General features: G+C 47.0%; 1 protein-coding gene across 2 annotated transcripts; it reads left to right on the forward strand.

The window, feature by feature from the left end:
* Positions 1-22,123: 22,123 nt before the first annotated feature.
* On the forward strand, positions 22,124-53,101 carry DUSP10 (dual specificity phosphatase 10). 2 transcript variants are annotated; one of them, XM_052806022.1, is made up of 4 exons: positions 22,124-22,239; positions 27,496-28,341; positions 47,049-47,426; positions 50,835-53,101. In XM_052806022.1, exons 2-4 carry the CDS (start codon positions 27,540-27,542, stop codon positions 51,098-51,100), a joined length of 1,446 nt encoding a protein of 481 aa, XP_052661982.1. In that variant the 5' UTR covers positions 22,124-22,239; positions 27,496-27,539; the 3' UTR covers positions 51,101-53,101. The 2 variants fall into 2 exon arrangements, with proteins under 2 accessions (XP_052661982.1, XP_052661981.1); XM_052806021.1 differs by lacking the exon at positions 22,124-22,239 and adding an exon at positions 25,702-25,827.
* Positions 53,102-70,623: the final 17,522 nt, after the last annotated feature.

Genomic DNA, 70,623 nt, shown 5'->3' on the forward strand with positions numbered 1-70,623 from the left:
ACTCTGTGAGGAAGGTATTTTAAGCTTATTTTCTTTAATCTTCTGGGTTCTGTGGTTGTGACTCCCCTGAGGTCATACGGATATTTTTAAATGAATTCTCACTGCTTGAATAACAGGGAAATAACGTCTTGGTTTTCAACTTCTGTATTCTCCAGCTTCATAACTTTGGGCACTCCTCAAGTGAAGCTGAAGTCATCAGGCTGTTTCAAGAGTCCTTTTATATTTACATTAATAACAAACCTTCCCCCTTGAAGAACATTTGCCATACTTCAAATGTTTATTGTTCAGCTGGGCCAGCTAACAGCTGTATTGAGCAAAGCCCCATGTGACAACCAATGCATTCCTGGGTGATTATAGTATACTGCCAAGGACTGTTTAATGTGTATGTTGCGGTAGTATCCGCACGGCCTGGAGCACAGCTAAGGGGAAAAAAAAAAAAGCCCTTGCAATTCGAGTACAAAATCGTTACTAGGGATATAAAAAGCAAGGAAGAGGTTGTTTCACCCCTGGTGAAATATCTTTTGTCCCTCCTTGTGCTGAATTTATACCTGTTTTCTGACAGGAGAGCGCTCAGCTTGTGTATGCGTGTGCCTCGGCATGGAGGCTTTAGAGCTGTTTTCCCCAGAGACGGCTCAGAGTTTTTCTCCGAACCACATTTGCATCAGAAAATGGAGTCTGTCAAAATCAAAACGTGTTGTGGGAGCACACTAGCATTCAGGGGGTGGCAGGAGGGGACGTGTGGTCGCTTTGACATCCTCGGTTTGTTCCAGTCGGTGCCAGACTGCATTGATTTGAGAGAGGAAGGTACTTTGTTTCAACCTGCAATGCTCCTATTACTTTTCACTTGGTCTATTTACATTGAAGGGAATGTTAATATTAAAACTCATCAAAGGCAACAGCGCTTTATATTGCAATATCATTGTAGAAGTGAGGTATTTCCACACTTCTGAATGGATTTCTTTTAAAAGAATTTCTAGCTAGCAGGAAAACTTAAAATCTGGACTTTTCAGGTTTATCATGACACAACTTTGGAAACACTGGAGGTGACTACAGCTTCCTAGCTAACTTGAATGTGTCCTTGTGTCCACACCATTTCGTGCTCTGACCCATGCCAGATGCCAATGTCTCAAAAAATACATTTCCAGACCAAAAAACTTAGAAGGTTTTTATTTAGTGGATTCATTTATAACGCTTTTTAAAATTTTTGTTGTAAGTAACACATCGGAGCTCCCACAGAAGTTGTTGGGACTTGCAAGAGGGAGGGGAGTGTTTCCCTTGCACGGCACAACATGAGCCTCCCCCAGCCATCCTCGTGCCCTGGCAGCTGCCAGCACCCCTGAGCAAGACCTGTACAACCCACCTGTGACTGGGGGCCCATGCTAGGGTCCTGGTTCCACTTTGGGCCTTTTAAAAAAATGATTAGGTTTTTCCCTATTTTTGTGTGCCCATTTCCCCTTCTCGCTCTCCCACCATGTGCAAGCAGAGGGGTACAACGGCTGTGTATGACCCCTGGGGATATACAGCTTCACCTCGGCGCTTTTCGTACGGGACTGCTCCCATGGCAGGGCAAAGTTGGACAAGCCTAGGGACTCAGCTGTGATCCCACAGCGGGCAGCAGAGGAGCATCAGCCGGGGTGGAGGAAGGTATGGTTTGTCTCCTCGTTTCTTCCTCATTAACTGCCTCTGCCGTGGTGAAGATGAAGGCATTGGAGCAAACCGGTTCTCAGCTTTCCTAATAGAAATTTTTCAAATCACCCATGGCGTTTAGATTGTTGCCCTGCCATAAGCTACTGTCTTACTTATGTCATCCAACAGGCACACAGGGAAAAATGAATTACCACGACTTGTTAATAAAAATAGTTTTAGCGCTTGGGATTGTTTCAAATGTTCCGTTCAGATGGATTTTTGTGCTAAGAACAATGTTTCTTTCTTACCCCAAAATCTTCTAAAACAAAAGAAAGGGCTACGTAGCTATTGATTGTCTTTTAACAGTTCCTGAATAAGGAAGGAAATTATATTCAGGCAGGCCTTTTAAATCGATTCGGAAATCTCATCTGGACTTGTCTTGCGTGAGAGCCCTCCGCTTCGCTCGCCCTCTGCAGCATGCAAGCTGGCTGTTCTTCTCAGCTAGGCAAATAATAATCTCAAATGTGGATTAAACTGACAATCGGCTTCTAAAAAAAAGGCTTTTTAAAATGGCTGTATGAGAATGAATGTTTCCAGCAAGTTCACAGAATGTTACAGGAAAATTGGATCTGAAATTAGCTCCTTCTGATTAACTTTCATGCAGCGGGCTATCGCAGTGCCACCTAGATTCTTCCTGTTAATAAGGCTTATTTAAGGGGCAGAATAATGGTAGTCTTGCAAAATGCCTGCTTTTGCAAGATTTTCAGTATAATTTTGATGACTCAAAATGATCAGATATGATTCCTTTGAATTAAGCGTGGTCAGTAACTGCTACCATATCTTTGCAGGGTATTAAAGATTTTAAACATTTTCATGGTAATATTTTTGTTAGGAATGGGAAATAAGGCTCTGCAGGCTGTCACACTGTGCAGAAATTTGGTGCAGGTTTTGGTTTCCTTTTTTTCTGATGCTATTTTCTACAAACCAAAATACTCCTTAAAAGAATGTTTTAGTTCATTTAACATTAAAAAAGGTTTCCATTTGGAGATAATAATTTCTCCAAACCCTAGATTATGCCATGCCTAATCAACTCAAAGAACTGTTTTTGTTTGGGAGCAGTTACCTCAAGTCTGGTTCTTTGGGACTCGTTTTCACAAGGTGGAGAAACTGGTGCAGCCCAGCTCCCTGAACCCAAGGGGATTGAAAAAATTCACTTTTTGTGTACAGCTCTTGGTCTCTGTCTGCTAGTACCTTGCTAAGAAAGGTCTCTGGACTTCTACTTGCTACCTTGATTTAACTGGAGGTCTGTTTGATGCCTCTCTGTTGGGTTTTTTTTTTCCCTTTTTTACCTGAAGTGGTGACTTTGGAGGACATCTTCTCTGGGACAGTGGGGAATGAGATACAATTTTCCCCTGAATTGTTTTCCTTTCCTGTTACTATCTAGGCTTAATTAGCCCAGAAGGATCAAAGGGATGGCCATTTATGTTTCCCAGTCGGGCAGGATGCAGCCCGTAACAGCAGGGAGGTGGTTGCCTGTGTAACTGATGTTTCTGATGCAGAGCAGTGAGACAAGAGATGGAAATGGCTGTGAGCTGAAAATTAATCTACGAGCCTGTTGAAAGTTTGGAAGAAAGATTTCAGGCCCTTCGCCAGCTGTGAGATGGTTTAGATATAAACGAATTCATCAGGCCTTTGGCTGAGTGAGAAAATGCTGTTATTTGGAGAAAATCCTTCATTGCAATGGAGCCACGAGACTCTCGACCCTGGGGAAGGGAGCAGGGACACCTCTGCGGGTGCCTGATGTCCATCGGGATGCCCCGGCACATCCTCCCTGAGGCTGCTGCAGGGGAGGCACAGCTGCAGCGGAGTCTCAGGTCTGTGCTGGACCTTGCCCTATGGATACTGTAGCCTGTATATGTTTTCTGTCTGTAATATTTAGGGGGAAGTGTGGTGTGCCAATGGGAAGTGGATGAAAATGAGCTGGATAAATCTGCTTGGACCTGCAATATATTTCAACTCTGACCTTTGATATCTCTTGCTGCCGCTATCTCATGTCTTCCTTTATCAGAGACTTCCAGTCTTACGTCAGTTTTAAGACATGGGCTGTGGGCCTTGGGCAAATATTCACTGGAGATTAGGAAGAGAATTTAATGAAAGCAGCGCAGCAGAAGCACTCGCATGACAGTGGCTTTTGAAAAACCTTTCCCAGGGCAGTTGCAGCAAATCTGGGGCACGCCCTGATTTCGTTCACTTGAGATGCCAGCTGCAAGGCATGTTGTTCCATGTGAATTTTCTTTTGCATTTCACCCGCTCAAAATGTCCGCTCTGCGGCTGCTGGGGGCTTGAAATGAATTTGGGAACGCATCCAAAAAATGGTGGGTGGGTGGGTGTGTTTCATGTGTAAAGGCTAGTGGATGAAAATCCCTGTCAAACAAGGGGATACGAAGAAAAGACAATCCCATTACATACCCCGGCCAGAGTCAGGGCAGAGGGAGGGAGGGAGGATTCATTTCCACAGGGTGCGTCAAGATGCTGACCCAGATTCGTGATGCCGCGGTGGTGGGTTTTATGCAGCGCTGACTGCGCATGCAGCAACTCGGCAGGAAACAGCTTGTACAGCACGAGTGTTTCATCACATCCCTTCCAGGGTGGTGAATGGACTACTTGGAAGTCCCAGCAGCTTGATGGCTGGATTGGGAATTGCTTCCCACCTCCCACCCTCTTCCCCTCTATAATTACTAAAACTCTGTAGAAAAGCTGAGCGGTGGGTTCTGGCTTCAAGGTCGGCTGCATCTTTGAGGCAAGCCCTGCTGTGAGCGGGTGGTTGCACCAGGTAACCCCTAGAGATCCCACCTGAATCATCAAAATCATTGGGGTTGTAGCAGTGTGACAGTGGTATTGGAGTCAGGCCCCTGGGGACATACACACCAGTGCAGAGCTGGCTGCAGGTGTGTCCGACTGCCTGTGAACTGCCTCGTTCAGAGTTTATCCCTTTTACCTGCATCATAATTAGTTGCTAAATGACCAATAAATGATCACTGCTTAATCTTAGTGTTTCTCCACCATCAGTCATGTAAAACTATCAGCATTATTTTATGCTTGGTACAGTTCTGTTAAAGGAAATGGTGCTATTCAAGGACCTACAGGATGCAGAATTTGGTCTGACCTAGAGCATATCTAAGAAAAGCTTTGTCTGTTGAGTTTTAGCTTCCTTTTTCTGCTTGAGTTACAGGATCACAACCTCCTTTCATTTTCACTTACCTTCAGAGATCCAGGCTCAGACATGTAAGAAGCACCAGAGAAAAGAGGAAGGCTGGACTTGCTGCTAAGGCAAGTCTAAAGTCTAACACAAGCCTGCTGAGACCCATTTCCACTGTCATGGACTTCTGGTTCCCATTTTTGTCCCCTTTTCTTCCTTTAGAAAGTGGGAAGGATTGTACTGGCCTATCTTATCTACGGATTACATAGCTCAAGGTGTTGAGGCTTAGAAAGAGCTTGGAGAGTGGCAGACAAAGTACAAATGTGGCAGCATCGTGTAGTCCTTGAGGAGATTGCATTCACTCCATCACACAGCAAGGCCACTGGCAAGGTCACAGCAATTTGGGTTCTTGCTCAGCCCTCGTCCCCAGGATTTGGAGGGAGAGTCTTAGCCTGACCTCAGCAGTTTGCAAGCCCTTGGGTCTGTGGATGTGACTGCATGTGGCTGTGGGGCAGCAGTTGAGATATTTCAGGTTTTTTCAGTTTCCATTTCTGATGAGGTAGCAAGAGAAGAGCCAGTGGTGTGGCTCCTTGTAGTGGACCACAGAAACGTCACTGCTCCTCCAGTTTTGACAAACAAGTCATGACTGATGTTGTCCTAAGTGAAAATTGCTTCTCCTTACGTCCTATTGGACAGCTTCCTGCGGATCCATTTCTGCAGCAACTTGGCCAAGGAGGAGTTGGGTCCCTCACATGGGACAGCTTCAGGCTGGCAGCGGGGACCTGGTTTTTGGCACCACGCTGGGCCCCCCCTCCATGCATGAGATCACATCATTTTAACCCTTTGTGAGGGGAGGAGGCAGCTCTCCTTGCTGTTGAAGGCCAACGCATTAGTGCTGTGTGAGGGCAGACACGTGTCTGCCCTCAAACATGCTCATTGTGGCTGCCAGCATTGATTTCATTGAAGGGAAGCCCTCAGTTTATTGGGCCAAGCTCTTTTTTGTGCTAAGATCTGCTTGGCACAGGGGAGAGGGGCATTTGTCAGGGACTGCAGCTATCCCCAGGTTTGCTGGTAGTTTTTAAAGCTGCTGTGGACTGTGAATGGCCATGGCATTCTCTTGGTGGCTGCAGCTACCAGGTCACCCAGGAGGGACTTGGTCACCTGGAGGGCTGCTCCTTCCAGCCAGCCCAGTGGGATCCTGCCAGCAGTGTGCTGGTTAAGGCCACCTCTCCATAGCGGAGCACTTAGCGTGGTCCCTGTGGTCAGGATACATGCCCTTTGCCTGGCTCAGGCTGCAGAAGGGCTGGGAGCATGGGGAAGAGCTGGGTCTGATACATGTGATTCTCCTGCTTGCTACCTCTTCAACCTGATCTTCCCCCTGCCCCTGGTAGGACAATAAATGCCAACTGAGGCATGTCTAATTCTTCCCTATCTTCCTCAGCCTGTACTTCTTTGCTTATCTGAGTGGCCAAAAATAACCGCTGCCTCCTCTCCTTTCCAAACGTTGTTCATGCAAGTTTGGCCTCGTGGTACCCACGTAGGAGGGTAAAGCGTGCAGCTTGGGGTTTGTCCATAGACAAAAGGGATTGAACTGTAATGAGCAGGGGATTTCCAGAGGCAGGGTTCATCTGCAGCTACTGGGGATTTTCCAAGAAGGATGATCCAAAGTGGAAGCCTTGCGTGGAGCTCATAGCCTCTATTTCCTTAGGTTGCATTGCATGGCCCATGTGTCACAAGGCATTGCAGGAAAAAGCTAGTGTTTTGGGTTCAGAGGCTTTTTCTTTTTTCTCTTCTGCAATAGACTTCTTCCTTTTATTGCCCTCTTAATTTGATGTGCTTGCTTGTGATTGCTAGATGCTGGCATGAAAAGGGTGACTGAAGCGCTGGTGTAGAAATGCCCCGTGTGAAAATAGAGACATTGATATGGATAAATAGAAAGGGGCCAGATCCTCACCAGAGGATACACAGGTGCAGAGCCTCTGCCTAAAGACCTGCTTTAAAGACTCTTCTTTAAAGACCTGTCTTGGAGAAAGCCAGCTGAGCTAGTGATCTAATGTACTTGCTAGGGAAAGTATGATGTGAGATGCATCCACGTGTCCCTGCCACCTCCCACTTGCTTTCTTGACTAACTGGGCTGTTCGCTGGGGTGGAGGACGTGTGATGGCCCCAGAGGTTGTTCCCCTCCATAGGTGAACCTTCTCCGAGGTGACCGTTCAGGCCAGGGTGGCTCAGGCACAGGGTGTCCCATGACTGTGGGGGCGTTGGGGAGGTGTTGCAGGAGAGGCAGGGGTTTTACTCCAGCCGGGGCTCTGAATAGAAGGGGGATGATGTGGCAAGAGCCTGCGTGATAAAAGCACCCCATATCTCTTGCACGTCTGGTGCTTGAGGTATGAGGAAGCACGTGAAAATTCTTGAGCTTTGTAGACAGCTTTATTTGTATCTCCTAGATAAGGATGGACTGTGGCGGTGGTTGCAGGTAAATCTCACTCCTCTGGGAGTGACTGGGAGCTCTTGTCACACTTTCTGATTCATGTTAGCTGTAGCTGAAAGCTTAGGTGGGACAGAGGTGCCACATGGACCTTGCACTGGGTCTCTGCACAATGGGGAGCTCTGTGAGTCTGAAAAGTCCACGTTGGCCAGCTGCATGTGGGAGGTGGAGGGAGATTTGGAGGAGTATGTGAAATGAGTATTTGTCTGTTTTAAGCATTAAGCACTCAAGGAAACTTTGCAATTAAAAAAAGAACAAAAACCTCAGCCCTCCACCCCATTAGTTTCTGTGCATCCATGTGTGTGTATCTATATATAAAGAGTTATTTTAGAAGGCTGTTCAGTCGTCTCCCATCCTCCATCTCTAATTCATTCAGTAGGACACTGCTCCTCCTGGTGTACCAGTAAGTGGGAGAATGGTAACAAATGCCACACTGTAGGGCTAACAAATGTGTCACTTGAAAGTCAGGATTATAGCCAGGCTTTTGACATAGCAATCTCCCAGCGTGACACTTCATAAAATTTTCTTTTTGCCTTGCTCCTGCATGATGTTCAGTTCTTCCATTCAGCTGGAGACTGGTGGCTAATCTGTGGTATCTTCAGTGGGGTCAGGATGTTTATTTCACTGCCAGACCTGGAATACAGATTCTTGAATGCTGTGCACCACTAATGCACCCACCATTGAATAATCCTTGCAATTATTTCCCAGGTCTTTTCTTCTCAGGATACACATATCCTGAGCATATATTAATGGCACATGTAAGCTGGAGGCAATGGCTCTGTTGTCAGCTTCAGCAGGCAAGCCTGGATCAGCAGCTGCATAGACCGGTGCTGTTGTGCCCATTGCTGCTGGCTGCAGATCTGGCTCATCTGTGGCAGTGGACATATCTGGCGAGGGGGAAACCCTTCCCTGGGGTCAGGGTCACCCAGCAAGTGTCAGTTCCCTGAAAGTAACAGGAGAGTTGAGCAGTGTCAGAGCTAGTCACTTGCTTCTCTGAGGCAACAAAATGTCAAACATTTGGTCCATCAGAAATGCTTGAGGCATGTGCTTATATGGAGCAAAGCCTTCAATCAGTAAATTGTTACTATTGGGTCTGGTAGTAATGGCAAAATATCTGCCCTTCTTTGGGATTAGTAAAGGGATTTCTTGATAGCTTCCACTATCCCTTTATAATTAAGGGCATGAGCGTCAAGTGGCATAAAAAGGCAAAACTCCCTTGGTGTCATTGGAACTGTTCTGACCAACGTGACAGGGGACATTGGCCTCATTGTTACCATTGGCCTTGGTTACTCATTTTTTCAGGTTTCCACTCAGAATTATTCATACCGGTTTTTCAAATGGGATATGTGTGGTGACTAAGCTGCATTGGATGAGTCTAACATAGTTCATTATATCTTATGCTAACATGAGTTGTTGTTATTTTTAACATACTGATTTAGGAAAAGTATATATATTGGGGGAGGAGGAGTATTTTACTATATACGGAGATCTCTCCTTGTAATATCGCATCAACTTTCAGGCAGCTGATGATGCTTAATATTTTGCATGCAACTACGCAGAATTGGATTTAATGCTCCATGGGGCTATGCAAAATGATGCACCAAGGGACCTGGGAGGCAAAAAGGCTTTTAAATGCACTGCAGTATTTAGCTCCTGATGTCTGTGCAGAAAGGAGCAGTCTGAGACATTTGGCAACACTTGCCCACAGCTGTCCCAAGAAATACTGTCCCTGGTCTTCCTATGGTATGGTGGGTGTGCCGTACTGCATTACTGATGGGTTATCGTGCTCCTCTGACTCTGCAGGACCTGGAATACCAATGCCTGGCTTTACACCCTCAGTGTCTCTGGTATCTGTTTGACTCTGAGAGCCTGCAAGCCTAGAAAAAAGTCCATTGGCATAGAAAAAGTGTATGAATCCTTTGTTTTTCTGCCAACAAAGAGGTATCTTCAGAGGAAAACAAAAATTGTCTGATTTGGTCAAGATCTGAGCTGAAAAGTTGAAAGACCCGTATCCTGCCTGTGAATTTATATTTATGCATAGCGTGTGCTCAGATCCTTTCTCTAAGCAGCGGGCTCAAGGGGTTATGGAGCTGTGGTACTGCACCACCAGGAAGGTGTTTTGCAGCCCAAGGAGTCTGGTTCTTGAAATCTTTTGAGTCCCAGGGGGGACTGCAGCGTCTGTAGGGTATGGCCATGTTTTATAGCACATCCACCCAACTGCTGTTAACCTGTGGCACCGTGAAATGCTTGCGTACATGTTACACCCTCTATTGGTAGTGGCATTTCAGCAAAACCTCTCTTCCCCCACCCCACAAGGGTTACGTATAATTCTCTTGGAAAAGAAAATCCTCTCTGCATCCTGGCAGGGTGTGAGCTGCATGCAGCTTAGAGGGTAGTTGCTGAAAGTATTCACTTCTTTTTTTATGTGCTGCGCCACCTTTCCAATGTAATTACCACCTCTGTGTCAGTTTTGACTTCTAAATGGTTAAAGCTCATGAATCACCTTTTGTTTCCCTTTTCCATAGCTTGATAAAAAATGATTTTCCCTTAAAGTGTTTCCTGTACTGCAAATGTCTGACCATGACTGATCAACTCGTCATCACCATTGTGAATGATTGCAAATTGTTCCTTGATGAAGATGAGTGAGCTCATCCTTCGGACCAGAATGTGACTCTTCTCCCAGGCATTTTTTTTCATTAGCAGGGGAATAAAGTCACAGGGGAGCAGGAAGGCTCCCTTAATGGGATAAATCAAACCAAAAGATTAGAGAATGGCTCACTGAAACCGCCTGAGGTTATCACAGCCCTTTTCACTAACTAGCACGTGAGTTGCGGAAGTTAGGTCACCAAATTTTTATGGTGCTTCTCGCAGTGGCAGTGTGGGAGTATCCCAGAAAAATTAGGAGGCAGCAAATGCGTGAGGAGTAATAACACTCTGTTTTACACAAGGCATAATTAACACGTGGAAATTGCTTTCAGAGAGAGTCTCGAGGTCAAGAGGCAAACGGGATTAAGAGAGTGAATGAAACACTTAGAAGGCTAATGAGACTGCTCCTAACAACTCTGTTAGAAGGAATCAAAAGCACTTGGTCTCTCGCCTTCAGGAGCATTTGCCAAGGCTTGGATATTGTAGCTGTTCCTTGGTTGTCCACTGAGGGGGTTCATTCAATCTTTTGCTGAATCTCTTTGCTCTCTGAGGCTCAGTTTCAGAGTAGGTGGGTCACTGGGATTGCCCACAGTGCCAATTCGTTTGTATAGCATGGAGGGAATCACCAAAAGCATTATTTTTTCTGTGTGTGTAAATATACCTATGCATACTATGTAAATTGAAACTATTTAATATGCATAGTTTTTCAGACCTCACTAAGATTTATGGCTGAAAAGTCTGAAGGCATGACATTGTCAAGGAGAAAAGTTATGTTTATCACCTTTTTGCTTGCAGGCTCCATTTTATGTACTGACCTCAGCAAATGTAGCAATGAAGACAGCAATATCAAGGAAAAAATAAAAACAAAGCCTCACAGCTGCTTACCCATGCATGTTCGCAAATCCTACACTGAGCTAAGTTTGAATTTTGCAAAACCTTTTCTTTGTAATGGGCTGAACAAGCAGTCAGGTTAAAACAACCTCCTTCTCCCTTCCTCTCCCTGCTCCCTCCCCAAATCTGCACTGTGTAAGATCCTCACACCAAAGTTTGCAGTTTAAACTAAAATTTCTGAGCTCTTCCTGATATCCATGTCTCTTTGGAATACCTTAGTGGAATGTGCATGTCCCAATCCTCTGAGCAGTGGCTCAAGGTCTCTGCTGTTCCCCAGTGGGCCAGGCTGCAGAACGTCGACCCAGCCAGGATGACAGAATGCTTGGAAGCCCCCATCACTCTCCTGAGCCCAAGCTGAAGTTTTATTTACACGAAGTTTGCCAGAAAAACATTAGTCATGAATGAAATATCCATAAGATCACACAACTGTCCTCCTAAGCTTTTATTTCATCTATTTTGAAAGGATGTATAATTTTACAATACAATGCAGTCTTTTAAGAAATACTGTGGATGAGAGATGACTTATATTTGCAGTGACAAATGGTACAGATGAAGAGACCTGTTGTTTATTGTCCAACATGGCAGTTGCATACGTCCTTCGCCTGGTGAAGCAATTCCTTATTTGTGTATTGAGCGCTAATTGTGTTTGGTCTGTGTTTAACACAGAGGACATTGCTCACTCCCGTGGCATTTACAGTTAGTGATAATCAGAGGCAGTGTAGTCAGATGTAGGTGGCATCTAAATCAAAAGCCAAAGGCGTGCTGATTTTGTTAAACCTATAGGTGGGAACATCACTATTTCCTTCACCAGGAGCGGAGTTTATCCCTGTCACAGGCACCCTGCGTTATCCCAGCCCCTCCTGGGAATGAAGGTGTGATCCAAGAGTCAGGAGGGAGCCAGTCAGTGGACAGGACAAAAAACGGGATGCCTGGGAACTGCAGGACCCCTCTTCTCTTCTGGTCTTGACACCCTGATGAGAGCGCAGTGGGAGGATGAAGGCAGAGGAGAAGCAGCGCTCAGGCTGTGCTTGGGATTAGAAATGTGTTCCCTGGCAGGGAAAGCTTTGGTGATTCATTATCAGAGCCTCCATGGGTCTGAAACAATTTTGCTGCACATTTCTCAATCCCTATTCTGCTCATCCTGCAGATAACTAAGCGACAGACAAAGACTCTTTTGAGAAAAAAAGATGTTAGAAGTGAGAAACAGCATCACAGCAGCAACTGGCAGAGCTGCTGCAGATAAGGGCTTGTGACGATTTCCATTACCCTGTTGTTTGAGTGCTCGTGGTTCAGCCATTAAAATTAGTTTGGAGCTAAAAACCAACATTGAGCTGCTCATCTCTAACACTGAACGCACACAAGGTATGGATTTTATAGCGTAGGTTCCCCATTCTTGGCAAAATTTGTAGTAAATAGGTTTGCCCTCATCTGTTAGCTGCAGGCACAGACTTACGCATGCAGTTTGCAGGTACGGGGGACAGAGCTACGAGGGAAATTATCCAGATGTGGACCCAGAGCTTGTTCTCTGTCCTCAAAATGGGCAGGCTGCCATATGGCTGAGCATATAACACACCCCAGAGCTGCTCCATGTATGCCAGTGAGAACAGCACACAAGCACTGGCATACTCAGCTCTGCCTACTGCTGCTTCTTGGACATGCAGCTGGGCTAAGTTGTGACATTTGCCGGCCCCTGTTTGGCCACAGTGCCAGAAAGAAATTTTTTTTTTTTTTTTTTTAAAGATAATGCAAACTATAAGTTTCAATCCTTTATATTTTTATTTTTGGATCCTGTTTAGTCAATGATCTGTGACCTTAAAAGTGTAATGAAACTCCAGTTTCCATCCCTTTCTGTCCTTCAACAGCCCCTGGGCAGTGCTGCTACTGCTAATAGTTGCTGAATTGTGATGTAAGGCTGCCCGTGTGGGCAGGGAAGTACATCTTCAGTAATATAACAGGAAAAGTCCCTCTGGAGTGCTTATTTCTGAAGAGGTCATTCTGCACTGTAGGAACTGTAGGAAATGGAGAAGATAAATCTTCCTGAATGTGTGTTGCGCTTGTACAGACACGTGGGGATCTGGTAGCCGCTGTTGTCAACACATATGTCTACTGCAATGCCTCTGCAAATTCCTCTTGGAAAAATTGTTCTTTCTAGTGATTTTCTGTGGTGTTTCCGAAACACCACGTGTGCCTGACCACTGCTTATTGGGTGGATTTTCCCTGGCCAAATAGCAAAGCAGAATGGGGCTGGGATGTGGAGGGGAACTGGGATATCTTACACCAGGTGAAGGGTGTAATCCTCTCTTTGGGAAGGAGAAGAGCCAAAAGGGATCAGAGAGCTGGTGACAGAGAGCTTTCTCTCACAGGATGACTGCAGGGATGGTAACTGCCCCTTGCTGAACATTAATCCCATAATGGCCATAGGCTCAGCAGACCCACGTCTGTTGCCCCACCTGAAGACCATAATCTACTCAGCTTCCACAGGGGCTGTGTGACCATGACTTAATTAACGCTCATCAAGAAAGAATCTTTCATTTCATTATATCATCACTTCTTATTTTTACATTCCTTCGATTAAAACCATGAGTAATTACTCGCACTGTTGACTTTGGCATCTCCTCTTAGATCTCCTGCGATAAGCAGTGGACAGGGGGGTGACTCAGAGCACTGGACTGATCTGGGGGTGGTGTCTAATTTAGGCAGCCATGGTCGGGTGCCTCATCTGGGTGGTTTGGGTACCTCATCTGGATGGCATGGCTATCTAGAAAGGAAGAGGACTAAAATCCTGAATGAAAGTCCCTTGACAGGATTCAGAGCAGACGCACGTGATAACTAGAGTGACAGTGTTTACCGTAGTATTGCTGCATCTGACTTTCTTGCTGGCCAGATGGGATTAGTCATATTTGAAAACTACTTTAATCAGTCTAATAGTAAATGCACTCACTCAGCTAGGAAAAACCCTTTTCATTTTTGAGGAAATCCACTTGATTTGCCTGATGCAGCACGAATGATTGGCACAGCTCAGAAATATTTACACAATGCTCTGTCCTGGTGTACAGGTGATTGTTTTACTTGCCTTTGCTATCAAAACCTTTCTCTTCTGTTAGGTTACAGCCACTTACACTGGCTTCCGCAGCATTTTAAGGCTGAGTCACTGCCTCATAAACAACATACAAAGTCCTGCAAGTTTACTGTATCTTTATTATTAGATCTCTGTAATTAATGACCTTATTTTGGAGAAGAGGGAGGGGAAGCAGTGTTCTTTGAGCGTGTTTATAAAAGCAAAATTGAGCAGGGCTTTAGGAAGAAGAGCAGAATTTGGAAACAATGGTGAAGAACACCCAAGTGTTGTTTATGCCATCAGCCCACCTTAGAGTGTTGCTACTGATGCAGGATTCATATAGAACTGAAATTCTGACGCATGTCCTGGAACACTTTTACTGGTTTGATCTTGGGGCTGAGAGACATCTGCCCCAGATGCTTCCTTCTGGGTTTGCTCTTCACCCTTTTATGTCCTAAACAGTCTGTTTTCAAGTCAACTGGGATCTCTAAGCCACCAATGGGATCGTTGGACGGGATCTTATCCCTCAGATGGTCACTCTGGAGTTTGTAGGGCCACTTCTGGAGTATGGCATAATCCGACTGGCTTGCAAAGTGCCAGGTCCTCTTTTCCTTGTCTCATGCAAGTGTCACTGAGGACTGGTCAACGTGCTGACAATGCTCTGAGGATGTACAAAGTCCATTACTATGAGCTCACTCGAAACTGTTCTTCAGTGGTGAGGAAGGAGGCCAACCTGGGGGGTGGTGTGGTTGTTGCCATGGGGTGGCGTGGGCAACACTGGCTCAGCTGTGGAGGACTGGTGCTACTGCTGCTTCCATCTGTAGTGACTCTTTCCAGCCAGAGCTCAAAGGATGACCCATGAGTTACAGAAATCACCTGCAAAAAGCCACCATGGTGAAGTGATGGAGCAATACAGTGTTGCATGCTAATGATCGTTATAGTAGTGACAGCCTGCCCCACACCTCCCTGAATACCACACACACCAGTTCAGGCGCTGCTTCGAGAAAGTGAAGGGGGCTGCGATTAAAGCTTGCCCATCCAGTTCCCAATATCTGCAGTTTGCTGCTGAACAGAGAAACAAGGACTGAGCTGACCAAAACCACCAGCAGACACTGAAGTGAAGCTACGGCTGTGCTCCTTCAGAGACTACTATAAGCAGAGCAGAGCTCCGTAAACCCAAAACTGTGGCATGAACATCTCACTAAGAGATGTCTTTCCAATACATTGCACCTGCTGCAGGGCTGTGCTGGTTTTGGCTGGGATAGAGTTAATTTTCTTCATAGTAGCTAGTATGGGGCTGTGTTTTGGATTTGTGCTGGAAACGGTGTTGATAACACAGATGTGTTTTCATTGTTGCTGAGCAGTGCTTACCCAGAGCCGAGGCCTTTTCTGCTTCTCAGCCCACCCCACCAGCGAGGAGGCTGGGGGGGGCACAAGAAGTTGGGAGGGGACACAGCCGGGACAGCTGACCCCAACTGACCCGAGGGATATTCCAGACCATATGATGTCACGCTCAGCATATAAAGCTGGGGGAAGAAGGAGGAAGGGGGGGATGTTTGGATTGATGGCGTTTGTCTTCCCAAGTCACCGTTACATGTGCTGGAGCCCTGCTTTCCTGGAGATGGCTGAACACCTGCCTGCCCATGGGAAGTGGTGAAGGAATTCCTGGTTTCGCTTTGCTTGCGTGCACGGCTTTTGCTTTACCTGTTAAACTGTCTTTATCTCAACCCATGAGTTTTCTCACTTTTACCCTTCCAATCCTCTCCCCCATCCCACGGGGGGGAGTGAGCGAGCGGCTGTGTGGTGCTTAGCTGCCAGCTGGGGTTAAACCATGACAGGGGTGAAGTGCTTCTGGGATCTGGAGCCAGGGGCACTACTTGCTGGTAGGGATTTTGTAGCCAGCTCAGGAGCAGCCATGTGGCTGCCTAGTGAGAACGGGATACTTATAAAGACTGAAGGAGCTCATTAGAGGTCAGGAGAACTACAGGAATTGGACTGGAGTAAGAAAAAGGACTGGTCAGCTGTTGGATGCACGCCAAATTGCTTTCAGCGCATAGCAGGGAGAAAAATGATTATTGGTCTAACCAACAAATTAATCTCTCAAGGAGGTATCTGAGTAGATGGTAGGTGTGGTGATAATCCTTAGTGGGCTGGGGAAGCAAGCCCATAGTGTGTAATCTCCACTGCTGACACCTCTTGTGTGAGTCCCTACACTGTGGTTTCACAATCCATCAGCTGCAGGATCATCAGCGTGGGAAAACAGAAGTCGTTAGAAATGCCTGGGACATTAATATTAACCCTAAATAAACTTGGGTTTATTTTTTCTGCCTTGCAATTTGAGAGAAGGGCACTGTGATTTCCTATTAAGAGCAGTCAGCCTAACCCGAGTGTGGGTAATCCACCTTCTAAGCAAGAATAAACATTTTGCACAAGATCTATATTTAAAGCCAAATACTGCTTGCTGTACTCTCACAAGCGGGCACAAGGGAGCCAGCTTCCTCTTCTCCCTTGATTGCATCACGTTGTTTTCCTTCTACCAAGAGTGGTAGGAGTCCCTTAGGAAGTCCCTCAATCCCGTGAGTCAACTGAGCAGGATTTGGCTTAAAATTTTAATAACTGCAAGCATTGATTATACTGATTAGCTGATTATACTGTCCCACTGTTCTGTTACTGATTTATGTGGTAGGACTGTAGTCCGCCTTCTTGAAGTTTGCTTGCAAGCATGAACCACAGAGACAGGCTCACCCGGTAAGAGCCAAATTGATCTGTAGTTTTCTCCTACCATCTTTAACCCTCAATGTCCTTCCCTCATCTCCCAGTGGCTTTAGTATATTCACTTCACAAAGGAAGAGGGGACACCTGAACCATGGCGAGAGAACTTGCTGTTCCCCTTGGAACGTCTTTTTTAGAGGCTCAGCAAGGCCAGCACATCGTGCTAAGCTAAAAGTGGTGATGACCTCCCAAGGAAAGAACTTGGCACCAGAAACCTGCGAGCTGGTGTCCCCCATCGCCTCGCCTCACCTGCAGGGATTAGCAGGGGCTTAGCCTCCTGCACCCAGTCTGGGAAGTCCTGGCAGCCCCCAGCATTGTAGTCAGTGGGCTGAAATCAAGGGGGATCGCAGGCATGTTGTGGGACCCAGCTAGCAGCTGTGAGAGCAGAAGGAAGCGAGGATTGGTTTTCTGGTGGGAGGGAGGCTCTGTGGAGGCAGGAGATGCTTTTGATTAAACTGTCATCCCTTTCAAAGGGAAAATCTCTTCAATGAAAGCTGCATAAACCTGCTTGGGGCTCATTGGCCTTTGGTACAATAGACTGGCAAGGGAAGCACCCTCTGTAGTTTAACTGGTTTGTCGTATCAGCATAAGGAAGATGGTGAGTGTAATTATTGCTCACCGCCTCGGGAAAGTGGAGGAGGAGGGAGAAAAGCTCGTCCTGTGACCCAGAGCACTTTGCTCGTTTAGTAATCAGATGAAAATTTGGAGCACATTAATATGAATTTCACTTTCCCTGTTGCCTGACTTTGGCTGCTTGGGGGTGACTGCTGGTCGTTCGACCATGGTGGGAGGCATGGGATTTGTGAAACGGGCAGAGGGTGCTGAGGAGCCTCTGCTGTACCTGCTCGCCCTGCGCTGGCGATAAAGCAAGCTGTGGCTTGCATTGTGGTAGTCATAAGTAGAACAAGGTCAACTGCCTATTTCAGTCAACATGACAGAAATAGAGTTGATCTCAATAAGATCCCAGCTCTTTCTTCCTGTTAACTTCTCAGCTCCAATTTTAGGATTGCTGTAATCAAGCTGAGGAAGAGGCTGTTTATCCCATGGAGGGGAAGTTGCTTGAAGCCCAGGCAGGAGGAGGGGAATTGCTTGAAAATGTACTTTGAGAAATGACTCTGGCTCACGGGGATGGTCTGTGTGATTCAGGAGTTGTTCCCGTTCAGTCATCGGTGTGGCCATGCAGAAGGTACATGGGTCAGAAGAGGACCTGTTCTCCTTCCCTTCTGGCAGCAGCCGCACCGAAGGAGGGAGGTAGTTGGTCTGAACCATCTAGTGTGGCTGAGCAACAGTTTCCAGGTTTGCAAGTCTGCCCATCCATTAAACTGTTAAAACTCTGGCTTTGCGCAGAGCCTTCTCTGCCTGCTGCCAAGGAATATTGATGCTCTTTTCGTTGGAGGCGAGATGCTGACAGCTCTGTCTAATACAGACGGAAATGGGGTGGGGTGGAAACTGGCACTGAATGCTAATCTAAATGAGCAGCAACTTACAATACAAAGCCTCCGCCATAAACAAATTAGTTAGGATGTTCTCTTAGGACAAACATTCAGAGTGGTTTTACGATAGTTCAATTAGTTTCCTCCGAAACACCTGCGAATGCCAAAGCATGGTGCTGCTGACGGCTGACTGATGCACTTTACCTTGCAGCCTGCCCATGCGTGTCCTCCGTCCCCTCGTCTCCCCTGGGCTGGAGGGAGGGCCGGGAGCCTGGGGTCCTTCTCCAGGCCTGGTGAAGGCTCAGGCAGACTTTGAGCAAAGGAGTGGAGGCGGTGGTTTCCCCACATGGGTGGTGCTTTGCCGGTGAAACTCTTCTGCTCTTTGTCCCTGGGCAGGGGCAGAGGTGCCCACCCCGGTGGCTGCTCGCTGCTGCCCCTCGGCTGTTTTGGCACAAGTGCCGGTGCAAATTCAAGAACTGACCTGGTGTGAGGAGAGGTAGAGGAAGGGGGATCTGTGCCTCCTCTGCTGGTTCTGGTCTTGATGGGATGAGCTTGCCACACCACGTGTCTGCACACATGCACAGGCCAGCGCAGAGCAGGCAGCGAGGCAGGAGCTGGAGGTGACGCAGGCACAAAATGCTGGGTTAAAAAGTTGCTTGCAAACCAGGACTGCTAGTGCTGGTTATCTGGGCTGCAGTATGACCCCAGTAGTCAGGTCGCTCATGACAGTGAGTGGGGCTGGTAAGAGCTCAGCTCTGCTATAGACACGCATCTGTTGTCTAGCAGGGCTTCATCTGGCCGTGCAACATTGCACTTTTTCACACCCCTGACCTTCAGAGCCTGGCTGGTGTTTGCAGCCAGGCAGGATAAAAGCTGCGGTCCAGGTGGAAGGTCTGATGTGGAAGCTTGCTCTGGAAGACGAGAACCTTCTCACGTAAGACAGGAGCTGCCCTTCCCACATGGGGGCTGTACAGGGGCTGCTGCTGAAGCAGCTACAGTGGCAGTTGAAACAAGCATCTCTGAAGATCTGTTCTGGTATGCTTCCAAGTGCGGATAAGTCATAAAGGTCATATTCCCGTCCTGCTTCCCCTTTTGTTTATGGGGGTGGAGGTAGAAATATGCAATACAGAGTATTCTCATTCTTGTGGCTCAGGAGGGAGGAGCCGCATCAGCCAGTGAAAGAAAAACCAGGAGGGAGAGCACACAAAAAGCAAGAGTTGTCACTTCTGGCAGGCAGGCAGCCATCCTCCCCAGCACAAGGAGGAAAGGGCTTGGCCTCAAGGAAAGGGCTTGGCCTTACCCGCCTTTGCAAAGGGGCAGCAGGACTCAGGTTTGCCTGGGAGCACACCTACAGCATCTCTCAGCCAGGGGCCTGGAAAGACCCTCAAAAGCCCCTGTCCCATGGTGTCAGCTGCAGCGTGCCCTCACCTACCCTGTGCACGTCTGTCTGCATTTCCGAGGCTGCTGGGACAGGACAGCGGGATATTTGCCTCTGGGAAGGAGACCTTGTGCCAGTGAACCGAAAGGCAGCATTTGCTCTCACTGAATCGATAGGGTGGTGTGGGTGCGATGGAGAGCACTATTTGGCCCAACTGGCTGTCAATAGTGCTGCATCTTTCTCAACTCACAGTTATTGTCGGGACAGCAACTATTCATGCACTTATTTTCCAATAGATCTGATTTGAATAATTCACCTTCCCTGATCTCTTTTTGAAGCCAGGAGGGCCTAGCCTTTATGACCCCAAACTGATGAACAGAGCTGTAGGATTGATTCCAGCTGGACTTCCTCCAGTCGTCTTGCTCTGCTCCCCCTCACCAGTGTCTTCCCCTTTGGCTCTCCTAAGGAGAGCCAGGGCAAGGGATCTCACCCAATCTCTAAGAAAAGGAAGTAAGACTGTGTCTGGCCTGAACGCAACTTATAAATAAAGACCTTCAGAAAGCAGTTCCTTTTTCCTTTTCACACTCTCTTACTCCTCCCTCCCCGGCCCTCATGTCCCCTCCTGTCTGGCACAGATGTGCTGCTTGTCCATTCCTGTTGATGGGCTTCTGGCGTTGCTTCGTGCTGGTGGTGTGGGGGTTCCAGGAGCACACCTGAAGACTTCTTGTGACCAGAGTCTGTTCTGCTCCCTATGGTGCCTGTACCCTGGGGAGATCAGTAACTGCGTGCTCACCCAAACAGCTGCTGCTTAAAAGGGAAATCATAATGATAAAAGAACTGTAAAAAAAATTAAAATCTGTGTCTGTCTTGCTGAGGCTCCTGGCCAGTCTACAGTCCGAGATGGTTGGAGAAGCTTAAATACAAATGAGCAAGTTGGACCCAGGCAGGTTTGAAAAACTAGCTGACTTTACTGAAGCAAACTCCTGTTTAATCATTCCTCTGTTGCTTTAAAGGAGGCATATACTGCCAGATAAGTGCAAATATGTTTGTTTTGAAGCCCTGGGTAAATGTCCTGTAGAGGAATTAAAATGTCAATCTGTAGCTGCATTTGTTTAATGAAATTGTATAAACAAGGCTGTGAGCACAGATCACCTTCTCACTTGAGCGCTGCATCTTAAAGGTGTTGAACCACTTCCCGCTCCTCCCAGCACGCAGCTGTCCCCATGCTTTGCCGGCAGAAAGGTCACAGGGTTACTCACAGGGCTGCTGGAGGCAAATTCCCCCGGGTTAGCTTGTCCCCTACTTTAGCTGCTGTTCAACCTAACCCATCCCACCTGCTGCAGCTCAAGGTGCCTGCAGGGTGGTCTCGAGCTGAGATCTGCCACCAAGCACCAGGAAGGCAAGGATGTCTGCAAGTGCTGCTGGGGAGCATCCGACCACAGCCCCACAGCAGCAGCCAAGAGCTAAGCTGGAGCAGGCATGGAGGTCAGCACATACGGGTTGATTTCACCTGTCTGACCGCCTGCATTGTTGCTTTGTTTAAGTGATGCTGCTCACCGCTGTGACATCCTTGCCCAAATGGTCCCGTGGCATGCTCCGGGGAAGGGACACCTGGCATGGCCCGTGGCTTACCAAACTCACACTGGCTGCTTGCTGGGCAGCAAAAGCATCCAAGTGGAGTTACAGTGCTATAGCTATTGCATTTTAATTTCTCACCTAGGTCATTTTATAGCAGCTTCCCTGCTGAGGATAAGCCATAAAAAGCAAGCAGGAGTACAAGGATACATCTGTATGTTTACTACTGGATCTCATATTCCTTATAAATTAATTTTGTGCAAGGTTTTAAACCCACCCCCTTCTTTAGAAGATGAACTGTTTGTCTAAAAGGGATTATGTTTCCACTTGTACTACAGGATTAGTTAAGAGGGAAGTTTGTATTTTACTGAGGAAGGTGCCGTGAAAACAGACTTCAAAAAAAAAGGAAAAAAGAAAAAGGGTTATCCTTTTCTTGCAAAAGTCTAACAGAAATTAAATCAAGTGGTTTCTCAGCTTTGCCTGTGTAGTGAACTGACATTCCTAATGAGGACAAACAAAGGTGCGATGTGATGTATTAAAGCCAATCAAGAATCAAAGAGTGCTTCAAAAACCAAATGGGCAAACTTATGTAGTGAACACATAGGAGTTCAGTCTGGCCACAGGGAGATCTGCTTTTAGCGAGTTCATGTGATACCTGCTGAAGTGCAGGATACTGGTTTGCAATTTAAATACTGTACTGGTTAACACCTTTGCTTTCCCCAGGTTTCCCAATTTTCTGCTCCACGGTGTAAGCTGTTGTGTGGCTTTGGGCAAGTCATTCAACCTCTTGCTTCCCATTTCTACTGGTAAAATTGCTCTGTTTATATCCCAGCCTCAGGAGGGACAGGCAACTGTCCTTTATTGTCTTTACACAGCCTGTTATGGTGAACACCTAACTTTGGTTGTTACTCTGCTCCTAAAACCGAAACAACACTACCACTGAGAGGGCAGCGCTGACAGGAGTAGACACAGGAGTGCCCAGTCCTGCAGTTGTACGGACCACAGAGCATGCAGTGGTCACGGCGGAGGGATGCACCATCTCGTGCATCAGGTCAAATCCTTTCTTCACACATCACTTTGGAGGAGATTTGTATGTTCGGGGGGGACAGGACAGCAGACCTTCCTGTCTGCTTAGACGCAGGGTGGCTGCTGTACATGGCTTTTTTGGCAAAGGTAATTATTTATTTTTTTTTAATCCTAAACAAGAGAAAAGGTCCCTGATTGTAGAGCGGAAGATAAGAATGGTTGACGTAGAAGAAATCTTTCAATAACAAGGGACTCTTTAGCCTGAGAGCACTTAAGGGATGCCTGTGTTACTGGCGAGAATTTTGATGGCTTCTTTTTCACATCTGTTAAATATTCAGCATGTTTTTAGCAATCTTTACCCTTTCTGTGAGGTTGAACGGGTTTGATTGGATTTTATGCAATTAGTATACTGTGAGATTTTGTGAGGATTTGCTTCAATTCTGAGATGATTTCTCTTTGTCTGCTTGTGGTTTTCTACAAATATCTGAGCAAGTGCACCATGATGGCAAAAGCATTTGAGGAAAATGAATGTCAAAATCCCATGTGCTGCTACTGCTGGAAGAGGGAATTTAACTAAGATCTGCCAGCTTTCATAGTAAGAATGCTTGTATGCTTTTCAGAAAATAGAGGTTTAGTTGTTAGGGAATAGATAAGTCGTGTCTCTTATGAGTGTTAAATTACAGAAAGCAAAAGCATTTAGAAAGCTGTTCATTGAATATGCTCAGAAAAAAAAATCACAGCGGGTTGTGGTTTCTGAGAGCAGGAAAAAGGCCAATCTTATGTCATAGGCTAATAAAATATATTAAGGATGAAGTCAGTAAAAGTTCTGTAGGAAATCCTCTGAAACCGGGGACGAATAGCAACTTACAGTCAACTTTCTAAGAAAAATATAAAGTTAAGTCAAATTTATGAGACAAAAGTACATTTGGCCTCCCTTTGTATTGTAAGAAAACTTGGCAAAGGCTGCGTATCCTTCAGAAGGGAGCACTGCTTGCCACGGGTAAGCTCTGCACGGCTCTTCTGTGAGGTGAACTCCTCCATAAACAAGTCACAAAACATTTCCTCGGCGCACGTTGTTAGTACTGAGAAATTTGGTCAGAAAGTAAAAGATAGCTAAATCAATGATTCCAAGCGTTTTCTAGCAAATGTTTGCTTTAGGACACGTCTGGCTTTGGGAGGATGCCCAAACACAGAAACCCAGTTTCCAGCTCCCCTGGTTGGAAGGACCATTTCAGGCGGTGAATTGAACACAAGCCCATGGAAAGCTCCTTCCCCAAGCCTGAGCGTGGCTTGAAAGGGCAGTTTTGAGAGAAGCATGAGCTAACCCTCCTCCCTGCAGTGAGCCCAGTGCCAACCTCAGCAAGCCACGGACAAAGAGTAATAGAGAGCATGAAAATGCTACAGTGGTGTCTCACGCTGACACCTCCAGGGAACTGCACCATGTTTGTGGAGAGAGTCTGAGACCAGTGCATTTCTGCATTGATCTGTTTGCCGACTCGCTGGGGAGGGCAGCAATTGCACGCTGGTACTAGAAGCCTGATTTGCCTTTATGCTAGGTAGTACGGTGACTTACATTTTATAAGCCTTCAGAAGGTAATACCTCCAGACTATGGTCTTTGCTGGTGTGAAGATGAAGCCGCTCCATGACTTAGTTGCTTGAAGTCTTTGCCCACGTGTTTGCTCTCAGTGGGAGCAGATTGCAGGAGGTGAAGCTGTTGCATGCGAGAGCCTTCCCCCAGCTCCCCTTTCCTTTCCAGCGTGCAGGAGAACTGCTGCCTTGCTGTGGCATCGCAACAGTGGAAACCAAAAGTCTGAGTTTGTGCTGGATGAGTCAGTGTCCTGCGAGGAACATTTAGGGGAAAGCAACTGATTGTTTAAGGGGTGGCTGTGAGAATGACTTGACTTGCTGTTTACGTTAGAACTATTCACCAAAAAAATCAAGTACTCAGTGCTTCTGAAATCTTGCTACCTGTTTTCGTGTTTTTTACTCTGAATTGCTGAATGCTGATACTACTGCATTTTTTGTAATAGTCCTGGTTGGATTGGTAGTCACAGCTTGAAAATCCCAGTTGAAAAATGAATTCTCCATGTGCACTCCAGAGCCAAAATCTTTGGGGGCTAATTTAGATTCAGTGTTATCATACTGACAACATCCTACCTGCTCTAACTTCACCCTTCCTCCTCTAGCTCAAAGGGGTGTAGGTGAAACTCTTGGGCACTCCCTCCGTCACGGAGGGCACAGTGGGATGCATCATTCTGGCAACGCCACTTTCCCTGTCTCTGACTTGGTGGGTTGATACGTGATGGATTGATACGTGATGAGATGCGCTTGCTAAACCAGGAAATGCTAAAATGGATTGCACAGTGGGGAAGGAATGGGTGCAAAAATCTCGTGCTGCTGCCAGGTCCCCTCCCGGTGTTTGATGAGTTGATCCATACGGCTCGAAAATCAATTTTCACCTTTTGCCTTGTAGTGCACCCGTAGCGAGGGTGAGAGCTCATTATTTTACCCATGTCAAGGTCTGACAGAAAGGATGAAAGGGATTTATACTTGTCCTCGTAACTGGTCCTTAAAATCTTGTCCTCAAGCCTGTATTGCTTTCCTTTTCACACTGGGAGAGTCCAGTCTAATCTGAATGTTCAGGACCAGGATGGACTGGCAGTATGCCAGAAGCTGGATTTGATCAGAATTTGCATAACACGGAGCAACTGGATCCATCTTTAACGTGGAGGTCAGGCAGGAGGAGACCTACAGGCCTAGCCGGCTCCGAGCTGCGTGTGGGGGGACATCGCCTGCCCTCCCCGTGATTTATAGCTGCCGTGCAGGGAAGTTATTGTTTTTCTACTCAAAGTATCTTGTGCGGGCTTATTTTTGTTGGAGGCGGATCGCTTGGAAGAGCATCTAAAAAGCAGCCTCCTTGATTTGACGCCACTTGTACCTCACCGTGCTGCTTGTGGGGGGGGTGAGGCTGGGGAGGGCACGCAGCACTGCCCCGAAACCCCAGGAGCCGGGGGGCTTTGCTCTCCCTGCCCTCCTTTGAAGGCGGCCGGTGGTCTCGCTGGCCCTTTCCCGTAGGTTGTGGAAATAGCTCTGCCAATGGCTCTGGCTCGCTTTGGGTGGCGGTGGCGGGGAGGTGGCGCGTCCCTCTGAGGGGCAGCTCCCTGACGGGGTGGCGTGGCGCAGGGGGCGGCAGGCCGGGGGTTGCTGGGGTGTTGGTGGCTCTTCCTGGTGAAGGGACCGATTTGGGACGTTTTGGGGGGGGGGGGGGTCGCACCGGCAAGGCCCGTTCGTTACCCAGGCGCCTCAGGCCGCCCCGGGGCCGCGGGTGCGCGCACCGTCCTGCGGGGGGCGCTGCCGCGGGGGGGGGGAGGGCGGGGGCGCGCGGCCCGGCCGCCTCCGCCTGTCAACGGGGAGCAGCTGCTGCCCCGGGGCGCGGGCCGGCGCCGCGCCCTCCCGATTGGCTGCCGATGACATCACCGCCCCGGCGGCCGGCGGGCCGGCCACGCCTCCTTCCCCGCCCCGCCGCCCGCCGCCGCGAGGTGATTGGCCGGCGGGGCCGCCCGTCGCCGCCCGCCCCGCCCCCGCCGAGCCGTACATTTACGCGGTAGCAAAAGAGAAAGTAACGAGGATGGTGCGGGCGGCGCGCGGGACGCGGGGCGGGCGGCGCGCGGGGCAGCGGGCGCGAGAGGCAGCGGTGGCCGCCGCGACGCACCGGGCCGGAGCGCGCCGCGCCGGTGAGTGCGGGGGAGCGGAGCGGAGCGGAGCGGGGGCCGCGGGAGCCCGGGCAGGGCTGCGGCGGCGGGGGAGCACCGGCCCGGCCCGGCTCGGCTCGGCTCGGCTCGGCTCGCTGCGCGGGTGGCGGCGGCCCTGGGTCCCTGCGCTCGGGGGTAAAACTTCAGTTTCCCACTTCTCTTGAGCTTCTTTCTTGTTTCCCCCGTCCCTAGCTAGGGGAGCTGGGTTATCTCCCTCGTTTATTTAATTTTACTATTTTTTTTTTTTTAATTGTATCAGGCGAACGGGCTCGGGGCTTGTTTATCCTTTTTCTAAACGGCGAAAAGGGCGAGGGGAGGTTTGGGAAAACAAGAGCAGGCTGGAAAACCTCCCGGTTGAGCCGCTGCCGCCGCCGGGCCGCTCCGCCCGGCCCCGGGACCTCCGCCGTCCCCCGGGCGGGTGGGTCGCGGCACCTTGTCTTGCTCCGGAGGTGCCCGCGGGTTTGCTCCGTAAAGTGGTGGCTGCTGGGGGGGGGGGTGGCGGGTGGCGGCGTCCTCCGGGCCGCCCCGGGAGGAGGAGGTCTCGCTTTTTGGGATGGGACATCTCCGTGCCCCTTTTTCAACGGGCCCGGTGCAGAGCTGGATGGGGAGGCGAACCGGTGTTGCAAGCACTCGTCCGCTTCTGGGGAATTGGTGGAGTTCGTGAAGTTGCTGCTAGGATGTGTCTTCCAGCGAGAGCCGCAGCTGCCCCAAAAGTTGCTGGGGAAGGGGAGGCACTGTTTGAGCTTTCTTAGGTGGTTTTGCTCTTTGTTGTCTTCCTTCCCTCCCGAGTGGAAAGTGGGGGGGGGGGGGTTTCTAATCCTGTGTGCTGCCCCTTAGCAAGTGGCAGGGCAGAGGTTGTGCGGGCTGTGACCTTGGCTGGAGTAGAGGGGACCCCTCTTTCTAGAAGCTGTGAAATGTGCTGGGGGGGAGGGAACTTCTGCCTCTGGGACTGCTGGAGATCAGCAGCTTTCCTGGGCCTGGAGCTGGGGACTTAACTGGGGCTGGACTAACCTCTAACAGGGGGATGGAAGCGCAAGGCGCACGCTTACTTTTTGTAACGGTCTCCAGAACCTAATTTTCCTGTTTTTTCTCCTGGGTGTTTTTTGCTTAGCTGTATGCGTTCAAGTTTGTGTCCATATCAGAGAATATATTCACAAGCTAATTTTCTTCCAGCTTGCTGGAAAAGTTGCATGTTGCCACTGACACATTCAGCTCCTGTGCGTTCCTCCCAGTAGTAGAGTCAGCCCAGTAGTTGCTTCCCTTGCAGTAAGCAATGGGAACAAGAGAACGTGCCTCTCTCTCATTATCAGTTGCATTCCTTGCAGCCTGGGGTTTCAGAATAGCTCAGCACCATCTGCATGTAGACAAATGCCTCCTCCTGGGTGTAGCTGCTCCGTCCAGGCTAGTCGCGTGTATTCTGCGTGCCATGTGCACACGTGCAGATAGCTGAAGTATTCGCTGCAGGATTGGAAAAGGTTTTTTAGCAACTACTGTGAGCTGGTAACTGTCAGAAGGGGTTGTTAGGTTGTTAGCCGTGGATAATGGGTGTTGGCAAAGTAAGTTGCTGTATCTGTAGGCTTATGTGATGTCGTGATCTGTTTTCATCACCTTTTTCTTCTTCCCATTCCCCCTCCCTTTTTTCTTTTGCAGGGTGATCTTGAGTTCTTCTTAACTTGCTAGTACTCAGCCTCCTCATGCCTCCATCTCCTTTAGACGACAGGGTAGTAGTGGCACTTTCGAGGCCAGTGAGACCTCAGGATCTCAACCTTTGTTTAGACTCTAGCTATCTTGAATCTGCCTCTTCTGCCAGTGAGAACCACTCCAGTCTGCTCAGCACAGCTGTCGTGTCCCTAAAGACTGCTAATCTCACGTATATGCCCTCATCTAACGGCTCTGCACGCTCCCTGAGTTGTGGATGCAGCAGTGCCAGTTGCTGCACTGTGGCAACGTACGACAAGGACACTCAGGCCCAAACTCAAGCGAGCACCAGCAGCGCTAACGCCGGAGCCTCCACTGCCTGCCCTGCCAACCAAATGGTCAACAGCAATGAGAATGCCGGCAGCTTGAGCCCGCTGGGCGGAGTGGGGAGCCCGGTCTCAGGCACCACCAAGCAACTCGCTAGCATCAAGATAATTTACCCCAATGATCTGGCGAAGAAGATGACCAAATGCAGCAAGAGCCACCAACAGAACCAAGGGCCTGTCATCATTGACTGCAGGCCGTTCATGGAGTATAATAAGAGCCACATTCAAGGGGCTGTCCACATTAACTGTTCTGACAAGATCAGCCGGAGAAGGCTCCAGCAGGGCAAGATCACCGTCTTGGACTTGATCTCCTGCCGGGAAGGCAAGGACTCCTTCAAGAGGATCTTTTCCAAAGAAATCATAGTTTATGATGAGAATACCAATGAGCCAAGCAGAGTAATGCCTTCCCAGCCACTCCACATAGTGCTGGAGTCGCTCAAGCGAGAAGGCAAGGAACCCCTAGTCCTAAAAGGTAATCCGCCTCTTTGCCCACACGTAGTCTCATGGCTTGCTTTGCAGCGCGTGTACTCTGGTGTCAGCCTTGCTGATGGTTGAACTGTGAAAGCGTCCGTTTATCTCTAGGAAGGCCTGCGTACCTCGAGTCACCAGTGGCAAAGCAAATGCCTTCCATGGACAAATCATGGAGCTGGTAGCATGGAGATGCTTGCTTTTCTCTGACTGTTGTCCTTGAGTAGCAGAGGGGGTGGGAACTGGAAGGAGAAGGAAACGTGCTTCCTGGTGTCTGTCTGTGCAGACAAAGAATTTCCCCCAATGCTTGCTCTGAGTATTTATAGCCCAAGGGGCAGAGGTCTGGGAGGGTATACTTCTCTCTTAGCTCATCAGACTGACCTTTACTTAGCAGCCTTATTTTGGTCCATGTAAAACTGAACTTATAGGTGCTGGAAAGGGGCAGTGGGAGAGTAGAAGAAGGGAGGAGGAAAGATGACAGAGGCCACTTGGTCTGAGGCATTCCGTCATGGACCAGTCAGCAAAACTTGAGGAGCAATCAAGCCTTGTTTTGGTGGTACGGGGTCAGAATAATGGACGGAGGGAGATACTTTGTTCAAAAAGTGATCTGAAAGTGTTGCATTTACATGTACCTATGCTTTCTGTAAAGGTTCCTGTTTTAACCTGTTGTTTGGTCTATCCCTTAGTGCATTGGGGGAAATGAGCCCCACCAACTAAGGCAGCATCCAAGGACACTTCTATTTCTTCACTTTATTCTGTAGCTCCTATTTATAACAATGCACCCTTCCAGATTGAATCTGCTTTACCCTGGATGTTTGTGCCATTCAGAGGCATGGTTGGCAGAGACTGGCCGTGGCACTGAGAAACCGTGGAAGGAGAAACCAGGGAAGGAGTTGTTGCTTAGCTTATACTGTATGTATTTAATTCACTTAATCTTTCTGTACAGCTTACTACTTCCAACCCGCACAACGTGACAGGAGAATGGATTAGGCTGATAGTTTATCCCCTCTCCTCTGCTTAGTTTCATGCTTTATAGGAGCGAAGTGTCCTGTGAGATACTCCTCTGTGGGTGTATCTTGTGGAAGCTTAAAATTGCACTGAACTTTCTCCTTGCTCCAGGCAAGTGTATGGTCATGCTGGGCTTGCTTCGATACTTGCTACAGGTTCCCAGTATGCTTTTATTGAGTCTTTCAGGTCACAATGGTGCCCTTCATCTGTAAAAGAGGGAGAGGAGGTGCTTTGCAGAGTGAGGTTACCACTGAAGTCCTGCATTTCTGGTGGTAATCATTCTGTCATACAACCCCCGCAACTAGATACATGGCTGTAGTCTGCAAGCCTTCCTATCCTTAGAAAAGTGGGATGCTGAAGGTGTTTTTCCTGTGTTTCTCTGAAAACGCTGAAGCTTCTGTGGCCCTCAAACTGGCAGTTTTTCAGTACCTGAAGTAAGGTCCTGGCTGAGGTGGAGCTGCATAGCTGTAGTTGGGCAGCACCAAGCTGTTGGGCCCCACAGGCAGGTTGTGGGCAGCCCCTGCTCTCACGTTCCAATGCTGGTTGCTGCCCCTGGGCACTGCGCTGGGTTTAACAGAGTGCTTGCAGGATTGCTCGGGCCATTTTTGGTTTTCAGCCACTGAGAACCATTAGCATCTGCCTTGAAGACCTGCTTAGCAGAAATCCCCTCCCCAAGTTGTCCTGGAAGCATGCTAGAAGACAGAGGAAGCCCAAATTCTTTGCTTTTTGGATGTAGTGGTCGGCTGGGCCAGAGCAGACCTCACCTGAGGAAGTGTGTAGCGAGGAGCTCACCCCATCACCTTAACTCCCCTGCCCCCCTTTGAAGTGGGGCTCAAACTGGGGTCAAATGGAGTTGAGCGTAGGATAAAGCAGCATTTAGAAAGGCTGTGGTTAAGTTTCTGAGCCGGAGGAGTGGTGCTGGAAGTGCTCGTTATTTAGTTTCACTTGTCAGATAGCGTTTTTTCCATCATGCTTCAGCAGCCTGGGAGCTGGCGTGAGCCTCTGGGTTCAGGCACCAAAATGAAACTGGGGGTAGCTGGGGAGCCCTTTTTGCCTCTGTTTGTTATTTCGAGCGATTTCTTTTGCTCGCTGCAGTCTGGTCCTAATTTATTGCCGCCCCATCTGATCCCTGGTGTTGTGTTTGCAAACACTGGTTGCTAGCCTGGCTGTCCAAGTTTATGTCCCCCTGATCCGGTGCCACCTTCTCCATGTTTGGTGCTGCCTGTCAGCCCGCGGCCCCGTTGCCGTTTTCGTGGCACGGTGTCGCGTTGTGGGGCGAATCCGATCGGCAAAGCCGAGGGTTGAGTTACAGCTTTGGCTCACGGTGTGCCGGGGTAGCGACGTGGCCCTGCGTGCATTTAGGTTTTAGGTGCCCGAGACTTTTTAAGCAGTGGAGAAACTCTGTGCCGTTTCCAAAGGCCAGGCTGTGATCTATAGATAAATGTATGTATGGGGGACCTTATTAGGCTCAAATTAAAAAGAGGTGGCCTGATTCATTTTTAGTGTAGCAGACCAATATATAAACTAGCACTGTGACGAGAGCCTTGGGGTTTTATGAATGCTGTGGTATGGGGGGATTTCAAGACCTCTGTTCCTCCCTTTCTACCCATGCCTCTCTTTGCTGCTTTCTTTAACATGGAGCTTTTTTTTTTTTGGTCATGAATATAACATTTGCATAATTTTGATTTAAGCTCTTTAGAAGCAAAGATTTGCTTATTTCTTTGTTCACAAGGCACAAGAGCGCTTGAGACAGGCATAAACCCCCTATTTTGGAAAAAAAAAAAAAAGTACTTCACAGTGCTGCTACACAGGCTCTAGCAGCCTAAGCTGTCAGGGCTGAAGCTGCTGCTCAGTCTATATACAAAATAGGAAGAAGTCATGTTTCTTCCCCGCACCCACACACCTTCATGCTAACCATGGTATTTCATGCTTACTGAAACCTAAAGGGGCCTCCCTTTTTGTGGATGGTTTTTTTTTTTGTTGTTTTTTTTTTTTTTTTTGCTTAGTGTTGGGAAGGAGAGGTTGAAAAACCAGTGATGTGAGCCCAGCATCCCTTCCTCTTGAGGCCAATGGCAAAGCTGTTGCTGAATTTGGGGAGGGAGAGCATGGCGGTGCGGCCCTGGGCTGGCTCAGCAGCCCCGGCCCTCCTTGGTGGGGTTGTGCCCCTTTCCCTCCTGCAAACCCAATGGCAGCAAGGCACGTCCCTGAGCACCTCAGCTCATAGCAAAAGTGGCCTGGAGTCTTGGGGGTTTGTGTGCCTGAGTTTGCTACTGGGACCTAAAAATAGGAAGTGGGAAATTCATTTGCATTCAGATGAAAAATACTATTTTACCCAGAATTAAATGTTTAGGTTTGGAGTTGAGCGTCTCTTTTCCAGGTTAAATTAAATCTACAAATGAAACAAAAATGAAAAATTGAAGCATCTGTGCCAACACATTTCAACAGCTTTTAACACAAGAGGAGTTGCCTTTGTCTCCCTGGCTGGTGTCTAGCAGTATTGTCTTCATCCTGCCCTTCCTCCTCTGCCTTTGAGCCCCAGCAGCAGGAGCCTTGTGAACTCGCTGAAGTCTTGTGTTTTGTTTTTGAAGGCTTCTGTGTTTGCCTGCAGGGAAACACCAAATTTGAAAGCAGAGGTGCAAAAGGTAATTTGGTAAATAATTCCCCTCCCCACAACCCCCTGCATGCTCTAAACTGTTGGCTGGACTGCTGCAAGGGGGATGGGGAGGAACTGGCTGGTAGTGATAACAACTGGTTGCTTCTCTGTTCTTGTTCCTGGTCTGAGGAGCTTATATATGCTCTGGCTTTCAGTGTTCTCATTGCTCATCTAACAGGGTAATAAATGAAGTGACTCGCTCTCATTATAGCAGGGAGTATAAGACTTGCCAGCAAACCACTTCGTGCTTTCTGCCACAGTCTAAGAATAGCTTCAGATCTCTTACCACACTGAAGTCGCATATCAGCAAAGTTGAAACAACTACAGAGGGACCGAGACACCTATAAAAGGAATAAGTGCCTACTTTATGTTGTCCCACGTTCATGTAAAATACTGATCAGCTGCCTTTGGAGTACCTGATCTGGTCATAATCTGTTGCAAGTACATTATTAATTATTATTATTAATTATATAATTTAACAGTGTCAGTGTTACTTTAAACCCTAATTGGATTACACTGCACAAGTGTATTTGAGAGTAAAACTTGACGCAATCGTCAACAAATCCAGCTGACCAGCAGAACACGTGCCTGGCACTTATTTCCACCAGAGATGTCCACTGAATAATTATTAAGTCATGGCTGTAATAGGGAAATGTGTATTTTTAAGTGTTAAGTAATGTGTGTGAAGTGTCCAATGTGTTTAAAACTGAAGTGTGTTCCCTCTGGGCTGCAGAGGAAATCTGGCCCCATCAGCCACTGGGGAAAAAAACACTTCTGCCGGCTCTATTAGGGTTGAGATTTCACCTTCAGTTTTCAGACTCTGATTACTGGAGCTTGAAAAGGTATCTTTTTCTTCACTGGAATAGATAAGCTTATTGGCCTTAACACTTGAGAATTGGTTGTGTGTGTCTATACCTTTTGCATATAGATAAACTGGGGCAATAGTGTGGTTGGAGACCACAGTCTTTTCTGTACTTCCAGGGGATGCTTCTGCAAAGGAGTGTACCTCTAAACTTTGCCTGTTCAACAGTAATGGAAAGTGTAGCATTTCGTCCCAGATGATGGCATCTGAGCATTCAAAGTGCTGGCTTGCACAGTGCCTGTCACGTTTTAACTGTCCTTGGGGGGGAAGAGGGCAATGACATTCTTTTGCAAATAGAGGAACAGGAAGAATAATTTTTTTTTTTTTTTAAGCTCTCCAGCTTCTCATACCCTTGGAAACAAAACTAAGAGTCAAGAAGCAAACTGTTATATTAGGCAAATATCTCTGATGCTTGTAAAGAAAAATCTGGTTCCAGTTCTGTTTAAACTAGGGGGACATCCCCTGCAGTGTTCCTGGTAGGTAGACATTGGGTTATAATTAGCTGAATGCCTCATGTGCTGCCCTTACTCTTACCCTGCTGGAGGCGGACAATCTACTAGTAAAATCTTTATAGAGTTGCTTGCTGGTGTGTCTTCTGGCTTTTTATTCTTAAGGTGAGTACAGCCTTTTTGAGAGGCTCAGGGTAAATGAGTAGGTGTATTTGAGATTTGAGTGGTGTTTGGATGTTAATACAGATGGACTTTTTTTTTTTTTTTAAACCTATACAGCGGTTGTTTTCCTTCCAAAGCAGCAGCCAATGTTTTTACTACACTAAGGAGCACAGAAGTTTTTAGTGAGATTACCTAGTCTTTACGATGCATTTGAAATGGGGGATCAGCTACTTGTCTTTAGGCTATGACTCTTTCTTTACACTGTGAAAAGCCATGTTATAATTAGTTTTTTATTTATGTAAGCAACTCTGAAGTGAAGAAATGCCATAAGTAGGAGCAGCATGAACACAGTCTTAACATTTGTCTGTTTTGCGTGTTAACCAGCCAACCAGGAGGGAAATATTTCTCAAATATTCAGCACGGGCTTGCAGGGCTATAGAATTCATGCTGTTTAAAGAAATAGATTACGGTAATCTGTGAGGATGACCTAATGCATTGTCCCTTTGCATGTGAGATAAGATTATGTGTGGTGCCTTGGCCTTGTTGGGAAGTCTCTGGTGGGCCTGGGAGAGCACTGGCTACAAAAATCGCAAGGCTGACCTGAATTATAGCAAGCAGTTGTTTGCCTGGAGCTTTGTTTCTAGATAATCACCTGAATCTGTCTTCAGCATTTTTTTTAAACACCTCTGTGCTGTAGAAGTTAAACTTTTTTTGAAGTTCTTGTTATCACAAAGGTGTTTGGTAAGCTGGGGCTTAAAGAAGTGTGGCAGATATCATGGATGTCACCTTTCCCCTCCTCGCCTAAAAGTCAAGAGCTGGCAGAGTACTGTTGAGAGGAGGCTGGATAAAGGTGATGTCTTGCGCGTTGCACTTGCTTCAGCTTCAGCTGGCAGGCCTTTCACCTGGTCTTGATCCAATGAATGTTGATGGTTATGGTGGTAAAGCTCACATGTACACCAGTGCCTTTGGGTTTGGCCACCAGTCCTGGCTGTGCCTCTCAACGCACACTGTGTGGAGGCAGAACAGGGGGTGGCTGTGAGCAGGAGCCACGGAGGGGTTCAGCGGGGTTATTTCTGCAGCTGGAAAGTCCCAGTGTGCTCGTGGTCTCTGTGCGGGGTGGCCAGTTGATATTCTGTGCTTCAGTAGGGAAGCTGCGGGGTTGGTGGTTTTTTTTTGTTTTTTGTTTTTTTTTTTTAATGCCTTGTGACTTTTTAGTACAGAAAACTCTTTGCTTCAACTAACATCTGTGATCAAGACAACCTCATGTCTGGAAGCATCTCAGCCCACTGGAGGCTGGTTTTGTTGTGTCTTTCCCTGCTCTGAAAGATGTTGGTTCCCTGGGAGCATGTGTCCCTCCAGAAGGTGGTCTCTGACCTGCTTCTGGAACTGCACAGCAGCATTTTAGGGCTTGAAGGAGAGGTGGGGAGATGGGAGAAGTCTGACTCTCCCATGTGGGGCAGAAAGTGGGTAATCTGGCTAGAGAGGTAACTCTGCCTAGATAGCAGGGCAGTCTTGAGGCCAGGGGAGCTCTGGCCAAGGCTCTGCGATGGTTATCATCTTGCTCTGTGACTAAGCACGCACAACAGACTTGCTGTAAGGCCTTGGACAAGTCATTTTAATCTGTCTGGGTTCTATTTCTTCTGTCCTTTGTACTGTTTGTAACACTGAGCTCATCTCTCTTGTTGCCATCGGTATTAAGTGTGGTTGACCCAGGTTCATCCACTGTCGTGGTGGTGCCCTGGAACAACATAGCTGCCTGTTGCAGAAAGTTAGGAGCACTCCCTTCCCCTCTTCCCTTTACGGTGTGTTCTGGCTAAGTGATAAACTGTAGGCTTTGATTTGCCTCTAGTTGGTTTTTGTTCTTTTAAAAATTCAAGGTTTGTTTTCCTGTCTTTCTCTGCTTGGGTGAGCAGGTTGCCTCCTTTCTAAAGGAAAGCTCCACTCCCAGTGAAGAGACCAAGATCCAGAAGGGGCACAAGCTTTTGGTCTCCTGGCACTTGTTCTTAGTGGTGCCCCTAAGAGCGTGTCCCAGGAGACTATGTGCAAGAAAGACCTGAGCCAGCAAGTCTGCGGGGAGCAACTGGGACCTTGTAGGTCTGGGTGCCACCTAGTCCCTCTTGTCCTGAAGGAATGAGCCTCTGATTGCTGCTGCTTGGGGCAATGCTAGCCTTGTCTAGCTCAATTACACCCACAGCTCCCTTGGCTAGGGTCCAGCCAGTCTGTGTGTCCCTGCACTGGGCTGTCCCAACCGGAGGGATCTGGGGTTAGCACAGAGTGACTGTAAATCTGTCATCACCTGCTGCTGGGGGGGACGTGAATGTGCTCCATGGGTGGGAGGGCTTGGGAGCCACTGCTCCCACTAGGGTTAGATGCTGCTTTGCACATGTGCATCGCTTTGTTTCCAAGATAATGGCTTTGAAGGAGGAAATTGGAAAAAAATAAATTAAGAGAATAATAATAAAGTGACATGAACATGTTAGTTCCAATTCTTTTACTATGCTCTAGCTTTAAAAAGTCTATAGCATGCCTGGGTTAATTCCTACTTGATTCACTGCAACAGAGAAGAACTGCTTCTAATTAAAGATAATAAAAAGAACAAATGTTACTACTTGTCCACACATGAATTATTATTACATATATATATTTTTTTTTCTTACAATCGCTTAAAGAGATTTGGAAAATAGAAGGTAACTTGCAAGCTTCTGTCATATCAGTTGAATTGGTTGTCTCAAGTTTAGTATGCCAAAGTGTGGTATTAAGCCTTACGTAAGCAGTTGACCAATGATGTTTTAAAGCAAAAGCTGTTAAGAGCAATTGACCTGTACTGTGTTGGTGATTGGCTCTAACTCTTCATCGTCTCTGCTAAGATAATGGGAGACTGTCTGTTCAGTCGATGAAAACTAAGAATAAGCCTTTTGCTGCTGCTTAGAATTTGCGGCATATTTTCAGTACAAAACCACTTAAGGTGATTGTTTAATGTGAGGTTAATATTAGGTTCATAGGTGTTTGTGTTAGTCCTGCAAGGCAGCATGACATCTCTCTTGAAGGATAACACAGTCCTTATGCTTCCTGGGAAACGTTAGTGTTAACTCTGCTTGGAGACAGGGAGATCCAGGTTGGTTTTGATATGGCTGAAGAGATTACTTGTTTGATTGCTATTTATCTGTAAATATGTCTTCCCCCCCCCCCCCTTCTTTTTTTACTTCCCTTGACTCTCGAGTATACAGATGCAAACTGGGTCTACTTTTTCTTGCCCTTTGGGGTTTTTAAGGTCTAGCCTTGCCTCCCTGACCATTAGGATTGGGATTTAAGTGCTGGCAGGGCTGACCCTGAAGTTTGTGCCAGGGTGGGCTGACACATGGCTTGCACCATGCTAGTTTCAGTAGTTTGCTGCTTTTATTTTTGGACAGTGTGGCACGGGGATGCGTCAGACAGCACCCTTTATTTTCTATGGGCTTTCCTCATGTGCTTTGAAATACCTTGCTGAAAAGTGTCAAATGAGAGCCAGTATTTCTAGCAAAAAGGATAGAAACTCTTCACTTTAAAAAGAGTTTAGATCCAGCAGGAATTGGTGGCATTCCCAAACTCTGGTGTGGTATCAGCACCCTGTTTTCCTTTCATATTAATGCAAATATTACTGGGGGTTCTGATGTGGAGGAGCAGTGGTTTGGGCTGGAAAAGAGCCTGTGTTCATCCTCGGGAGAAACAAAGCAGCCTGCTCTGTCGTTAGAAAGAAGCTGTCCTGAAGAGGTTGCCCTTAAAAGGGTAAAGTGAATAAATGGATGGCTGAAGCATGAAAATGTCAGTGTTCTCTAAAACATGTGAATTAAACAGAAATGTCCACTCCTACGCATCCAGGATTACAGATGTCTGACACAGTGCTGGGACCCTTCTCCCTCTTCAGACGTGCTGAGCCAAAGCCCTCTGCATTGCGCTCGTGTGTGATCCCACCGGCCGCCAGCTGCCTGCGGGCCAAGCGAGCCAGTTGCTTGAGGGATGCACGTGGTGATGGGCAGGGAGAGACTTGGTAATAGGTTAAAAACCAAACCAAACCTGGTGTTTTGGGGAAATCTGGTCTGCTCTACCTCTGTCTGTGAAAACAGACTCATAGCTCTTTGTCAATATAAAACCATTTGTGGTATCTTTATTGCATTTAAATAGTTTCTGTTCCCTCCCCCCTCACTTCCCCTGCCTCGTTTGTACATAGCTTCAGCATTTCTTGATGACCTTTTTGTTAATATGATTTCCAGTGGGAGCATTTCACAGTAGAAGTATGTATTCCTTCAGGGTTTACGCTGACATTTCCAGTGATTATTTAATTGGACTTCATGTTAGCCTACATCCCCATGGGAACGCATACTTTTGCTATGAGAAGTTGTAATGTGTCTAATTTTGAGTTTCTGCTATAAACGCTTGCCCTCCAGGGAGGGTAGGTCCAATCCTCGTCTGTGGCTGCAGAATTGTCACCATAGTGTGTTTGGGATGTGGGGTTTCTTGTCTTGTTCCTAATTACATTCTTCTATAGCTTAATCCTTGTACCAAAATTGAGAGCAGGCCTTCTCTTTCACCTTCCTGACCGCTCCCCAAGGATAACGCAACACTTTGAAGGATGCTGCCATGTGGCTTATTTTCCTTTGAATACCTCCCCTTTTTTTTTTTCTTTTTTCTCTCTGTCAAATGGGCAGACTCCGCATTCACTCAGCATAGGGGGATTTCCAGTTACAAGCTGGAACCACTGTCTTGAATTCAGAGATGTGGTCCAGAAGTATTCACAGCAGCTTCTGGACAGGCTGGTGAGTAGTCCAGAAGTCAGTGGTCTCTCTTGGAAAAGCTGGCAATTAAGGTAGGGAAGGGATGAGTGGGATTTGCATGGGTGGCCTGGATCCAAAACTTAGGGTCTGAAGAAAAAACTAACTTCAAGACAAAAAAAAAAAAAAAACCACAAAAACAAAAACCCAAGAAAGGTTCCCTAGTGGCAGGTTAAAAAAAAACTTTAAAAATTGTTTGTTTCTAATTGGAACCAATTTGGATGATCTAGTGGTCCTCAGAAGAAGAAAAACAGAGGGGTGAGAACTGCTGGTGGAAAGCAGCAAGTCATGTGTTGAGGTGTGGGAGGCACTGGGGGTGACAGTGTGGTTGCGAGCAGGCAGTGGCGGGTTTGGAGGAGCTGAGAGCGGAGCTTGGTACAGCCAGCATCTCTGGGACAGCCTGGCAGGGGAAGGGGTTTCCAGTGACCTCTCTCCTGCCTCCCTGGGACGTGTCCCTAGGACAGCCAGCTGCGCTGTGCCTGGTGTCGAAGTACAAAATAAAAGCAGATGAGACCAGGGACTGCAGAGGCCAGTGGCAGAGGATGTGCTGTGGCAAGGGGCGTGAGCCGTAGAGAGATGAAATTAGAAACAACATGCAAACGCACGCGCATGCCTCGATGCTGAGGGGAAACCTTTCCTCTTTATCCGGCGTCACACTCTTGACTTCTAAAGGGACCTCAAAGTCTTTGTGTCAAGGCATTTGTGTACAAACAGACCTCTTGGGATAGTTCCCACATGGAAAAAACCTGACCTTGCAAGTTCTTCAGAATGCAGGGGTTTGCCTTTTTTTGAAGTGCCGTTGGCAGCTTGATTAGAGGGAGAGACTAGATTAGATTGAGTGTATCGAGGTGGAAGCTGTTCTTTGTGAACTATGTTTACTTTTACTTTATGTTTGTTTAAAGCTTAATCTTTTGTGGCAAGGCTGATGCTGAATGCTGTGTGGGCAACAGGGAAAGGAACCCTGCGATGGGTCTTTTGAACCTCCTTCAGACAGGTGAGAAATACGCTTGCAGGACCAGAAGGCCAGACCTCTTCTACTTGCTAGTAGCAATAGAAGTAGAAAAACTTTCGGTTAGGCCTTTGATTTTTGGAAAACAATAATGGGGGGCAATACTGGTTGTTGAGGTAAATGTGGATACTTACGTTGCAAAAGGATGGATTTTTTTATTTCCTCCCCTTCTTTAACAGCAGGAATAGTAATGTGTAAAGTAGTCCTGGTGTCACTGTGGTCTCCTTGCACTGCAGAAGGATGGGTTCCCCTCTGTTGGGGGCTTGACATCACATAAATCTCCCTCCAGTGTTTTAAAACCAGACAAACAAAAACCCCACCATTTCCTTGAAATCAAAGGAGCAACTCCTAATGTCACCTGGGTGAGCGTGGTCTGATAGGTCCCCACCCCTTTTGACAGAAGGAAGTTGCCCTTCTCATCGCAGCTTCCCGCTGTGTGGGCCAAATACTCTGTTTTCAACCATGTCAAGCTTCCTACAGCAGTGAGGGCAAGCCCTGAGTGCTGCTCAGCAGCAGCTGCGGTGAGGAGGACATCTGTCTTGGAGAGTAGGAACACTCCTACAGTGACCTGCCGGGATTAGCCCTGTTGCTCTAGAAGAGGCATGGGAAGCACAGTTCTTTGCCACAGCAAGTGGAGCCCTGCTTGGACAAGGAAAGTGGCTGTCTTGTGTTCTTCAGGAAATTCGAGCATCCCTTCTTTCAGTACCTCAGGATGAACAGAGAGTGTTCCCCAGTATGCACCAAGAACCATCTTTGCTATGGCTAAAATGGTGCCAGCAACAGCTGTGGGAAAGTGTGATGGCTAGATCTTCCACTGCAAGGTGGTCTTAGCTCTCGTGCTCTATGGGTGCACCCCCAGTGCCTCCATGCCCTCCCTGCTAGTGCCTTTGGTATCCAGTAGACCTACCCCTGCTTGAGGCTAAGGGAGTACTGCAGAAGAAATACACAGTTAGGTGCTTTTCTCCTGCTTTTACTCTTCCTGTGTCATCGGTGGTGTTGGAGATAAGGTAGTGGGCCTTCGGTTTGGTTATGGCCCAGATGTAAGATCCTTTGTGCACAGCCATAAACTTTGCAGACATGGCTGTGTTGGTAAGTGGTATAAAGAGATGGTCTGGATGGTTGTCCACATCCTGGGAGTGGATTTGGCCTATACTGGCTGAATTCCGCTTCAACCTGTACACCTCCTTTTTCCTTGGTGGAAGGAAGCAAGCTGTGATGGATTTGCTGCTAAGAGCATACCTGTGTCAGAGGGGAGCGGTATCCCCTGGGGTGCTGCTGTGCTGGAGCTCATGGTTCACCGTGCATGAGAAAGCACTCCTAATATAGATGTGTGACCTGGGGACAAGGCATTGCCTCCAAATAAGCTCAGCCACCCTCAGCCCTCTGTAAACCTGTTGTGTGAAGGTTAGCACAAGGAAAGCAATGCTATGTACCCGCTGAAGCCGGTGGGGACTGTAGCCTGAGCCAAAGGGGAGGAATACATGACAGTAGGGAAAAAAAAGTAAGCAAGCACAGTGCTCAAAGGTAAGTGCATCTCGCTTGAGCGTGGTGCTACAGTCCATAGCATGCCCTGCCTATGGTACAGGAGCAGCCCAAATGCTGGCATTAAAGCAGTGGTGGCTCAGCACCAGCTTGCCACCCTGCAGCAGGACCTTTGGGCACTGATGGCAGCATGGCGGGGGGGTGGCCGTGGGGCCTGGACTCCCCTGCCGGGTTGAGGAAGGACACAGCACTGGGTGGATGAAGTGTCTGGGCAGTACCTGGCCTCTATTTTTACATGCTGGAGTCACATTTGCTTAACCTTGAGGCATCCTGCACTTTGATTCAACTTGACACAAAGTCATCTGTTCATTAATAACACAGAAGCAGTTTAATTGTTGTCTTAGTGGAAAAATACATGAGACTGTCATCAGCTGTTGCTTCTGGCAGTGCTTTTCTGCAGTAATGTAAATAAATGAGGTCACAGGTTTAAAGGAACAGGCTGTACTTGCACAAATTCAAAGCGTCATCTTAAACAGATATGCACCAATTGTCTGAATATCTTTGTCCTGTGCCCCAAATGCTCACTGTAACATTTTGACCTTAAACACACTCAAACGCAGCTGCAGGAGCTCGGTTTGCTATGTCGGTACTGACAGGGCACATGCTGAGTGGGTGTTTTAAAACTTGGCTTCGTTCCTGAGCGAGTGAAGCTTTTAGTGGCCAGAACCCCAGTATCGCCAGATTCTCTGCTGCTCCCCCCGTGAGAGCCCAGCAACTCAAGAGGAGGGGAAGTTACAGACCAAACATCTTTTCTGCTGATACTTCACAGCAGCCCGGGATTTCTGCTCTTGTTGCACATGTGCGTGTGTGTTTTGGTTCTATTTTTTTGCAATGGCTTTGTGGTATTGTAATCGAGGATGAGCGGATCCAGAAATCCGCCTGGACAGCTTTGAAAGCTGTATAAAAGGTCTGTTTGTCTCCCGGGACCACGTGTTCTGTCTAAATGTGGATCCCGCATCTGCAGTCTGTCATGTATAAAAATATGTTCCTGTTTGTAATTGTAGCGGGAACACCCAGTACCTGTCATGCTTAGAACAAAGTATAGCCACACCAATGAGGTAATGCAAAGGTATTGCTTTATGGTGAGGGTATTTCACAGTAACTGCCTCTCTATAAGCTCCCTCACTACTCTCTGTGGAGGGAACAAGGTCATTTACTCCCTTTACTGTGGGGTAAGAGCCTGTTTCCTATCTGGAAACATGTTGCAAATCTACCAAAACATATTGTAAACCCACATCCTAATTTGCGTATAGTCACACAGCCATAGAGCAGCAGTGATGGTTGAAAGAGGTGCGAAAGAAGACACAGAGAAGGAGGGCAGGTGTTACTGAACTCCTTGTACTTTAATTCTCAGTCTGGTCTTAAAAAAACAACCAACCAAACAAAAAACTCCACTTCTATAAAATGTGTGCAGGTAAGGTTTGTTCTTCTTGCTTTCTTTGAAGATGATTGTTTCTATTGCAAGGTCTTGGTCCCTTGTAGAAGTTGGTTGCCTAGTTCCTGCCATACCTTTTGTGCCTGTTTTGCATCGTATTTGCCCTCTTCTGGTGGCAAATGACAGACACCATGTTTGGCATGATTTTTATGCAAGCACCGTGCTGCTTGTCTCTTTTTTTTTTTTTTTTTTTTTTTTCATTTGTTCAGAGCTGCTCTGGCTCCTGTCCAGCTGCTCACCTGGCTGTGGAGCACTGGTGCAAGCCCTGGGCTCCTGGGTGGCTTCAGAGCTGGGAAATCTGTGTGCAGCTGCTGCCTGGGTGCTGCTCGGCGGGGGATTTTGAGGAGCATTAAAGTGAGATGTTTATGGGCAGATGGCTGCAAAGAACTTGAACAAACAAGTGTGAATAGCTGGAGCATGTATGGTGCTGACTTGAAACTTCCTAGAAGTTTCAAGGTCTCGGACAATCCAACGTCTGTTGTCGCTCGCTAACTGTTCTGGCAGGGCAGGATGCTGGAAGATGTCATGCAGTGGTAAGTGCAAAAATATCTGGCTCTTGCATCAGTGGTGAGCAAGAGCCCTTGGTCTTCTGTTGTGTTCCACTAGATAGCAGGTGAGGCCATCAGTCGTGAAGGGTCCTGCTTCATTGATTCATTTACTCAAGGAAGAAATATCTTGGGTTCCCCAGTGTGCTGGGCATCCTTGCATGTCCATTTTCATTCAGATTTGGGTAGGTTCAGCCCCCCTGAAAGCCTGCCTGGCAGCAGGTTTGGAGCAGAGTGTGCACAAAAGCACTTGGGATGTTCTCTGCATCCATGTGTGGGCTGTGTCAAACTGGCTGGGCAGTTCAGGCTTTTTGCTGTACTTTGGTTATTAAAGCTAAGTGGTATGTTTAAAGCTAGAAGAGACAGGTTACAAGCATGACATTCTGTAGAAGTGAATGTTGGTGGCTTATCTAGCTGCTGGCATTTTGGTTTGTCACTGAAGGTGGCTATGCAGCTGAGTCTAGGCTTCATGGCTGTTGTTCAAACTGCACTGCTATGCACGCTCTGGTTTTTCCTGGTGGATATATTATATTGCCTCTGCTTAGGCTGCCTGTATATGATGAAGGCTTTTTGCATATTGCAAATAGCAGCTGAAAAACTGCTTTTAAAGTGCAGCTTATTTTTGTGCTAGTGAGAGGCTTCTGCCAGGTTGTGCTTCTCTTCCACACTCCCTATTATTGCCCTGTGTAACACTTCCTTCATGCCCCAGGTTTGGGAAGGCTTGAGCAGCTTCAACCACAAAACAGCTTCTGTTACAACGACGAGTGGAGCCTCTGCATCCATACCTTGAGCTTCCTCGTGATCCAGAGTTGCTGTCAGTAGCAGTGATATGTCTTGGTCCTTGCTGAGTTTAATGAATCAGATCAGGCTTGCAGTAGCTATGTGTTGGCCTGCTCTCTCAGTACAGCCTCTTCTCCCCCACTGCATGAAGATTTTAAATGCTGAAATAGCAGCTGCTCGACAAAGGAATACAGATGCATTTGAATTTGTACATTGTATTTACCTTCATGTGGAAAGTCCATCCCTCTTTGACTCTTTCTGACTGGTCATAATGAACTTTGCTTGGACCTTTTTTGGGAAGTAGTCTCACAAGCTTTAGAAAAACCTGAGCATTATGCATGCATGACCTCCACTTAAATTGCCCTAGTGTCTCATAAATTAGCTAGGAGCAAGGATCATGTGTGGTGAGCATGGCGAGAGCGGATTAAGGGAACAGCACTCATGAGACATCTGGATCCTGTTTTGGGACCTGCATGACTTGTATGGCAGTGCAGATCCAAGCTAAGCTCTTACTGTTGGCTTTACAGTTCAGCTAATGACTGCATTTTGCTGCATCCTTCTGGGTACTAGTGTTCTTGTCCAGTCTTCCCTTGCTCACATGTCTGAGCCGGTTCAGGTTAGTAATCCTCTCCCCAGCAACGTGTTGTTTCAGGGATGTTTGCTCTGAGAGTTGCTTGGTTATGGTACTTTAAGTATTGCTTGAACTGACTTTTTAATTCCCTACCAGCATGAGGGAGGATGTAGACTGACATTAGGAAAGGTGACTTCTGCACTGGTGAATGTCAGGAAAGAAATAGTGGGTGAAGCTATTGTATGTTTGGCTACTCCACTTGTTTGGGCAACTTCTGCATGGTGTATTTGGGGTTGTCTTCCTGTCTTTTGGCCTGATGCTCCTGCTGGAGTGGTGGGGATTGCCCTGCACCTCTTGATCTCTTCTGGGTACAGTGATAACAGAGTTCTGCACAATGTAATGTCCTCTCCTCCCTGTTCTCATCTGCTGGACCAAAGCTCACACTGAGGAAGAGTTGGTAACAGGAGTAACAGTGTCTTCTGGCCAACAGGGCAGGCAGAGGCCCTGAGAGGAAGACAGAGGTGGTGAGGAAAGAGCTCACTCTAGACTCTCCAGCTCTGCTGTATCTTCCAGGGTGGCTGCCTGGTGAAGCAGGATGGTGTCCGCCACACCATCAGCGTGTCTGCACCTGAGTGATGAAGCAATGGGATCCTACCTCTGCCTATGGCAGCTTACTTTACTCCCAGAAGGCTGCAGGAGAGGTGGAAAACGAGTGTTGGCTCTGGAGTCACTAAAGCAGCTTACCTTTTAGGGGTTTTCTTGGGAATCCCAGCATGCTCTGGTCATTGTTTAAACAGCAGTATTTAAGCTGAATGGATTGCTTGCCTATGCAGAAGGATGGGAATGTGGGTTAGGGCTTAGCCTTTAGTCTAGACTCTGGGCTGGGGCTGTTGGTTTGGATGAAACTTCAAACATCTTCAGCTTAGGGACCATAGTGATGTTTGTTTTTCTTGATTGGACTGAGCAGACTTTTCAGACCCTGTCAAGGCCAGGTGGTGCAGTTGGCAGTCGAGCTCAGATTTTTGTCCTTGCTCTTCTTCCCGTCCTGTTCCCCTATTGTAACAGCTTCGCGAGTAGAGAACTTTAAGGCAGATCTGTGTTCTCTGTGTCCTGTAAACAGCAGAAACAGACAAGCATGCTTCTGAGGTGGGGGTAATACTCTGTGTTTTGTGGACAATTCAAGGATTTCTGGGAAAATGAGTTACTGGCAGCGTGTGAAGGACAGAAATCTGGACATTAAAAAGGGCACTTGTATTAGAGGGGCTCATCTGGTTGTAACCTAGTCTGGGTGCCTCATGCCCACTGAGTACTCCGTAGGGTGCAGAGATGGTCCCTGGGTGGGTCCTACCCTATGGGCAGGTGCATGGACATGTGGAGTTGCAGCACTCAAGATGTAGGCATCGAAGCCTTTTGTGTGTGATCCAGAGCCCATCTGACAGCGTGTTATGCTCTGTTTTAAAATCTTCCTTCGCTAGATCACTGTGAAAGAGCATGGAGAAGACAAATAAGCTCTTTTCTGCCTTTTTTTAAAAAGAACATTATTGGGATGGTGACATTCAGCATTTATTTTGGCTAGTGTAGCTCTTTCTAGTAACTTCAGCGTAGCTCTCCCCCCCTCCTGGGTTTTTGTTTTTTGCCTTTTTTTTTTTTGGCTTGCATTTAACAAAGTGCAGTTGAATCTGAACACTTGGCCCGTCTCGATGTGGTGCATGACTCCAAGTATCCTGGTACAACATAAACGTGCGCTTTTGTGGGTGAGGCGGGGGGGATATATCATTGCATATCTTTCCGCCTTTTTCTTTTGGAGGAGCCACCTGTTAGCATTACATCAGCGGCTCCCAGGAACGCTGCCTCCTACCAAAGGCCTTACACAAAGTAGTTGTTCTTGTATTGTTTGCGCTCAAAGAGCTGATGTCATGCCAGCTGATGTCATTGTGTGCTTTGTGTAATCGCTATGGAAACCGGGCAGGTGGGGAGCCTGGGGCTGATGTAATTGCCGAATGAGGTGTAGAAAGAAGGTCTGCTTTTCTTGTTCCAGTTCTGCGGAGCCGCCCTCCCGAAAAAAAAAAAAAAGGGGGTGGGGAGGTGGGAAATGCTGCTTGAAAAAGCCAGCAAGATGTGCAATAGAGCCAGGGGACACATGAGCCAAAAAAGTGACTTCTCCTTCCTGCTTCAGATCCATTTGCCAATCCATATTAATGTCCTAAAAATAACTCTTGCTAGATATTTTGAGGCAACCGGGGCAGAAAAAGGAGAGCTGTTGGCCACATGTTAAGTGAGCACCTCAGTCGCTGTTAGATTACAAGGAACGGTTTTCTTTTGTTCAGCCATACAGTAGGGTTCCCCGGAGTGATGCTGGCATGAGCTGCACCCACCCCTCCTCGGGGGTGTTGGATGGGGGGATGCACTGCAGGGCTGCTCCCGCTTGTGGACAGGTAAAGCCAAGCCAAAAGACTGTCCCAGCTGTCTCACTGCTCTGCTTTGGTGTGCTGCTAGCCCATTTGCTCGTAGTTTTGGCGATGTTTTCCGTCTTGGAAAAACGCCTTTTGTCTTCCTCTCTCCCACCCCCCAGCCTTTGCTGCCTCCCACGGGTTTGTAGGTGAGGCAGCCCCAGCGCACTGGTGCTGCACAGAGGCATGTTTGTCTGTGAGCCTGTTCCTTGGCACCGTCAGCCTCGTGGAGAGGAGGACAATGTGTGCTGCTGATTCATGCCACCCTTGCCGTTGGCGGTCATGCCCAGCATTGGTCACCGTGACAGCGGTGGTGGGGACAATAGAGCCAGCTCCAGTCCTGGTGGCCCCAGCACGTGCTCTGAAGAAAGGTGGGTCCAAAGCGTCGCCGACCTCGGGGTGTCTAACCAAAATATCTGCTTGGTCTCTCTTCCCAGGAGGACTCAGCGGTTTCAAGCAGAACCATGAAAACCTCTGCGATAACTCCCTCCAGCTGCAAGAGTGCCCCGAGGGGGGAGGAGGGGGCAGCGCATCTGCCGTGCCCCCCACGCTACCTCAATCCATCCCTACCACGCCAGACATCGAGAATGCTGAGCTCACCCCCATCCTGCCCTTCCTCTTCCTCGGAAACGAGCACGATGCTCAGGACTTGGAGAAAATGCAGAGGATGAACATAGGCTACATAATCAATGTGACCACCCACCTGCCCCTGTACCATTACGAGAAAGGCATGTTCAACTACAAGCGGCTCCCGGCCACTGACAGCAACAAGCAGAATCTCAGGCAGTATTTTGAAGAGGCTTTTGAGTTCATTGGTAATTACCCTTGACTGGAAATACTCCCGTGTTTGTTTTTTTTACCTGATGTTAGAATCTAGAGTGAGTTTTTTGCTTTGCTTAACTACCCTGAAGGCTGCGTAATGCCATATTTACTTCTGTTTATGTTGTCAGAAATTCTGAGTGCATCCATGTTTCTACTCATTTTCATCTCTGGTGTATCCAGTTAAGTAGCCTGGGGGTACAATTTTTATGCATTGATAGTGATGCCTGCCTCCAGGCTTCCAAATTCAGGAAACCTCAGAAAACTGAGACTTTTGTCATCCCCTCTTCTTGATTTCTTTGCATTCCTAGTTTCCACAGTGGCTTCTAGCCAATTTTTCATAGTAACTATTCTTAATGATGGCTGAGTCTTTCCTAACTTAATTTCATGAGAAAACTGATGAACTTTCACACTTCGCTTGTTCTACCATTAGATTTGTAACTTCAGAGTGTATGTGTGGATGACTGGATTGTGATGCAAACTTGTATTAATAAGCCTCTAAACCCTCTAGGCTGTGTGAGAGAGTTCACCACAAACATGCAGCTTGTTGGGGAAGTTGCTGAAGAAATGACCCAGCAACATTACCTACGTTGCTCTGAACCTTGCTACAATCCACGCAGTACAGCACTTAGCCAAGTTTAGGGGTGCATTCAGCTCTGGTTGGTCATCTAGGCTAAAGCCAGATGGCCTTTTTAAGCAAGGCTGGTCAGTGAGGACATCAGCATGTGATACTGAAAGCTTTTGAGGACCTTCCCTTGCCCCTCTATATGTCTCTTCTGGGTGCAGCTTTTGCAGCATAGTGAATGTCCACTTGTGCTTCCCCAGCGCAAGTATGTGTCTTGAGCGGTTTTCTGAAATATGCTGGGGGGACCACTGACATATAATTTTATTTTCTTGTGCCGAGGTTGGGCTAATCTCTTTACCCGTACTTCAGCCTCGATGGTGGAGGACTAGATAGAGGAAGTGTGGTTCTGTGCTGTGTCACAGCTTAGGTCCTTAGCTGAGTCCATGCTGAAGTGGGTGCAGAGCTGTCTTCCTCCCTGCCCTCAAATGATCAATGTTTATGGCTCTCGAGTCAGGGTGTGGGTACACGGCTCCTGAAACTCAAGTCTGCTTGGGCTGGCTCTGTGGAGGTGCTCTCGGGCTCAGCAAGGATTGGGCCCCAGTTGTGGGACTGGGTCCCAGGGCAGGAGGACCAAGCTCAGCATATTCTTCTGACCCCATCTGCCCCTGCCGTATGCCTGCTCTGAAGCAGACAGCTCGTCAGCCTAGTCCGGCCGTGGTTTGGTTGGCAGGGGGTCATCCTGCGCTGATGCATGCAGTCTGTAGCCATGCTACTTCAGTGAAGGTGAATAGGCAAATCACTGCTTACACTGCAGTTCAGATGGAGTGCAGCATTAAAGCATGAGTCTTATCACTGAGAACTTCTGTCTGGAGCCCTTGGGCTTGTCCTCTACAGTGGAGAGGACCAAAGGATCTCTACTTAAAACCAAATTTTCCCTAGTGTTCTTAACCCAAGCCCGGCCCTACCAGTAGTGCTGTCAGCTCCCCAAACTGCTCATTCCTATGTGCATGGGAAGGTGAACACCCCTTTTTGGGTGAAGGGAAGCCCTCTCTGAGGGCAGGGAAGAGGGAACCTCACTTTGATCCTTTGGGAAGAAAAGCTGGGTCACGAAATCCAGTAAAACCTTAAACTTTGAATTCAACAAGATGAGGAGATGCAATAGGCTAAGCTTATGTAAAGAAACTGCAAAGCTCTGAGGTCCTCTGGAGGTGGGAGGGAGATCTCTGCACCCAGCATCCCTATGAACTGCAGGATTAGAGCTCTCAAAACCACTAAAAGATAGTGTTTGGCTTATGATCTTACCAAGGGCAGAGAAAGCAGCCTTGCTCTGAAAAGGTTTAGAAAGTCTTTCAAAACCCCATTTACTTTCCTTTTTAATAATTACAGCTTGAGGGTCTGTCTCTGTTTTTAATAAACAAATATTTCTCCATTGAGAGCTTTTCTTCATAGCAAGTTTAGCCAGCTGGGGAAGTAACTAGTCAAAGCTTTCCCTTCCTTAGGGTAAACTTTAAATTGCATTTGAGAAGATTTGGAAATGTTTAAACAGCAGATCATTGGCCTATGTTTCTTTAAATGTCTTGAAAAAAACCACAACTAAACCCAGGTTTAGCTAAGACTAAAGCCATAGGAAGTGAAATCATCAAAAACTCTCTGGGAAAGTGTGTCAAAATGCGTTAGAGAGTTTCAGCTTTCTGAAAGACTAACTGGCAAAAATGTCTAGAGGGAAGTCTGCTTCATTTATGCTTTCACAATACAGGTTGAACATGTGGGGTAGGATGAACCATACTCTTGGTGGGGTTGGATTCATGCCAAAACTTGCAGACTAAATTCCTGTTCATCCTGCGGATTAAAACAAAAGAATAAAATGTCACATCTTGAAAGCTTTGTCTCCTGTTTTAAAAGCAAGCTGTGGGAGATGAGGATGGTATGGTAGTGACTCTCCTCTTTCTTGTGTCCTATTAGCCTGTGGTTCCAGGGCCTTCTGTCCTCCCTAAATCCTTCCCAGGTTGCATCCCTCTAAGTGATATATCTTGGTGGAGAGCACGTGATTGTTGATGTTTCACTCCCTCCCCACCTCGTCCTTTGCCCACAGCTCCCAGTGAGAAGCTCAGGAGGGATAGCATTCAGCAGAATGCAATGCTGTGCTTGAACCACGAGGAGATAGGGACGGCAAATCCCTTTTTCGCACCGCTGAAGGTGACCGATTCAAAACATGCAGAGTTTGACATGCAGGAAGTGAGGGGTCAGAATTTGAGGTCTCTCACCAGTGAGGTATAAACTGGATCCAGCTCCTGCTTTTGCAGAGACACCACAGCAGAGTGCCCTGTTGAAGCTCATTTCAAGAGTAGCTTTCTAAAAAGCCTCAAAGAATAGGGCTTTGAAACAGATGTATTGTTATGAATTGAATCTGAAAAGACCTGTTTTTTGAAAAGGTGGTGTCCTGCTTTGAACGACAGGGAGGTTGAGATGCCAACATAATGCGGCATTGTGATAGAGGTGGAGCCCGAGCTGCCTTGTCATGGGCCTTGACCTCCTAAATAAATGCTCCCTGGCAGTGCACGTGAGCAGCGCAGCAGCATGTCTCAATGTGCCGTTCGTCTAATAAAGAGATAAAAGTGAACGTGAGGATTTTCAGTGTTAGGCTGGCCTGTGTGTTTCACATTCAGTAACTCTGAAACCCCAAAGGAAGATGGACTGGAGGGGAAGGGGAGGAGACACTGGTGTGCTTGTAATCAAACAAAGAGACTTTTCACATAAAGTTACTCTTAATTGTACTGAGCTTTTTCTAATTTACAAACTGGCAAAAATCTCTACTTTCTCCTCTCTCTCTCATTTCCAGAGGAAGCTCATCAGTGTGGAAAAGGTCTCCTCATCCACTGCCAGGCTGGTGTCTCCCGATCTGCCACCATAGTTATCGCATACTTAATGAAGCACACACGCATGACCATGACGGATGCCTATAAATTTGTGAAAGGCAAACGACCAATCATTTCCCCTAACCTTAACTTTATGGGGCAGTTACTGGAGTTCGAAGAAGATCTAAACAATGGTGTTACACCGCGAATCCTCACACCAAAGTTGATCGGCGTAGAGACCGTCGTGTGACGGTGAAGCTGTGAGGAGGTGGTCAATGAAGGGGTTAACCTATTCTTCACCTGATTTGGGGCAGTGACGGGTGGGTTGTGGGTTTTTCTTTTTAGCTTTCAAGGGGGGTTTTGTGGCAAACTTTTTGTGAATAAAAACCTTTTTTTTGTAAGGAAAGGTTTTTAAAAGATCCAAGAACTTCGCCATGTTTGGGATGCTGTTGTGATTTCCTTCCCAGATGCCGGCAGAGCAGGGAGGCTTCGGAGCAAAAGGAGTACTTTTAAAAATAAAAATAATAAGAAGAAACATTGGGCTTTTTCCTTTTTATTTTTCCCTCCTCTCTAGCTACTTGTAGAGTTTATGGCTAAGTAGTCTGTGCAGGTTCATAGACTGAAGAAACCGAAGTTGAAGACGAAACAGAAGCAGCCAAAAACAAAGCAGAAAAAAACTCCCTGAAACATAAGGGCCTTTGTTCTGCAAAGGCTTTGCTAAAGATAACCTAGCAAAACGCTCACCGATGCAAAGGAAATCGGAGCAGCTTAAAAAGTCTGCAAGGCACTTTTCACACTCCTGACTCAAACTAAAGAAGAAAAGAAAAAAGTTTATTTGGCGTGTTTCATGTTCCAGTTCTATTTTTCTATTTTGGGGTGTAAGGTTTTAACAGTAAGGGACTTTGATCATTCTATGCCATATGCCTTCACTGGCTTCTTGTGCAATAATAATTTGGGGTTTGTTTTGAGTGTTCAAACCAATTGGAGTTGGCTGCCCACTAATAATAAGATAATAATTTTTGAAGTCTAATAGTGCAATGGCAGCCAGCTTGGTTCAGAAAGGATAAATGAGAGCAATTATTTCGTTCCTTTATATGATTTTGATCCTGGTTACAGTGCCATAAACCTTGTTGCATATGTATATCAGAATGTACAAAAATCAAGAATGAGCAAAGTTTATTTAAAAATATTTTTCGCACAAAATATTGGTGTGTTTCAGTTGTCTATGTAAAAAAAAAATTTGATTATAAAACAAAAAATCTTTTGGAAAATGTGTGTCCTTTTATTTCTTTAGCAATTTTCCATTTTCTTTCTATGGGATGGGTTTTTGTTCTGTTCTTTTTGTTTTGTTTTTTTGTTGCAGTGTTCATCTCCCTTTGACAAAACTGATCTCTTGTTTGGCATCTCCTCGTCAGTGTCTTGTTCCTGTCCTCTGCTGTTTTCTACTGTACTCTTGCATCCTTCAATTTCTGTAACCAGGTTTTTCTCTCCTGGAAGTGCATCAGTTTTGGAGCTGTTCGGCTGAATTAGCACTGTTGGTGAGGGCTTTTTGGGACAGACCTGTTATTTCTACAGCTCCAGTAGCCATTTGGAAAAATAAGAGAGAAACATTTTCAACCGATTGCTTTTCATCTTACTGCCATTAGCTTATTGTTAAAAAAATTGTCCGGTTTCTAGAAATACATTGGTCTCATGTGTGCTTTTCCCTGGCCTCTCTATAGCCCCCTCCTTTAGCAGTTCCACGATTCCTGGGAATCCTCCTCCTGGGGTTTTCCCTTCTCTCTTACCCATCTTTCCTTCATCCCCCTCCTTTTCCAGCTGTCAGTGTTAAGTGTGGTGTGTATCATAGGGCTGATGTTTCTGCCTGACAATGTCCCTTAGGTGGCTGACTTTTGCTTTCTTTGTTTGTATTTACTTTTTTTTTTTTTAATGATATGGTATAACTTGATCTCTTCTGGACCGTTGCCAACTCTAAAGTTTCTTTGTATGAGCGTAAAATGAGTTAGAAAACATTTCTCATATGATTCTGTTGTGCAAACTGATACATCCCAGGAAGTCTGATAGCAGTGAAGGTTTTTCCTAGATGAAAACATAGATGGACTGAACCAAGTTTAAAACAGGACCTGTCGGAAAACTTATGTATAATCACATTAGACATGTATATTTTTGTGGACATTTTACTTATAATGTTGTTATTATACAGATATTTTCTTGAAACTTATCCCTTTATTAAATTATTTTTCTACTGGAATTGATTTTTTTTTTTTTTTAATTCTTTTCTACGATCAATATTGGTCCTTTTGCTGAGATACCCTTGGCAGCGAGCATTGCCCAGGAGGCAAAACCTCTCGGACTGTGACCGCTCCTGGGGTTAAGGAGAGAGTGGCTGGACAGAGAAGTTTCCGTTTGCTGGTTGGGAGCCGTCGTGCTCCAGGAGGAAGGAGGTCCCTTAGTAAAGATGGTCTCCTTCCCTCCCTCACCCCTTTCCTTGTGTTTGGGCCTAACCTCTCCCAGCTGTTCGCCATGAACTGCAGGTGCAGGTTGTTTGATAGCAGGGAGGAGGTTAGAAAACCTCTTTGTTTCTTGCCAGAGAAGCGAGCAGCAGCAGGGCTGAGGGCTGGCTGAGAAGTTGGTCCTTGCAGCCCGTGTTCGTGGCTGTAAGCACTGCATAACAGTGCTTGATGCTCCACGAGGGAAATGGGTTATTTGGCGAGGGGAGCGTGCGAGCTGCCTACCTGGGACACAGCCCTCCTACGCGTGAGGGGAGGGAGGGCTGGATTCAAAATTGGGTCTTCCCTGTTACTGCTGTTTTCTCGTTCCTGGGCTAAATGGCCTGATGCGAACGTCTCCAGCAGGGAGGGGGGTCTGCCGCGCGTCCGCTCTGGTTCAGCCTCAGCCGCCACGTGCTGCCTTGGATCAGGATCAAGTTTTCAGCCATGTAAGTTCTTGCGTTTGGTTCTTATTTAAGCCAAAGAATAGCCCTCTCAGCCCTGAGTAAGTTACTGGCAGCAGAGGGGCCAATGGATTTGCCTTGGTAAGGCTGAGCGTTGCTGCTGCTGCGTGCACAAACGTGGAGTTTGGAGGGCTTCCTACGGCAGAACCCCACTGGCCTTTGTGCCCGTCGTGGTGAGAAGTACGGCCTGATTTTGCTCTCCAGCGTGATGAACTCGGAAATGATGGGGCAGGGCGATGCGAGGCTGTGAGTGAGCGGAGTTTGCTGTGGGTCTGTCGGTAGCGGAGACAAGCTGGATCAAACCCCTCCTTTGTGCAGACCCCTTCCCTTGGAGGGGACTGGAGCTGGGCTGGTGGAGAGGAGCTCGGGAGGGTTACGTCCCACTTGAAGGCAATGCTGGGAAATGGCAGCCTGAGAATCACTTCACTGGGGGACGGGCTGAGGAGAAATGCTGATTTTTTTCAGGCAGAGTTTATTGAAGCTAGTGAATAATCACTTGACGTCTTTATGCTTGAGGGCAGGAGAAATTCAGCTAGCGTTTGTATGAGTGTTAGACCACCTGGGTGCCCTGCCTGTGTGCACGTGTGTTGGAGATGCCTCCTTTTCTGGTACCTGATACGATGCACTACAAATACGTGCCTGCACATCAGTAGAAAGCCCGTGTCTGAGCATCATGTGCTCCTAGCCAGAAAAAAAATATAAAAACTTGCCCTCATTTCTACAAGGAAGCAAGGCTGAAGGGGTTGGTGCCACAGCTGTGAAGGAGTTTAGCAGACATCGGCATTGCTTTGCTACAGAAACCTCCAGAAAGGTTATTTCTGACTTCTAGGTCAGAACTGAGGCTTGATCGCCAATCCTCTGCTCTACCACTGGCTGCAACAGGCTCCCAGCTTCTCCGAGGTGGGGCGCAGTAAAAACAAAACACAAATTGGGAAAATCATTCTTTAGCCTTTGATGCACACGGGGGTGTCAGCGAGGACAGGACCTGCTTTTCCCCGCTCAGCGTCAGCATTGCGCGCTTGTGTGTGAGGTATGCTAAAATAGGTATGGTCCTGGAAAATTTATTACCTCATAACTTATTTTCCATTTCTCCCCTTTGGGAGCTTGGGGTAGTCCCTGAGTGCTTGTTTCTGAGAGCACTGCCCTCAAGACCCAGGTCTCGTGAACACATCCTTGAGATCCAACTTGCAAAGCAAGGCAGGATGGTCGGAGCAAGTGCTGTTTCTGCTTGTGAATTTTCTTTCTCTTTACAAACTGGGAACTCTACCAAATGGTGAACTATCAGTGTGTGAGAGTGTTAAGACCTGCTGTAAATCTCTATTGAAGCTAAAACTGTTCAATTCATTGATCTTGCAAGGTATCCTGATTTTAAGGTTGGACTTTCAGAGCCAAGAGATTGTTTAACTTCCCATGCTAAGTATCTCGGATGCTTTGTTTTTCTGGGTCACACTGGGGACCGAACCGAATCCCCCTTTTTGTCTTGGCAGTCGGATTTTCTGAGGCTTCCTATGACTCTACCTTTCGCAAATGTGCTAACGTCCTTTGAGGCAAGATGAATCAAAGGTCCCTCTCCTACCCACTTGACAGATAGAGGCTAGGAGTGTTTCAAGATGAAGCAATTGTGTAGGAAGTGCGTTGTTACCTTATGGTCACAAGATCTGCCAACGACTTGTTGTAGGGGGGTGTGTTCAAAAGCACACGCAGGAGCCGATGAGACCGAGATAGGAGACACACGGGGTGTGGGGAACTGCTGAACAGACTGGGAGCGTTTCGGCCTCGGGTCCCGCTCGGCCGCAGTGGAGCTGGCTCCTGGCGTGTGCAGTACCAGCAGCAGGAAAGCCTCTCGGAAACTGAGGATGCTGTTTCAGTAGGGAGGACAAAAATAAAGCATGCTATCTCTTGACTGAGTTAAGGAGGTAATCACAGTGAGATAACAAGTGGTTGATGGCTGTCTCATTAGCAGGTATCTGCTTTCCTTTGGCATGTTTGCCTGCTGCTCCTGTAGGTACCACTGAGGAGGTTACGGATGAGCAGGTTTCAAATGGTTTGAGCACAGCCTGACATCCGTAGCTGATAATTAGAGCCCTTAGTCTTCCCCCTGAGCATGCCACTGCTGGCAGCAAAGGGAGGTGGTTCAAGCAGTGCCATGTTCCCAGGAGTGGTCCCAGGTGCTGCCAGCCCCCAGAATCCTCCCAGTGCTGGGTGCAATCTTAATCTCTCTGCTAAATTGGGTGCTCCCTTTGCTGAGGGGTTGCTTTCTTCTGCTATCTCCTCTCCCTCTGTTGGACTCTTGTCCCAGTGGAGCATGAGATGGAGGAGCAGGCTTCTTTCTTGTCTTGCTTTAGCTGTCTTCTGCATCTTTTCCAACACTGTCATTCCTCAGACTAGAGGAAAGCAATTTAAAGCCAGTCATTTTGAAGGTGTACTGCAGCGGGATGAATGTTTTCAGCCACCCTGATGGGCTCCTGGTTTGATTTGGGTATTATCCAGGGAGGCCAGAGCTTGAGACCGTCTCCTGCAGCAATTTCTGCTTGCAGCTGCCTCATTACTAGAAACAAGGGACATTGTTGGGATGACAAAATTATGTATTGCGATCACTTGCTGAGTGGCATGCCAGTCTCTAGTTGATGCTGCCCAGGGTGGGGAGGCCTGTCAGGTGTGCAATGAGCTGTAGCAGGACTTACCCAGTGTGCAGCCAGAAATCCCGCTGGTGACTCAGAGGCTGATCTTCTCTTTGCATCTTTATGGAGCCAGTATCCTGGAGTATGTAGAGATGTGGTCCCTTGCCTCAGAAGCTGTCTGAGCTCCTGTCAAATTTGGCTGGATCCAGTCTGGCTTAAATCCTCCACCATGAGATGCCTGTCTGTGTGGCATGTTCCTGGGCTGTGGTATGAGTTTGTCAGAGTGAGCATAGAGCCTGTGAGCTCCTGCCTCAGGGCTGGGCTCATTTCAGTGATGAGGAAAAATAACCTAAAGTTTTATTCTTGAGGATAAGAATTGCTGTATCTGGGAGGGGGAGAGTTCAGCACAGTACAGAAACACTTAAAAAAACCTAACATGAATCAGGGAGTACAGTTAAAACATGTAACAAACTATTTCTGATGGGTAAAAGCACTAAACCAGAGGTTAAATGTAATTTGACTCATATGCCTTGTCTTCACACTTCTACTTGCTGTACCTTACCTTCTTTGATTGTCTATATATAAGAGGTGACATTGGAGAGCATGGATTTATCATGAAGATTTATTTGTCATGGAGAGATGAAGGAGCTGTCTGGCACTTGGGGGTTTCATATCAAGTTGCATTTCTGGCAGACACCAGTGGAGCATTTAAAGAAGATCACGTTGTAGAGCAGAGTAGTAAGTTGCTATAAAGATGGACAGAAGTTTGTGATGTAGGGACTCTAGAGAGCCACTGGATTTGTAAAATGTCTCTCTGGTCCAGGACTCAGGCAGATGCAAAACGTCTAGTCAGAAGCATAGGCAGCAGCTTCCCTGAGAACATGTTCTGGTCATTTGTTAAAATCCATTGGGGTGATGGAAGAGGATGCTGGTCTGAAAACCTGTGAGAGATTGGCAGCTGGGCTGAGGAGCTTATCTGGAGCCATTTATGTTTTCAAAGTTCTGTCCGACAGTCCTGAACAAAGCTTTGCCCCTCTAGCATCCATTTGAAAGCTCTTTTTCAAGGCATCCAGTTTTGATGCCTTGTGCATCTGCCTTACATTGCTTTGCTCTCTCTTGTAATACTTCAACACCAGAGACCAAACTTTTGTGGTTACTGGTAATAGTTTGTAGGGATTTATTTCCAGTGGGAGGCAAATAGGTGCTGAGGAGCACACTGACGGTTTGTGCTCCTTCTTCAAACCCTCCTCGGTTTTCAGCTGTGCTCCTTGAGTGGTGAGGAGTCCAGCTGTGTTCCAGCTGTTGATCCTGCTGGAGTGTGACCTATGGAGAAACCCCTCTGGGCTTGGCTCTTCTGGGCTAGGGTCTTTAACAGTGCCTGAAAGGGAAACTCGAGCGCACTGGGTGGGCTGTTTCTGCCAGCTGACTCAGCTGAACGCTTGCCCATGTAGCATCAGTAAAAAAATCTCAGAAAGCCTGAAATAAGAGCCCAGTTCCTACTCTGAATTGTTGATGTGTATGGAGGATTTGGTGCATGGTCATGAATACCTAACCTTTGTCAGGGAATCTAGGCACATAAAATGTTTACAGCTCTATAGGATCTGTGTGAAACGGTATGTTGGCTATAAGACAGGATTGGGTTTCTCTGGGAGTCCTCTCTGCCCCTAAGTATCACCCACACTTGTAAATAACACTGTGGAAGCAGGAGGCAAGACCTCATCTTTCAGACACGTGTTGTCCCTCCCATTTTGCAGCTGGGGTGGGTGAGAGGAATGTCCATGGTCACAGAGCGGAGTGAGGAACAGAGCCCAGGAGCTAGAACTCCTCTTTCTTTACTAATGTCACAAAACCATTTCTTAAAACTTCAGCTGGTTGCTGATAAATGTGGTGATTAGCTACAGGATCAGATGCTGAGGCCCTTCTCCTTGAAGCCAGAGCAAATTAGGTCCTCAGTGTGTCCAGCTCTCCTATAGGCACTGAAAAAGCCAGAGCAATTTTAGCTTCCACGAAGTGACACTGAAGTCATCTTAGTGCCATTCACTAAACCCCTTTCGACTGCTGTATAAGCATTAGCAAATGGTCCTCTGCACCTTAGCTCTAAATGAAGAGCAATTCATATGTATGGCAGTTTACCATCCTATATTTAACAAAGACACGATTACACAGAGATATAGAAGGGGCTGATAAGCCGTTTGAGTAGTCTGCAGAGAAATGGCACCAAAATAGTTGTAGTGTTGTTTCTAATTGCAATGGATGAGCAGCCTGGCTCATTAATCCTCCCTATCAGCAGCACGTAGCCTGTCTGCACCAGAATAGCCCTGATCTCAGCAAACCTGCATCCAGCCCTGGCCTTCTGTTTTTGACGTATTTGGAAAAGACAAGCTTCCAGCACAGCCCCAAAGGGACTTCCATTTGGCTGGGCTGCCTTTCCGCAGCAGAGATGACCCAAGGCATGAGAGGCTTTGCAGCCTTTCAGGACACTACCGGGGTGCACACAGATGTCTCTGCAACCCTGACTTTAGGCTGAGCAAGAGTGCTGGTTTGGTGGGTCCTGCAGCACAGGCGGTCATGCTGGTGAGTGGTGAACCATCACACCAGCATCTCTTACTGCTCAGGGGGTGGTGGGGCTGCTGCCTGTGCTGGCGACCATCAGCTGTGCAGCACAAGCACCTGTGTGGTGGGGGAACCGTGCTCCCTTGCCACAGCAGCCCCGGACACAGCTGGCACGGCTTTACGCTGCTACAGCCTCGGCTTTAAAGCCGGAGGACATAATTCAGAGAGAGCTGTTGGGCAAAGGGCCTGTGCTGTTGTGCTTCCCCCTTCTCTTTTTCCCCTTTCTTCTTGGACACCTGCACAAAGCTTTTCTAGGGGCTCTAACGAGTGCTATTAACAAGCCAAGACTGTGTTTTCTTGCTGTCTTCAGTGACTTCAGTCTAAGCTGTGTTTGCAGAAATTTTCCCTTAGGAGAGAGTGCAAACTACTCTTGAAAACCGAACCTGAGTCTTTAATAGCACTCAGTACTGTTGCAATCATCCTGAAATCCTCGCAGTAGGAGCCTGGAGTCAGGGACTACACGGACAAGAAAGCCAAAGCTGGAGTCTGATGGTGACTCGGGAAATGTTCCTGCTTAGGGCAGAGGCTGCGCAGTGCATCATGAGATGCACAGTACTGCCTACCTGGCGTTACAGGATGGAGGAAGGTTGTGCAAAGACAGGGCCTGTAGCGACAGGGCAAGCACAAGTGTGATGGTACCACTGTTTCAGCTGCTAAATGGGGATTTAGTCTTCTGCACGCATATGGCACGCAGCTCACTAAGTATTGTGCAGGCAGAAGATTTGGGTTTGGGACAGGCTAATGCCTGTTGAAAGCTTGGAATGTTTTCCTCGTCTATTTTCTTCATTTTAATTGTGTGTATCCTATTGGCTTTGAAGACTGAATGGCTAGACAGCAGCATCTTATAGCACACCCTGACGTGGTAGGAATGTGTCAGCTGAATGCTGGCAGCCAGCTGCAGCCGCTTGATCGGTACCAGCCTGGTTCAAGACAGGCTTCTGCAGAGCTAAGCCCTTTCCCACTCAGCACATTGCAAAGAGCTGCTTCTTGCAAGCCGTCTGATCCAGGGTATGCTGGACTTAATGTCCCTCCCAGCTGAATTCCTGGGATGACTGGGCTGGATATGGCTAGATAAACCACTGGGGAATTAAATAAATAAACTGCTGCTACCTTTGCCTTGCTTTCACTAAGATGACCGCACATTGTACATGAGGAAGCAGAGGAACCCTGACAGTGCAATCTGTCAGAGTAAGGGTCATGTATGGAGAAACTGGGCAAAAGGATTTCTGGATCATCTTAGGATCCCAAGAAAATATATTGTAGTATTTTTGCTTCTTTAACCTCTCCTATTCAATGTTTCTGTCTGCCAGATGCCTTCAGTAGAACCCCAGGCACATGGTCTACACTCACAGAATAATGATATTTTGCCTGTTAAAATTCTCCTTTCTGTTTCAGCTGGGGATGGTATTTCTCTTTGCTTCCTTTTTCACCTTTAAGGTGAAAAAATTTCAGGCTTTTAATGATTGGAGGGTGGAAAAGGCATAACCACCCTACTGAAAAGTACCATGTGTGGGAGATGCTAAGAAGCAGAGGATGGCACACACAGGGAAAACTGGGTGCAGAATTGAGAGTCCCTCCTCACCTGGGTTTGAGGGACAAGGTTGGATCTCTGCAGAGTGGTGGGGAATCAGGAACACCACCTCTGGCAGTTGGTAGCTGGACCTCTTGAGATGAACTGCTGACCGGGGAAAGAAATGGGTCCGGGGAGCTGGGCTGGAGCAAAACAATAATTTTGCTTCACACATTTCTTTATGATATCATGGGCCTGGTTCAGAGAGATGGAAACAGTGACCCAGATAGAAAGGGATTTTCTACATGGCCAAAAGTCCACTTTAGTCCCTGCTCTGTGCAGCAGGGTAGAGCTGGGTTGAGATAGGATACGTGCAGAAGGCAATGGAGATATTGTGTGCCCATCCGAGGGTTTGAGATCCTCCTGGAGTCGTCAGCTTCCCAGGGAGGGCCTGGGGCTAGCTGCTCCCTGGTGACTGAAAGCCGGTTGGGTCCAACTGGCATCCTAATGCTGGGAGACAGGGCTGAATGTCCAGCCTGTTGGCAGCTTTCCCACCTGAGAACCGTCTTGGCTTCCCTGCAACCCTTTTGCCATGAAGGTTAAGTTCTGTTGCCTCACGGAGAGGACTTGGGCACTTTGTCATCACCCTGCTGGCTCTGTTAGTCTCACTGCGGTTTCCTTGCACTTATCATGAGAAGGGTCAGGTTTCAGTTCCTTATAACTTTGCTGAACTTGAACTATTTGGGGCTAAAATTTTCCATGTTGGGTGGGTGTCAAGGCTAAGCATCCATTTGCGCTGATCTGAATGTGATCAACTCTATTTCCATTGTGTTCTTAGGTAATTCTCTTTTAGATTGAACTGATGAGAATTTTTGGAATAAGATGTTTTGATTTTATTCATTAGGAAAATGAAAATAATTTTCATTAGGAAAATGATTAATTTCATTAACAGCAAGGCATTGCATGGAATGCATAATTCTAGGTTTTTGTTAAGAAAAATAATTGGGAGGAAACCCTTTTGATAAGGTCAGAGTGTGTTACTTTGACCTTTTTAGCGATGAAACCGTTCAATTGCTCACCCCAAAAAAGGACTTAATCTTCTGAATGCATATCTAAAATGAAATAAAGTTGCTATTGGAAAGAAGTGCTTTGACTTTTGTCAAAACTTTTTGGTCATCTGTAAATGAACCTTTTTTTAAACGGCTCAGTGCAGGCAGTTTTTGAAATGATGGTGTTTCTTCCAATAAAGAATGTCAATACTTCCCAGTGGATAAAAATCCCAAATAGTAAATGTGAGCAGAGAAGGGAGCTTTGTCTGTCTGCCTCATTTATTTTACAGACTTTGAAGCACCCTGAGGCTGTGGAGGTGCCTCCCAGGCGCTGGTGCGGGGTCTGTGTGGGTCACCAGTGGGACTGCTGGTGCACAGCACCTGCCTCCACTGCCTGCGTCATGAGTGTGACCCAGATCTGTTAATGATGTCAGAGCGGTGTGCTGACATCCTGAAATGTGGCTGCTGCTCTTCCAGGTGAGTCCAAGAGTCCACTCATGGTTAGAGCCAGGTAGGAGAAGGGTCCCAGCCTGGCCTTGGTGGGAGAGAGAAAACAGAAGGAGGCTCCTGTGTCCCCTTTGTATAGTCTTCAGGCAGTTTGTTCTGCATCATGGACTCCTAATCATGCTACTGCTAAACCAGACTTTATGGGGCTATGGTTGAGAAGTTGACACGGACGTTTTCCTGGCTGACAGCATTCGCAAGACTGCTGCATCTTGCTTGGAGGGTTGGCGTTGAGGATGTATTTGTTCTACCAAGACTGCGTGGTTGCAAAGGGGGGCCAAATAGACATGTGTACCTGATTTGGGTCTTAATGTGAAGGTGAAATTCTCTTTATAGAAAATAGTGATGTATTCTTACATTCATGAGAGATCTCAAAAAATATTGACTTACAGAGGCTCCCCCGAGTTTCAAGCTTTCCCAAACTACTACTTCAGTCTCTTCAGCATGCCAGACCTAGAGGGAAGTGAAGCTTTTCTTCTAAATGATAGTTTCTAACAACATACTCTATGCTGGTATTTCTTTTCTTCCTTCCTAATGTTTGTTTGCCTGATCCCCTTCAGAGCACTCAGACTAGAAGCACTCACCTATGTTTACTGGGAAAAGCCTTCACTTGATATCCTGAAAGTAGTAGGAGAACGTCTGACAGGAGTTTTAAGTTTGTAGTTTTGGGAAGTGCAACTCCTCCTTTGCTATTGAGTCTGGGCATGTGTTTGAGCTGGGCATTCAGTGTTGGATCTCCATGTGAGGGTCCAGCCCAGCTGGGACCCCTGGAAACTGTTGACTCCAAGCCAACATCAAGAACAAACCATGCTGCCGAGGGTGGTGCTGTGGCTGTAGCAATGCTGTGTTCCCACTCTGAGGGATGCGACCTCCTTCAGCCCTTTGCTGGAGCACATCCTGACCCAAGGCTGGCCACCAGCCAGTGCAGGGTTTACAGCAGGGGCTGGTGTCCCTCATCTGGGATCTCACCTGACAGCTATGTCAGGGGAGGTTTCCTTCTTTCTGGTCCTCTTTCCGGGCAGGCACACATTTATGTGCTGAAGTGTGATCTTAATTCTCATCCTCAGCATTCTCACCTGTAAAATGAGGGGAGGGAATTGCTTATGTCTCGGGGCTCAGTGCTCCTTGCAGAAAGTGTGGATGGAAGAAGTTAGGTTGGAGGTCCTCGAAGAGGAGCTGTGGCCTAAGGGACAAATGTTGGTTGTATTGGGTTTTTGTGGTGGGATTTTGGTAGCAGGGGAGGGGCTGCAGGGGTGGGTCCTGTGAAAAGCTGCTAGAAGCTTCCCCGGCTCCAAGTCGGACCCCCCTCTGGCCCAGGCTGAGCCCATCAGCGACGGTGGTAGCACCTCTGGGAGAACAGATTTAATGGGATATTTAGTGGGAATGTGAGAGAAACCCCTCTGCAGACACCAAGGTCATTGAGGAAGGAGGGGGAGGAGGTGTGCTGGAGGAGGGGATGCCCCTGCAGCTTGTGGTGAGACGGCAGGCTGTCCCCCCCCCCAGCCCATGGAGGGGAGCGAGGGAGCAGATGCCCACCTGCAGCCTGTGGAGGAGCCCACACCGGAGCAGGGGGATGCCCCCAAAGATGGCCGGGACTCCATGGGAAAGCCTGTGCTGGAGCAGTCTGTACCTGAAGGACTGCAGCCCGCAGAAAGGACCCATGCTGGAGAAGTTCGTGAAGGACTGTCTCCCGTGGGAGAAACCCCATGCTGGAGCAGGGGAAGAGTGTGAGGATTCGTCCCCCTGAGGAGGAATGAGCGGCAGAGACAACGTGTGATGAACTGACCCCAACCCCCATTCCCCGTCCCCCTGCGCTGCTGGGGGGGAGGAGGTAGAGAAAACCGGGAGTGGAGTTGAGTCCAGGAAGAACGGAGGGGTGGGGGAACGTGTTTTAAGATTTGGCTTTACTTCTTGTTATCCTGCTCTGATTTGATTGATAACAAATTAAATTGATTTTGGTTTTTTTCCCCAAGTTGAGTCTGTTTTGCCCTTGACCATAATTGGTGAGTGATCCCTCCCTGTCCTTGTCTCGACCCATGAGCCTTGCATTATATTTTCTCCTGCCCATCCCACCGGGATTGGGGGGGGGAGGGGGTGGGGAAGAGTGAGCGAGCGGCTTCATGGTGCTTTGCTGCCAGCTGGGCTTAAACCATGACACCAGTGCACTTCTCTGGATTCACCCTGAAAGCACTTGAAGAGCACTTGACACTGCATGTGGTAATGGGATAGGAATGCTTATTAACAAGAACAGGAACATTAATATGTTTGTGAAACAATATTATGCAACTGAAGTCAATACAGTGCTTTGAGTTGCCAAATAGCAATTCAAGAAGTAGGGAGTATCAAAGTTCATATGCTTGAAAGCGAAGGGCCTCAACGTTGCCTATGGTTGACTTGTTCGGCTCCACTTTCCTAGTGCTCAGCTGTGCCGAGAGCCTTGTGCCTGAAGTGCCGTGCTTGTCCTGAGCTTGAGTGAAAACATATTTTTCCTATTGCAAGATACTAGTAAGAAATCAAGGTATGCCTGAATACCAGGCTAGAGACAAAGACAACGCATGGCTTTTATAGTTCAGAGCATTTAATTCATCTTGGGGAAAAATGTTCCTATTGTCTTTTCAGCCATGTGACACCCATGCTTTTGTGCGTAATTATCCTGGGTCATTCAGAGATGCAGCAAAAGGGTTTAGGTATTCACTAGGGATGATGAGTGCTAAATTAAAGGAGGCTTGATGTTTAATGTAGTCAAGAAAATCATGAAAGGAAGAAAGCAACACGTTGAAGCTCGTTTCTCTGTGATAAAAGAGAACAAGCAGTAAAAGCTGGTACAAAGACCTGCAATACAATATAAGAAAATCTAAGGTCAAGTTAGAAGCAAGCAAAGTATGCCAAAAAGGGATTTTAATATCTTGATAATTCAGATATATAGTCTTTAGTTGGTAATTTACCTCTTTTTTCTTTAAAAAGCAACTGTGTGTTGTTTGCAGGACAGCTACCAGGACATTTGTTTCATTTCATACAGATAACACCACGGATGAGGTAAAAGGTGTAATTTAAAATAATTTGCCAGCAACATTTCTCTATTAAAATGTAAATTTCAGAATTTCGTGTCTTGTTTGCACAGTTTTGGTTTTGTGTGGACAAAACTAGGATTGCCGCCTCCAAATTATTTTATAGAAATTTATAGCATTTTTTTGAAAGTTGCTAGCAAAATTTTTACAGACCAGTGATCACAGTATTAGCAATCTAATTTCCTCAAAAGTGTCCTTGCAATTAGCATTTGAGTTAATTTTTAAGAAAGTGAGAGACACGCAGTCTTTGTGCCATGGCATTTTCTGCATTTGAACATTGAACGGTAGCCTCAGGAAAGATGTGTGTGGTTTCTTGGAAGACCCCAGTTAGAACTTGTCCAAATATTCAGCGTGGCATAGCTGAGCAAACACAAGTTCAGAAACCCGGAAAATAGAGGATATGGCTCAGGTGTCCAACCTGTCGGGCTGGTGACCCAGCAAAGGGAGCACGGCATCCTAAGCTCTCCAAGAGGGGTGATTTCTCACCCCAGTGAGACTCAGTGGTGGGAAGGGGTGTAGCTAGAGAGGCACTCTGGTGCTTCTACATTTACAGCTCCATGTCCTCTACCAAAGTCCAGGTGACTGATGAGTTTGTAAACCTCCTTTTAAGCACCTTATTTTCCTTTTTACTGCCTTGGGGCTGAAGTCCCCAAAGCTTCTAAGTTCCTGCAAAGTGAAACGCTCTCAAACCGCTGATCTCGAAAGCCCTGTGAACACTGCCTGAAGCTGAAGCTCTCAGGGAGCCAGAGGCTTTGGTGCTCCTTCCACACACCTGGTTCCTGGTGCTCCTCTCCCCAGGTTCTGGCTGTGTTCTGTAAATGGAAACTTAGAGGTAATTTGTAAAGAAAAAGATCTCCCCCCCCCTGGAACCTCCCCCTTCTTACTATGTTTTGAACACTCAAATACCCTGTTCCAGACAGAATACAATATTTCTCAGAAAAGGTGGCCCTTTTTTCTTCCTTATCAGCCCCACTCTAACCCAGAAAATAAACCAGTGAAAGTTCAAATTCCAGTCTAGTTATCAAAACCAGAGTGTTGGAGTGATTACAAAATAAGTCTGCTTCTCTGTACCCATGCTTTTAAAATTACTCACTAATTTTGGCAGTTCAAGCCAAAATCTGTGTGCCTGTTTGAAAGTGGCTACTTATAAATCCAGATTTTTAAGCCTTGTCATGTTTAGCACCAGCTTTTTATCACTTGCTTACTTAGTCCCTGACTTCATGGATGGTGGTGACCATTGGTCATGCTTACAGTTTGACCCACCTCAATCCACCAACAGCGTATTTTTCGCACTAGTGGTAGTTCATGCTGTTTATTTTGCTCTTGCTCAGCTTTGCTCCTTCATCATCTTCTCCTTAACTGACCCTGAGGTTGAATGCCACAGAAATAACCCTCCACAAACAATTAGTTAGTCTGCTTGCTTGTCATCCTAACCACATACAAGCTGGCTGATTGACTAATTTTATTTCAAGCTTGTTCAGTAATCCTTTAAAGGATTTCTTTTTGAATGCAAATAAGGGGATAATTATTTAACATAATTCTTTTATTAATGTACTTTACACTTTTTACCTTACTTTTGTTGGGGTTTTTATATCCTTACTGCATTACAATCCTGATAGCAACCCTGGGTTTTGAAATTTCGGTGAATAACTTAAATTAACTTATAAGTCAAAAGGAAGTAAACCTCATTCCTTGCTTCAAAGCTACTCCAACCCGACAAATTCAATTTCTGAAGCACCACATTCCTGTGATCTCCTCCCTTCCTGATGGACAGCATGGTCTTTAAGTTTCTACTTGAGAAACTAATTTGGCTTTGAGTTTGAGTGTTAACTGTTTAGCTTCTGGTGATCAGGTGGCTCAGCAGAAGGGTGATGGGGTAAGTCCATCTGTATTGTCAGGTCACTTATTAAATCCAGTCCAGCCAGGTGGTTTCCAAAAGCTGAGAGATACCTGTGGCGTATGTGAAATGTGTCAGTTGTGAATGGATTTCAGCATCAGTAAAACCCAGCTGTAGGTTGGAACCTGCAGTCCTCCATTAAAATATGCTTTTTAAAAAAATTTAGTATGTAAGCAATTTAATGAGTGGTGGGTCAGTCTGCATGGTTTTAATTTAAAGGCATTGCTGTTCTTGGTCTGTGTGCATGGACAGGGAAACTGAGCTACCTTTCCTTTTATTTATTTTTAAGTAATATTGTGCTACTGCCAACCTGGAGGAAGTTCTTTGGCAATAACACTCTTGCCCTCAGTGATCACTTGCAGTCTATGAATGTTACATAAAAATAACAAACAAATCTGCTGCCAGAATCTATAGAAGCCTTTTCATAAATCCTGAAACAAACTCAGGCCATAGTAATTGCTGCCAGGCAGGGCTGAATAGTGTTTCTGAGTGGCATAAAATTTGGGGTGCGAAAGAGTTGAATTAAATATCTTGAATGAAGCAAATTTAAGACATTTAAAAAAGAAGTAGTTTTCTGGATAATAAGCAGAACCACAATCCTCCCTCCGCATCTGTCCCTGGTTGATCATGAAGGGGGGACTTGGTTAAGAGGACATAGGTTAGGACTGGGATTGCTCAAGAAATAGCGTTTTCCAACTGATTGGAAAGGGTGGAAATAGGCAGTTGGGAATGAGAATTTCCATCAGAGGAAATGATGGGTTGATGCAATAGTTATGCAGTGCTTAAAAAGTGACTTGGAAACAGTCTTGAGTCTGGGACATCTGCACCTTGCCTCAAAATGTCTGCCCCAAATACTGTGATAACAGTTCTAGTTCATCCTAATGTAATGGCGGGTTTTCCCATGAGATCCTGACATTCCCGATGCTTTCCCTCAGAAAGGGAGGTGCTCAGGGAGGGTGAGATACCATTTCATGCACGTATGAAGTGCCAATGCTGAGTTCCTAAAGCCTGTGTTGCCATGTGCTCAGCCTCCTATCCCTGTGGCAAGTTTGCAGACACTCCTGACTGGAACCTCGGTGACACAAGGATGGTGAGATGCGGCTCCTGTGTTGCCTCTGCTCTCAGGGGGCTGCGTTCCCCAGGCCTACAGTCTGGGAGCACCAAGGGCATACGGGAATCCATCCTTTACTTATAAATGTGCCATGAACTTGGAGTAAAGCTGAGATTAAATGGGAATTAAAATTCATAAAATGCTGGATGTCACATAAAACTAAATAGCCAGCGACTGTTGTGAAGTACAGTCTCATCGTAAAATCATGACTTTTCTAATTAGATGTAATAGCATCAAAATATTGCAATTAAAAATCATAAAATGACAATAATTGCGGGAGTATGTGAATTACAGCATGGCTAAAACTCATGAAACCTGTGTCAGTTTTCATGCATGCATGGCTAGAAGTGGCTTAAAGCAGCAGCTGTGGTGAAACGCAACTGTCTTAGAGCTACCTGACAGAAAGGTGTGGGCTACTCAGAAGTGTCTGGGTTTGGGGTTTTGATTATACACCAGTGCCCTGTTTTCAGAAAACAATGAGCTGGCTTCCTCAGGAGGGTCTCCAAAATGACTCATTCTCTTCCAGAACATGAGGTTTTGGCTGTGGCTAGGCAGAGCTGTGAGCATTGATCATGGTCCTGCAAGTTCTCGTGATCCTGAATCCACATTTTCCCCAGCTTTGTGGAGACCAAACAGGTAAACATGCATGCTGAAGTTCTCCTAAGCTTATACTGTGTTTTCCTGAAGGGTTACAACAGAGTATGACCACAGAGTGAGGAGTCCTCATTTTCCTCTTCCCCTTTCCTTGGAAGGACAAGATCTTGCTGTTCGTGGGAGCAGAGCAGCGCTGTTGCCAACTGAAATGCCGTGGTTGCCTCGGCTCCATGGCATGAATATGCCGACGTCTGTATTGTGTGAAAGTGCTGCTCTGAACAGGACCTGTCAGGACTGGGGGTACAGGCCATTTCCCACCGCTGGGATGGAGATCCTTGTGTGGGAGTTGGCTAGAGCAAGATTTGGGTGGTTGGCTGCTCTTTGCTGAAGAGGCAGGGAGACTGTCCTACCAAACACAAAGCGATGGGACAGTAAGGTCAGGATGTTATCTTTTTCTTTCCACAAGGTACTTAGTGACAAAATTTTCAAGGGCAAGAACACTTAGAAACTTTTTGGTAAATATTTCTGTTTTGGCTTGTTTAGTGGATATGTTTGTTCGGTTCCTTCTTGCTATCCATAGTCCTAAAGTCTTGTAGGGCCCAATTAAGGAGGAATGAGACAGATTTGTGGGTGCTGGGACTTTTACATAACATGAAGGTGTACTTGTGGAGCAATAACTTTGAACAGAGTGGATACTACTCTTTGGCCTTGACAATTATGTGCCTGTGTATGGAAAAAGCAGCGTTCCCAGGGAAGGAGGACTAAGAGAATCAGGAGTTGTTAAGAAGAACCCCAAAGCCAGCAACCAGCAGATGAGATCATTAAGTCTGAGGGTAATGTGGTTCCTGGGAAAGGTTTAGCAACTAATTAATTTTCTTTTTCTGCTTATGCAGACACTCTTTTGGGTACTGCCAATGTGTGATTAAAGCACATCCATTGCTTCATGAAGTGGAAGCTTACCAAGTCGCCGAGTATGACTCAGTTGATCTGACATGTGTTGGGGTACGTGGGGCTCAGCGCGTGTGTGTTCCTACTGATCAAGGGACCCTACACTTTGTGCATTCAGGCTCCCTTACCTCCTTTGAGATGCTCTTTCATTATTTGCTCTTATTTAAAAGTACACTCTCGCGGTGGGTAAGGAGGCAGCTGTGAGAAAGCAGTGACTGAATTACTCAGCGCTTCTGAAGTGTTTGTGGGTAGAGGGAAGAATGGAAAAGCAGAGGAGATAATGACTGTGCTGTCTTTCCAAGAGCAGAGAAGGCACAAGGATGCAGAGAAAGACTGATTTGCCTTTAAAATACATTAAGACAGTACATGCTGATCTGTAAATATTTGGGCTTCAACCATACAGGAATTAGAAGGATGATGCCCCCAAATGACAGCCACTGGCATACTTTCACTTCATTACAGCCATTAAAATGTAGCATGCCAAAAAAGGCTGTGCCTCTACATCTGCCTATGCATAGACTTCTAGTTATACATAGTAGATATCGAAGCGGAAAGGCAATAAATACCTGGAGTCTGTGTGTGGCTTCGTGTATATTAGTAAATGCTTTGCTTTTGTCTTGTAGAAAATGAATGAAATCTAAGTAGTGAGAAATCAGTGTTATGTTTTGCCTGGCAAGCAGCAGTGTACCCATTTTCCTCTCTTCCCCTCACCTCGTGCAAATGATGAGGTGCGTGGATTAGTGACAGAAGAATGAGTAAGGTTTTTCTGCGTTTACTTACATAAAATCTAGTCCAAGTACATTTACTGAGTGGATACAGTTTTTCCTAGCATTAAATCACAGCCTGTTACAGCAGCGATTCTTGAGCCTTTCCAGTAGGCAAAGCTCCTTTTCCCACCTAGCCAT

This window comes from Harpia harpyja, chromosome 13 (assembly GCF_026419915.1).
Source record: "Harpia harpyja isolate bHarHar1 chromosome 13, bHarHar1 primary haplotype, whole genome shotgun sequence".
Taxonomy (NCBI): Eukaryota; Metazoa; Chordata; class Aves; order Accipitriformes; family Accipitridae; genus Harpia; species Harpia harpyja.

What these genes read in the sequence shown, in the direction of transcription:
- DUSP10 (XM_052806022.1), top strand. Translation starts at nt 27,540, where the DNA reads ATGCCTCCATCTCCTTTAGACGACAGGGTAGTAGTGGCACTTTCGAGG. An exon ending in GGAACCCCTAGTCCTAAAAG is followed by an intron (nt 28,342 to 47,048) that starts GTAATCCGCCTC and finishes CTCTCTTCCCAG; the next exon opens with GAGGACTCAGCGGTTTCAAG. An exon ending in AGAGGCTTTTGAGTTCATTG is followed by an intron (nt 47,427 to 50,834) that starts GTAATTACCCTT and finishes TCTCATTTCCAG; the next exon opens with AGGAAGCTCATCAGTGTGGA.